Source organism: Ochotona princeps, chromosome 1, assembly GCF_030435755.1.
Source record: "Ochotona princeps isolate mOchPri1 chromosome 1, mOchPri1.hap1, whole genome shotgun sequence".
NCBI classification, from domain to species: domain Eukaryota; kingdom Metazoa; phylum Chordata; class Mammalia; order Lagomorpha; family Ochotonidae; genus Ochotona; species Ochotona princeps.
In genome coordinates this window covers 100,062,063-100,121,676 of record NC_080832.1, presented here as the reverse complement: position 1 = coordinate 100,121,676, position 59,614 = coordinate 100,062,063, and the positions used below count along the sequence as shown (strand labels likewise).

General features: G+C 39.3%; 2 protein-coding genes across 2 annotated transcripts in view; both read right to left on the bottom strand.

Moving 5' to 3' along the window:
* Positions 1-10,932: 10,932 nt before the first annotated feature.
* RHAG (Rh associated glycoprotein) lies at positions 10,933-33,057 on the bottom strand. The gene is made up of 10 exons (XM_004590430.3): positions 32,872-33,057; positions 21,831-22,014; positions 20,445-20,595; positions 19,447-19,594; positions 19,023-19,189; positions 17,665-17,802; positions 16,274-16,395; positions 12,190-12,263; positions 11,901-11,974; positions 10,933-11,194 (listed from the first exon to the last, which is right to left on the bottom strand). The coding sequence occupies exons 1-10, from the start codon at positions 33,023-33,025 to the stop codon at positions 11,120-11,122; spliced, it is 1,287 nt and encodes a 428-aa protein (XP_004590487.2). The 5' UTR covers positions 33,026-33,057; the 3' UTR covers positions 10,933-11,119.
* A 15,559-nt stretch (positions 33,058-48,616) lies between these two features.
* LOC101530215 (cysteine-rich secretory protein 2) overlaps positions 48,617-59,614 on the bottom strand; it is a 16,415-nt gene continuing 5,417 nt past the window's right edge. Inside the window, exons 4-7 of the mRNA XM_004590431.3 lie at positions 56,346-56,491; positions 55,852-55,949; positions 51,133-51,221; positions 48,617-48,775 (exon numbers count right to left, since the gene is read on the bottom strand). Coding sequence (XP_004590488.1) covers positions 48,648-48,775; positions 51,133-51,221; positions 55,852-55,949; positions 56,346-56,491 — 461 coding nt within the window. The 3' untranslated portion in view covers positions 48,617-48,647. The remainder of the gene's footprint in view (positions 48,776-51,132; positions 51,222-55,851; positions 55,950-56,345; positions 56,492-59,614) is intronic.

Here is a 59,614-nt window from a genome sequence, read left to right as displayed (position 1 = left end):
GTGCTTAGACACCTACACCCATGTGGTGGAACCCAGAAGAACCTTCTGGTTCCTGTTTGTGGCCTGCTCCCATCCTGTGTTGTTGCAGCCATTGAGGAATGAACCAGTGGAGGGACAAGCTTTCTTTTTTTCCCACTTTCTCTCTTTCTCTGTAATTCTGTTTTTCAATTTAATAAATAACTCCTACAAAAATAAGAATATGCTATTCGTTCCCCTTCTTTCTTCCTTCATCCCCTTCAATCTACATAGTATTATGTGCTGATTTTTAATGATTTTTTTAATTAGATAAAGCACAAACATACCAAAAAAGCATTCTGTCAATGTCTTATAGTAAAGCTTTATGGCTTGCTCAAATCTGAGGCTTAAGGGTAAGGACAGAATGAGTTAGGGATGTGTGTGTATGTCAGCAGAGGGGTGGAGGGAGAGGCAGGGGAGTGTGATGGGATGGGCCGTGGGCTGTACTTTGCTGATACTTGGGAAATAACTGAATTTAAAAAGTATAGAGGAAAGGGATACCTTGGTAGTGTAAATGAATAAATGAAAAGAGACCAAAGAAATGAAAAAAAAAACACATTGAGATCCTTGAATTGTTGTACAATATGTATGCTATAGTTGAGCTTTTAGATATTCACACACATACACAGGCATCAAAAAGTTTGTGAAATCTAGCAATACACAAAAACTACACAAGACTTTCAGTTGTCTTTCAAACAATGCGTTCTTTAATTCCATTTTTCCTTGAATATTTTATGAAATATACGCATCATATGTAGATTTTTTTTCCAGTCTAAAATCTTCTCAGAAACGGTAAAGCAAATGAGTGGGAATCCCTGTCTGCTGCTTTTATCCTTGAATGTCATGTTATTTTTCTTACAATGATCTCCCCTGGGGTGAATTTCAAACCAATTTCATTTATATAAATGTAATCCATATCCCTACCGTTTCCACATGCAATAGAAGCTGTCAAATAAAAATGAAGTTGGCTTAATATGGAGAGTCTTGGATTTCAAAAAATTATTGCAAAAGAAGGAATGACACTAAATCAACAGGGGGAGAATGACTATTGAAAACAGGAAAATTTGTACGGATCTTAAACATACAGAGAAGAGCAAACTAGGCTACCGAGAGAGCAATATGAAGAGGCAGCATGTTTGGGAAGTAGCTATGTTATAATGGAGCCAGTGAGTTCTCAAGAAAGCGTTGAACCCTGGCTCAGACTGAGGGTTGATCAAAGTTCAACCATGCAGAAGAAAGAACCCAAGAGTTATCCAGATAGGTTAACCCACATTTTGTTAATTATTTATGAAAAAAGAATGCAAATATGGACTATGTGCATGATCTCATTAAGGAGACTATCTGTTAGTCTTATCTAAGTCATATGTGGTGGAAGGGTTTTTTTTTTTTTCCTGTCCCTAAGTTATTTTGGCAGACCCAAAATGTGCCAAGGATCTCTTATTAACATTCACTATTTTTCAACAGACAAAGTTTAAGCAAAATTAAATATTGTCAAGTCTCTACTATCTAATATTTGGTACATCAATTGAAAATTTTTGTTTAAAAATGGTGAAAAGGAACTGAAGACTAAAGATCACAGGATGCATCAATACTTTGTTATAAGACAAAGGATGTTCCTCCTGGAATACCATGCTTAAACAATTCATTGGCGATTTTCAGATTCTTTAAAAACCATACATGTCAGAGATGAATTAACAGGGAACGTGAGAAGTCACACAGAACCGAATTTTTATTATTGTAGCAGGGCGGCCATCATTTTGCAGGATGATGTGCTGAAATAAAATAAGTGAAAGGTTTTTATGCTTTTACAAGAACATAGCGCAAGTGATGGGAAAGTAGGTGCACAGAGCACAGATTAGCTGAGTTTTCACTTTAGATAACCCACAACAGCTCCAAGCACACAGTAGATAAGTAGCTCTCCTGTGGGAAGAAAAGAATTAGGCACCATTCCAAAGGACAACAACATATCAGACTCTGGTGTCAGATCTTTGCAGGACTCCAAGCCCATGATGTACATCCTTGCATATACACGGAGAGTCCTCTGCTTCATGTCTCTCGAGGAATATCTGCCAGGCACCCACATTACATTAAATGATTTTTTTTTTTTGGTTAGTAATTCATTGCCATAGATGACTCTACCCCTGAATAAAAGGAGGCCTCCCATGAAATAGCTAAATATACCTTGGCAATATGATACTAGGTTTTCTCCCTTTGTCAATACCTACAATGCTGTGACACACTTAAATAACACAATGCTAAACTTGTAACTGCTACTAAAGGGCTGTACTACCATGATAATATGGGGGAAAATGGTGGGAAGGGAAAATGGGGAGCGAAAGAGAAGGGAAAGGGGAGGATTCCTGGACCTACAGACCTGTATCATGGGCACTAATAAAAATGATAATAAAAAAAAAACGCACAACAATCTGAATGAAGTTTCTTCCTGGGTTTAGTGTTTACCATCTGGTTTTCCACTGTGATCTTATACCTAATGCAAAAGCAATTCATTTATTTGCTTTCTTATTTTATTGTTTTTAGAGCAGCTTTCCTTACAGTCTTTCTAATTTATTTAACACAAAAAATTACCACTATCAAAAATTATACTTAAAAACTTAAGTGAATTTTGAATTGGATGTTTAGAAAGTTTGTAGAAACAAAAATAGCTTAAATTACACCATTCAAACAAGCATTACGTGACCTGATAACATATAATTTGTGTGAGGTTTGCCCTTTCAGTTTCTGGGAGATAATCTTTAAAACACGTCTGAGATGTCCTGTCTGATAAGAGGGTATTTTTTTTACCCTGAACCCTTGGATAATATTGGAGCTGGATGTTGATAGTGTGATTTATTTTATGGGATTTAGGCCATTAGGTATCAGATTAACCTTAGTAGGGAATAGAAATGATTAACCATGCAGGTGGCCAGTTGTGTACATTGCCAAGAACCAGTGAAAATTCTGGACACCAAAATCCAGGGGTTTTCCTTCATCGGCATTACTGTCACATATTTTATTTTTCCATTGGAAAGCTAGGGAGACAGAAAGAAACAGGCTGAAATTTTTATCTGATGGTTCACTCTCCGACTGCCCATAGCAGTGGGTCTGGGCAAAGCCAAAGTCAGGATCCTGGAACGAAAACCAATGTATTTAGCTAGGAAACATTGGATTTTGTACTCTGAAAAAGAACAGAACCAGGTTTTCTGAGATAACAAGGAGAAATGATTGATTCAAGAAATGAAGTGTCAGGAAAGATCTGTTAGTTTACAGGTTTATTAAAGAACCTCTCCCACTTGCTAGCTATATTCCTAGGTGAATTACAATGTTTTTCTTATTTTAATTAATTAATTTTTATTTTAAAAGGTTTATGTATTTTACTAGAAAGTAAGAGTTAAGGAGGGAAAAAGAGACACACAGAGAGATCCTCTGTCTGTTGGTTCATCACCCAAATGGCCATAATGGCCAGAACAATGTCAGTCTGAAACTGGGAGCCAGGAGTTTCCTCCAGGTTTCCCAAGTGGGTGAGGGTTCCAAGCAGTTAGGCCTACCTCTGCTGCCATCCCGGGCCACCAGTTGTTGGACCAGAAGTGGAGCAACCTAGATATGAACTGGTCCAAATGGGATGCTGGCACTGTGGCCGGATGCACCACTGTGCTAACCTCTTTTGTCATTTGGCTTTATCTTTACAGAGTAAAGAACACAACATGTGCTTCATAAATTCTTGTTGAATAAATGAGCAACTGAATTCATAAAAAAGCGCTTTGATTACTTGAAGCCCATTTACTGGTTTGTTAATTCAATTAATTATTTATATATTCATTCCCTAAATAAGCATCAATACAACATGGACTATATTCCCACATGTATTTCACATAAAAAGGATGCCAGCTCTTAAAAAACTTGATCTTCCATTTTCAAAAGGAATGTATGTAATAGTTAAGTTGTAAAATAGGTGGAATCACATCTTTTATTTTACTTAAGTGTGAAGATGGAAACTTGGATGTGCTTATTCTGGCATTTGTCCCATAATTCTAATCAAAATACAGGATCTCTTCTTGTCTGAAGAGTTGTTAGGAGCCACAGACTAATGGGCCTTAGACTTGGCCTACCTGACAACCTGTTGCATTGCAAAACCTACCTTGGGCAAGCAGGACCACAGCAAGCAGGATATTGTGGTCAGTCCATCCCGGGCAAAGCAAGTGAAACAAAACCTCCACCCTTGTTCCTGTTCAAATAATTAGTTCTCCCCCTGTTTCAATATAGATGATTAGTTCTTTTCCTGCTTCAATGAAGATAATTACTTCCAGGAAACCCCTCCCCTTTCCCTCCTCCCCTAGAGAAGAAGGTATGTATATGAGGAGCAAAATAAAGAGCAGGAGGCACTCTTTTCCACCAAGTACGTGTATCCATCTGTTTCTTGGGCCAGCAGCCTGGCATTCCCAGTCCACCCTTAGGGTTTGAGAGTCGTGTCCTACAGGTCGGGACAAACAGTAACTCGGCTTGTAGGACATAAGACTTTGGGATTCTAGGAAATTGTATAAAAAACCTGTATAGGTCTCCTCATCTTGGTGTTGTAGGAGGACTGAAAGGTCCTTGGAAGAGATTTGTGGGGTACGTATGTGGGTGCTTCTGGATTGCAGAGGTTTGTGAATTCCAACTGAGTGTTTCTGGCTCTACAATACAAGATTCTTTTCCAGCCCTGATTCTGGGAGAACACCTAACTTATCCTCCACAACACTGAAGAACAGAGATTGTCATTAGACACCAGTTGATGATAGTTACATTTTGTCATCTGGAAATACCAGATTCATTCAGCCAGAGATTTCTACGCCTCCCTACCTTATCAAGATTTTTCCCATTCAAGGTACTTCAGGAGTTACAATTTAATCCATAGTCAATATGTAAAGAAAACAGATGACACATTATACAGAATCCTAGCTCCTAGAGTGAAGAGAATATGCAAAATAAATGGCTTCTAACAAAACAGGGATAAAGTAGGTCAGCAGAACTCTTTTATGTTTAACAAATTACTTAACACTATAAAAATAATCCTAGCAACTGCCTAGGTTGCGTTGTACCACTGTACCTAGGCAAGTATTACACTAATGGAAGAAAAGCAGCTAATAGCTGGTGGGTGTCTTGGGCTTGGTTAATGCCAAATTTATGTTAACTGTATCAGTGTGTCAGCATAGTTGCCTAATTTTTTTAAAGATATATTAATGGTAGATGCCTGCACACCAGCAGATAGGACCTGCGGATCCATGCCTGAGCATGCACGGGCCTTGGGTGGGCAGGCAGGGTCCCAGGTTGGCATGGCACACAGCTGGAGGACTGGGCTTAGGTATCTGCATGCTTGTAGGCATGGGGGCCTGTGGACTGCTCAGGGAGTCAGGTTTGGAGATGTGTGGGAGGGACGACTGCTGAGGGAGAATGTAACAGGTATGTTATGATTTCTCAAGGATTTCCACCACGCAGGCTACTGTACTTGCAGGTAAATGAGAGGGTTGAGACCAGGTGCATTGGAGGAGGGAAACCTGAGGAGCTTTCACAGCCAAACCAATACATCTGCCCATGTTGGAGACCTGAGCTGGGATTGTTGGTATCAACCAACACTTATTGGCACACATGAAAACAGTGGAGGGGAGCATGCCTGGCAGGGTTCAACCACAATACCTACCAGTGCATGTTGGGGCAGGGGATGGACCATGTTAAGCTGGGCCATGACACTAACCAGTATGTGAGAGAACCAGATCTGGGAGCAGATTCCACAGGGAATTGTGGGATCACCCCTGTGGGACTGCCATATCATCTGGTTTACTTGAGGGCTGGGGATGGTGATGGGCTGAGTTGGACATGACCATGGGACTGACCGAACGCTCATGGTTGCTAGGGTTGGTAGCATGTAAGGCTGGCCAGGTTGTAGTACCCATAGGCACACCCAAGATTTGGGTAGGGAGCAGGTGGGCCACAACATCTATCCAGCACTCACAAAGGCTGAGATGGGGTGGGGGAGGCAGACTTTTTGTAAGGGCCTACCATCTACTGGCATGCATGAGATCTGGGTCTAAGAGTGGACTCGATGGGGGAGTTGGGGAGTTTACCTGGTGGGCCCTCACTGACTCTGTGAACAGGTGAGTCAGGGCTGGATATTGGCCAGGTTGGGCAGGGCTGCTTCACTTGTTGGCAGGTATGTGGGTTGGCTCTGGGTGTGGGGGCAAACTGGGCAGGGGTGGACCAAACCCTACATAGCACACACTGGCATGCATGGGACTCAGGACAGGGTGTGGACTGTGTCAGGTTAGGCTAGGCTATCACACTTACCAGTTTGCATAAAAGTTAGGAATGGGGGCAAGCCAGGCAGGGCTAGGTTGCAGCACCCACCAGTGAGAGTTGGGACTGGGCATGGATCATGCAGAGCCAGGCTTTAGTATCCAATGACCAATGCATTGGATGATGGATTATGTTGGGCTTTGTCAGAGCAAACACTGGCACATAAAAGATCAGCGGTTGAGAGTGGGCACCCCAGCTGGTCTACAGTTCCCACTAGTGAGCACAAGAGCCAGAATTGGGGGAACAGTGAACTGGGCTGGACATGGCCACAGTATCCCTTGGCATGGGTGTGGACTAGGTCTGGGGTGTGCCTGACTGGGTTAGGCCCCAGCACTTGCTGGTGTTTGCAAGAGCCAGAGTGGGTGTAGGACAGCCTAGACTAGGTCTCTGCTCTTGCTGAACCATGTGAGAGCTGGGTCTGGAGGTATGCCGGCAGCACAAGGCTGTAACAATCAGAATGGGTTTGGGCTGACTGGGTCAGGGGAAGTAATGTGATAGAGAAACATGGAGAATTTCCCTTGTCAGGACAGTTCCTGCTGGAGAGTATAAGAATCAGCACTGGGAGTACCCAGACCAGACCAGACCAGGTTATAGTACCCACAGACATACATGTAACTCAAGTCTGGGTCAGGCCAGGCTGGTCCAGTTCACAGCACCTACTGGCAGATGTGAGAATCAAGAGAAGGTGCGGGCCAAGCTGAGTTGGGCGGCAGCACCAGACAGTTCACATTAGATCTGGGACTAGGAGCAGTCCAGGCTGGGATAAGTTGCAATACCAGACAGCCTGAGCTGGGACTGGGAATAGACTAGCTGAGCCGGGCTGGAGCGCCCACCAACAAATGCGAAGGTGAGGAGATCCATGCCAGACTTGGCTGCAGCATCCACCATCACATGTAAGACCCTGGAGGTGGGTTGGGGCAGTGGCGAGCACAGAATGGAGGTTGTTGGGGCTCCCCTGCAGGGTCACTGCTCCCACTGGTGAATGTGAGAGCTGAAACTTGGGATAGTCCAGGCTGGGCAGGGCTACAACACGCATTGGCCTGCATGTGAGTTGGGTTAGGAGGAGAGTCAGGCTGGACTAAACGACTATATCCACTGGTGGTACATGCATGAGACAGAGTAAGTACAGGCTGGTTGGGCTTTGCTGCAGCACAGGTTAGCAGGTACTGGTACTGGGGATAACTCTCATCTGGATAGACTTCAGAACAACCCAGAAAGTGCAAGATCCAGGTCTGGAACTGGGACAAGTAAGGAAACTGTGGGTACTCCTCTGATACACTGCAGCTCCCAACTATGAGCATGAGAACGAGAGCTGAGGACGTGCCTGACTGGACAGGTGGTGGCACCTGATGGCATGAGTGTGGGCTGGATGGTGGGGTCAGTTGGGTTGAGCTAGGCTCCAGCACCCACTGATCTGTATGAGAGCCAAATGGGATGTGGGACAGACCTGACCAGTCTAATGCGCATAATGGTATACACAGGAACTGAGTCTGGGGGTGGGCCTGATGGGGGTTACTGGGGGCTGCTTCAAGTGGGTTGCAGTTTGCAATGGTTTTCATAGACACTGAGTGTGTGGTAGGCAGGGTTGGGCTGGGCCACAGTATCCATTGGTTTGTGTAAGAGATGGAACTGGGAACAGAAATGACTGGCAACTGCAATCACAAGTGTGTGTATAGGCTGATGTGGGTGATAAACTGAACCGAACATTATGCTGTCTGGCATGGAATCAAGTCTAGGGTCATCTCAGGTGAATTTTCTTTTGGGAACTCCCCAACTGAATCACTAGACTCAGAAACTCCAACCATGGTGAAAATCACAGGATCTGTGTACTGACTGTGGATTGCTATTGTCGGAAATAAGCCTCCTTATTTGCTAAAGCCTGTTCAGTGGATGGAATGCCCAGATTAACATGGGGACATGGCAACCATGGCAGAACAAATTGTACAGCTCCCCCTGGTCAAGCTTTGACAGCAAGTATCTCAATGAACTGAGACTCTAAGGTAGATTATATCAACCAATGGAACTTGGAAGGATTTCCTCAACCTTGAAGCGATGAAACCAATAGCATCTCAGAACTATTGGAAACATTTAAGTAACAAGTACTCTTAGAACATGCTCCACATCTGGGACCCTGGTATGACACTGGTTGGCCTTTCACAATTCCCAGGCGGTGATGCCGTTGGGCTAATGGCAGAGGCCCTCTGCTCTTCATTTCCCACTTACCCTAGTTACAGAAAGACAAAAGGAGGTTGGAGGCAGTTGTCTCATCCTTGTTCCCCCACTCCTCACCTCTCCCCACCCTAAATGGTCCATATGGGCTTGTATCCTTTTCAACTATGTAAACATCATAAAAAATGAAATGAGTTCGTTAGTAAAAGAGAAAAAAGACTATAGAAACAAGAGGTGGAGAAACTAACAGAATTTCATCTTTTATTGAAGTTAACAATCATTTATGAAATGACAATAATTAAGGGCCAACCTTTCAGATTTTGACAGAAACAAATAACAAAAACTTACTGAAACTGATCATGTAAGCAGAGGTTGAGATTTTTAAGCAGATTAACCAATTCACACAATAGCATTGTTTTGCAAATACATAATGTATTAATGTGACTTAAGTATTCACAGAACAGAATTAAACTTTGAACTTCAAAAACAAATAGAAACTCCAATAGAGAAGATTATCAGAGTAATTAGAAGGAGTAAAATGTGACACATACACAACTGTGCACACATGCACACATATGTTCACAAATTTAGTGCATCTACAAAAATGGATCATCATTTCCAACAAACAACACAAAAAATGAATCAAAGGCGCGCATGGGTTGAACTAATGGAATGAAGATGAGAATACAGCAGACTTGGGTATTCGACCCAGCAGACTTTCCATGTGAATCACAGAACTCCAGGAAAAAGAAAAATGAACACACAGAAAATACATTTTATGAAATGGTAGAAGAAAATTTATCTTTGAGTACAAGACTCAAAATTTCAAACCAGAAAGTTTCTCTAAGTATCAGACAACATATATAAAAGGAAATACATAATTTTGAGGAACATAGCACTAACACAGAATAGAAAAGCATTATATTTCTGATGAACTGCAATGTAGCAGTGTGCATGAGAGAAGGGGGACCAGTATGAGACTGACGACCATCTCAGCTTATTTCGCCAGCATATCAAATGACAAGGCCTTTGTGAAACCTGAGTGTATACAGACATTGCCAGATTTCCCTTATGATCAGTAGGTGGCAAAGGTTTCCAATATCTTGAGAACAAAGATGCTTTTCTGTGAGGACCAGCAACAGATGGGGCAGCGAACCTTGTTGATCAAAAAGCCCATTTGAAAGAAGTCCTAATATACTTTCTAAGAAAAACTAAAACTAACCTATATGTTAAAAAAATATTTCTAATTTACAAAAATTATATCATTTTCAAGTTGTAGAAGGTAACATAATATAATCTTCACTGTAATTTCAAGGTTGTAGCATTTAGAAACTGAAGTACTTTTAATTGTGGTAGGATTGGATTCCTTCCCGGTATCTATGTACACCCTGGCAGCATTACAGAATTTCATAAGTAGAAGAAAAATCTTAAACACTACTAGATATTGGAAAAGTTATTTGATTTTTCTTGGAAATTATTTTTATATATGTCAGTTATCTGTTCAGACTTAGTTCTCTGAGGCTTATTGTATACAGTTAGAACATTTTTCTTAGTTGTCTTGATATTCACAGTACGTACATAAGTAATACATTTGGATTGAGCACAGGCGTACGTGTAATTGGGTAAAGGTGTGTACTTGTAGTTGTTTCTATATTGAATTCTAACTACCACAATCAGATACAAGGCAACATCAAATACAAATATTTTCTTTTATAATTTCTTTAAAATGTTATACAAAATAAACTTTGATTACATAACATTTGAGCTCATTGCAAATGAATAAATATGCAAAAATGAACTAAGAATAAGAAAGTTTGAACAAAGTTGTAACATTACTAATTTGAGTATATTTAAGGTTGAGCAACAGCTAGGGTCATAAAATAAACAGATGTCTCTCTGATGATTCACTCCCAAGTGGCCTCAAAGGCCAGGGCTGCACCAGGCAGAAGCCAGGAGCCAGGGACTGCATCGAGATCTCTCACTTGGGTGGGAAGGGCCCAAGAACTTCGGTCATCAATCACTGGTTTCCCAGGCACTTTGACAAGCAGCTGGATTAGAAGTGGAGTAGCTGGGACAAGAACCAGCACTCTGCCATGGGATGCCAGCAGTGCAAGCTCTGAGTTAATCTTCTGCTCTACAATGATGGCCTCTAGTTAAGGCATTTTTTAGAACTGGAAAAGCAGTGTCCAGTGTCCAATCATCAATGTACACATGCATTCCTTTCATTTTTTATATAGATTTCTTTGCATTCTTTTCATTTTTCTTGTACAGATTTCTTACATACATTGTTCATTAGTGTCAGTTATATTGTCTTTGGAATTGAAAACACAGACATAATCAGAGGGTTGATTTCTATATAAATTGATTCACCTTGGTAGAAACACAGGTATAGACATCAAAAGTTGCACTAGCAAAAAAAAATTCTGAATAGAATTCATTTTAATGCTTATTTTGTGAGCCATTTTCCTTTTAAGTAAACAATCACTGACTATCTGTAGATAGCATAAGGCAAAGGACTTTTTTACATTGGACACATGGATTCTATGGATGCATATACACTTTGATGCTGCCGTTTATCGGAGAGGATTGTGTGGCACGGACATTACGCTTAGACTTCAGGTTCCAGCTCACTGTGGTCCCCTTGACCATGGAAGTGATAGTCATGTTCTCTCCACCGAGGAACCTACAAAGAATGCAGTTTTGAGCACCTAATTGTTCTTTAATTGGGCCTCACGGAAGTTAGTATTGAGAGAAAGATATTTTCTTTATAATCATCCAAATTTAGAAAGAACTGGGGATAAAAATCATTTGAGTTTGGGAAAAGTAAAAACAAAGTATGTATCTTATCATCCTGGCTACAATTCTTTTCTTCCAAACCCAGTCTTCCTGGAAATTCTTCAGAGAACATCCAAGCATCTATCCTTGTCAAGCTTTGCAAGAAACACTTTTTGGAGAAAAAGTCAAGGCAGTAAAAAGGTAGAAACTAGAGGATGCAAGAGAAGCTGTTTAGTTTTTCATAGCATTTCTGGGTGTGCATTCATAAAATTCTCTCTTATATATTCCACTGGCTCGTGCCTATTTTTATGAATTATATAGACCACTCTATTGCACTGATTTCCTATTATATTTGTGAGCAGTCCTTCCATTGTTCTCTGAGGAGGGAAAAGACATTTTCGAGAACAAATTCTATCTTTTCTTTAGTTAGAATCTGTTTTGGAAAGTAACTTAACTTCTTCTGGCTGAACATATTAGCTTTATTTTGTTAGCATTTATAGAGAGTTTACCTGTTTTCAGCATACATATGCAAGTAGAGATCTAAGCTTTAAGGTGAGCAAAACTTTCACAAATGGGGCATGTTTTTCACGCTTGTTTAAAATGGTGTACAATACCTCCCAGTAAACAGAATCATCATAGCAGTGCTGGTCTTGTGGCTGTCCCCAGATGGGCAAGCTTAGAATTAAACCTGTGAAGGTCGAGGGAAAATAAGACATGTTAGGATGCAGAAAGAATAAACTTGCCTCCATAGTAACTGAAAGCTGTTACATAATCATGCCTTCAATGGTCAGAGTTAACTTCATTGCCAGAAGTTTAGAACATTTTCTAGTTCACCAACACAGTGGATTGTTGCTGGGTTTTTAGACTGAGAGCATGAGGAAAGTGTCCACATTTTAAGCTGACCTGTAATCAGACCTCCAACAACTGCTGTTCCAATGGACGAACCCAGTGCTGCTGCCTGCATTGCCACGGTAGACCTGTGAAACCAAACAAACAGAACCTTGTTTTTTTGAACACCAGTCAGCAAATCTCACATGCAGAGATTTATAGGCGTCTGCCATCTTCAGACCAAAGCTCAGTATTACACACGAGCATTTGCTCTTTTTCTTTTCTTTAATTTTCTGTAAATCCCACTTAGGCACACATCAACAAGAAGCTGAATTTTGTTGAATCTTCCGAATAACAGAAAGATCTTCCCTAGAAACGATTTACTGCTCTCAGAATACCATTCCCTAATTTGATTCTTTACTAAATCTTTACTGCAGATCAGGCTGTGAGTTAGCATCTCTCCAATACCGACACTAATGTGCAGAACAGCATGACCTCCGTCCAGAGACGCTAACTACAGCATGGATTATATGGATGATTCATTAAACTTATATTTCAGTCGAAGTCCTCTCAGCAAGCAGAACAGTAAAACTGACAACAGTAAAACAAAAACAAAATAAGCAACAAAAACAATAACAACAACAAAACATCAAACACATGATTTGGGGAAAAAAGAAAGTGATACAAATATGCTGACTGCCAAATGAACTAGGAAGATGGTGACTTCTCAATAATGTTGTCTCTTACATAGCAGGCAATTAATCCAGAGTTATTGACTGAATTGTTGCTTCTAAGAATGTAAACACTTGAAAAATAAGAAGTTTACTGGTGGGATGGGCTTGCTGTTCAAGGGAGAGGATGTACTAAATTCAGACTTCTATTTTTTCTATTTCTAAGGATTTAAATTTTTGTCTACATAAAAATTGCATAGGTAACAGATGTCATTTAAAAAATACTAGAACCAAATAAGCAAAAACAAGGGAAGCACTATCTCTAAAATCCTATCAAAGTGAAAATGTAAAATAAAATTTATTAAAATGTGTATTTCCTTATTTTTATAAGAATTACCTAGGATATAGTGACTAATATTAAGCTTTGAAAATGTTTATGTATTTATTTATTTGAAACCAAGAATGACAGAGAAACAAAGAGAGAAGTCTTCCATCTGCTGGAAAGCTCCAAAATGCCACAACCGTTAGGGCTGGACCTGACTGAACTCCATTCCTGCTTATCACCGGTATATAGCAGGGGCCTGAGCACTTGGGCCAGTCATTGTTATCCACCTAGGTGCATTTGCAAGATGCTGGATTGGGTGTGGTTGCTGGGACCCACATCAGCACGGAGATGGATGCGACTGGCAGCTCAATCCACTGGTTCCCATATTTTCCCAAACATGCCTTCTCTATCATTTTATGTCGGTAAATAGAGTTCTGGATCATAGTTTGCACTGCTACAGAACAATTCACTGTGCCAATGCTGTATATAGTTGTGATTCTACAGGATGGTGTTTAGGTTGCCTCATTTGTCTCAATTTTTATCTAAAGATTTATTTATTTTCATTGAAAAGACAGATTTATATAGAGAAGGAGAGACAGAGAGAAAGCTCTTCCTTCTGCCGGTTTACTCCCCGAATGGCTGCAATGGCTGGAGCTGAGCTGATCTGAAGGCAGGAGCTTCTTTCGGGAGACCCACATGTGTGCAGGGTCCCAAAACTTCGTATTATCTCCCAAGCTTTCCTGGGCTATAAGCAGGGAGCTGCATGGGAAGTAGAGCTGCTGGGACATGAACTTGACTGAACCCACATAGGATCCTGATGTTTGCAAAGGCAGAATTAGCCCACTGAGTCATTGTGCCAGACCCATTGTTCCCTATTTTAAAAAATACATTCTTCTCTGGGCATTCTTGTGAACTTGTCCAATTATTTCCCCAAATAAAACCTATTTAGAAATGAGACAATCAGTAAAAATTATATATACTTCTTAAGAGCTTTTCCAAACAGGAATTGGAGAGTTTACATTATTATTTTTACTACTTATAACACAATTCAGAATTATGATCTCTATCAATTTCTGAAGTGAACAGTGTAACTTGTGTTAATTTCCATTTTTTGATTACTAATAAAGTTAGATATTTAATAATAATTATTTACCTTATTCTTTACTTAAGGGAATAACCTCTTAATATTATAGGAAATTGCTAAGATCTTTCAAAAAGTGTAAAAAACATTATGAGAACTAGATTGTTATTGTAAAAATGTCCCTTAAAATATTCCTATTGTTGTACAAATAGCAAATATCTGCTTTTCATTTTAATATTTTGAGTAGACATATATGAATTTTCTTGGCTGTCGTACATGGTATTTTATTTGCTGTGAAAAATGCATGAGTTGCATGCACATGAATAATCCCTGCTGGCTTGGCATCTCTCCTTCTCCTACCGCCACACTTCTTTTTACCCAAAATGAACTAAGAAGGTGTTGCTTCACTTGCATACCTAAGGATTAGACCCTCAGTGCAGAGACTTCCCTGACGCGAAGCCAATGAGACCCAGCCTTACACAGCCAGATAGACTTGCTTTGTTGCATGTATGCAATTTATCTAGGTATGAATTTCAAGAACCCTTGGTGAGGAGGCATCTGTTAGTATATCAAAACAGTGTGCATACACTCTGATGTTTAGGACTAAACTCATTGAAGGGTACTTTTAGCAAATTTGGTTCTTATAAAATAATTTAAGTTGCCTATTAGGTTATGAAGAGAACCTTTTAAAAAAGCAGACTTTGCAGGCTTAGTGAAATGGCTCAACTGGCTAATTCTCCACTTGCAAGTGCTAGGATCCCATATGCGCTCAGGTTTGTGTCCCAGCTGCTCTACTTTTCATCCTGTTCCCTGCTTGTGGCCTGGGAAAGTAACACAGAATATCCTAAAGCCTTGGGACCCTGCCCTCATGTAGGAGACACAGAAGAGACTCCTGGCTCCTGGCTTCAGATCAGCACAGCTCTTGGTGTTGCTGCCAGTTGGGTAGTAAACCAGCAGATGGAAGATCTTTCTGTCTCTCCTTCTCTCTTGTTTAATATGCTTTTCCAATGAAAAATTTAAAAAAAATCTTTAAAAATTGGACTTCTCTGGGGTTGTCGTTCAAATTTGCAGAAGGGAGCAAAAATGGAAACATATAAATGAAATGGGTGAACTGTGCAAGTTTTCTACTCCAGTAGAAAATATGATTAAGTAGATTTTTCAAATACCTGTTATTATAGTTCCACATGGTTCAATTTCAATCTTCCAAAGATTTTTTTTGTTTAAAAAATATCTTCCCAGGATATTTCTATACACTTTCCACTTTAATTTCTACTTCAGTTGAACTGAAAAGCAAGCGTTCTCGTGCTTGTCTGCTCACTTGCTGAGTGATCTGGACTGTATGTTGAGCATTGAAGACATTTTGCACAGGATTCCTCCAGTTTTGTTGGCTCGGAGGAATGGTTGCTAGCTTATGGCACCTCTTCCATTGTCCTGGACTTAATTGATATCTCTTTACCTCTGGCCTTTTAAATAAATATTTATATTCCCACCCCACCTGGGTAGAATATAGTTTTGGTACAGTTTGAAGGGATTTTAAAGAATAAATAGAACAATCCTTTTATTTTTCAGAAGAGGAATCTAGGATCCAGAGAGCCCGAGTGAGACATGAAAGGCCTTCCAGGGAGTTAGCAGTCGAGCTGAGCCGTGTGCCAATCTGTCTGAGACTCTAGATCCAGTGCTTCTTGGATTGAGCGACTTCTTTCCCTTCCCATGAGTTGCAGGGAAGTTACTGCTAAAATTAATTACATATGACCCATCCTCTGTTTTGGTAGGGTCAAGGTAGGGTAAGCCTATTTTAGTCTGACTGTAATCCATTAATTTACCTTATCTGCTAGAAAACCGTTGTCTTTGATGGGGAGATTTAAATTACACTGTTAATCCAAAACAGGTGAAAAGAATAGTATTAGGACATATCCCAGTACCACTGTGTTGGTTATGCTTCTTTGTCTCTAACAAAGAAAATGCTTCTGGACTATGGCTTTGGATGCTAAAACAAAAATACTCCTGACATTGGATATCTCAAAGAGTAAGTGAGAATACCAGAGAGGCCGGAAAACACATTTTTTTTTTTTTTTTACTCACGCGTTAGACACTCCCATAGCTACGGCCACGATTCCTGCAAGGCCTCCAAGTATGCCAGGTAAGCCGTGAAGATTATGGACCCCACATGTATCATGAATCCTTAGTTTAGTGGCAAGAAGTGGCTGAAATTGCAAAAAGAGGAAGGTTTGTTTATTTATTTATTTATTTATTTATTTATTTATTTATTTATTTATTTATATTTGTTATGCACAGTTATGAGACAGAAGTAACCACACAGAATACATTTTAAAAGTAAATATTCTGTGTATTTAGGATATAGAACATAGTGTTTTAGGACAGAAATTGACAGTATAAAGGTAACTTTTGCTTTTGTTTTTATTGCAAAGTCAGATATACAGAGAGGAGGAGAGACAGAGAGGACGATCTTCCACCCATTGATTTATTTCCCAAGTGGCTGCAATAGTCGGAGCTGAGCCAATCCAAAGCCAAGAGATTGGAGCCTCTTCTGGGTGCAGGGTCCGCATGGCCGCAGGGTCCCAAGGCTTTGGGCCATCCTCAACTGCTTTCCCAGGCCACAAGTAGGGAACTGCTGGATGGGAAGCAGGGCTGCTGGGATTAGAACTGGTGCCCAAATGGGATCTTGGGCGTGGTCAAGGTAAGGACTGTAGCCGCTAGGCTACAACACTGGGTCCAAAGGTTACATTTTGATGCAAGTAAGCATTTTCATCATTTCAAGCAGCTGTTTAACTTTTAATGGCCTAAGAAGCTAAAATATACACATTTAGCATGAATTATATATGCAACACATTTTTAAAAAAAAAATCTGTAACCTTTAAGTTACATATTGGAAATCTAGACCTGTTCATCCTACCTATGTGCTATTTTGTCTTCTGGCTTACATCTCCCTGTTTCCTGTCACTCAGAAGAAATTCAGTATGCAGCTGAGTTCTCCATTTACTTCCGAAATTCACTTAAGTTCAGCAAAACTACCTACTTTGATTTTTAGTGGATGAGATTGAAAGTGAATGATTTCAAGTCCCACTTTTGTGTTTTCAGATTACATCCTAAACTATTGAAAGACGACCATACAATCCTTAACTTTACAAAAGGAACAGACATCAATAATAACAAAAACACCATTGGGGCTGTCCCAAAGAGAGAGTAATACAGGTAGCAATAACTTCCTATTGATGCTAAATTACAAATAACTTACATCAGCTTCTCTTCTGTTATACAGAAGTGGTGAAAGACAAAACTCCGAATTTTGAAATGTGAGTAGGATTTTTAAAGAGAAAGTATAGGCCTCCAAATAGGAAAAATATATTTTTAGAGAGAAATTTCATAGTTTTTTTCCCCCGTTGGAGTAATGTGAGAAGATAGTGGTGCAGATTAAAGCATGTTTCATAAAATCCATCCTACATTCTACTCACAGTCAGGAACTTATAGCCAAACACAGACACCATTCCTGCAACGCCCCCAATGATCATGGAACTGAATGAGTGGATCATCATGTCTGCACAGGTTCCCACAGCTACTCCTCCTGCAAGGGTTGCATTCTGAATGTGCACCTATATGGAAGGAAGCAAGATGAATGATGTGACTGAGGCATGGTTCAGAATACTGCAGGGATCTAGACTTCAACAGGCTCTTAGCTCCTTATTCAGTAGTGAGAGAAAATCACAAATTTTAGACAGAGAGGGAGTTTATACAGCAAATATTCCACTACTGTTTTGCTTCTTGACAAGGTTCCTCAAAAACATGCTTGGCTATCATAAACCTGGGAAGAAGTATGGTTACTGTATATTTATAATATCTATGATATTCCAGTATCCACACAGGGAAATGTAGAAATTGAAACGTATACATTGTATGTATAAGACATTGGCTTTTCCAAGTTTCTCTGTACTGAGAACATTTGAAAATAGAGGACAGAAGAACCTATTTAACAACATTACTCAGAAAAATCACTTTCTGCCTGTTCTGTTCTAAGAGGAAAAGAATGAACCACTGAGCTGTATAGGTATGATTTTGCTTTCTCACTGCTTTTAATTATTTCTCATGGGACAATTTCTAGAGAATTGAAGTACATAGCCTCCAGTCATGCTTTAAAAATAAATATGGTTATTTATTCATCCCTAGTTACACTAGTAGAGTGACTGGTTTACCATTTCTTCAGTACACAGCTAAGAAACACAAGAGGTTGTGTTAATAATATTTTAGTTAGAATTGACCTTAGACACAGGAAGTTTGTGAAAATGCTACAGAGAGTTTCCATATTTTAGACCCCCTAGTGTTAGTACCTTTCATAACAGAAAAATAAGAGGACTGTACATCACTATAAAAGACTTTCTTGGGATTTCACCAGTATTCCTCTTAAAGTCCGTTTCAGGATCCTACATTACATCCAGTGTTTCCTTTGAAAGAATCATTGTAGTTGAAAAATAGCACCAATGTGTAAGATTCTATTATTTTTCTACTTTTTGAAAATTGTTTCAAAGGAAACTTGGGAACCGTTACCTTTATCAAGAAATAGATGTCATTGTTTTGATTTTCCACAGCTAAATATGCTACTAGACTGTAAACTATTTGAGAATGATTTTTTTTGCCAGAGAACACATTTGATAAATTCATTGTTATTGCTTTAGAAACATTCGATCGCTTCTTGGCCTTTTGGCTAAGATCAACTCTAGAAACATTCCCAAGGTCTACAGTTTTGTTATTAGTTCCTTATGCAAGCAACGGTTAGTTGCAATAAGTGAAATTTCACTAGGATTAATATGACACTTACCATATCAAGCTTGCCTCGCTGCTGGACAAGGCTGGAGTATGCATAGGTTGTGAGTACGCAGGCAGCAAGAGAGAAGTACGTGTTAACAATAGCCAGATACTGTTTGTTTTTAGTCTCAGCGATGGCTGAATTAAAACTGGGCCAAAACATCCACAGAAACAGAGTCCCTGCAGCAAATCAGAAGAAGGAGTTTTAGTTCTGAATAAAAAAGACAGTTCAGGACACGAAACTTTCCTAGAGGCAATGAAAATGTCTCTTCTTTAAGGCTTGATTATTTAGTAGTTACGAGCAAAGTGTTGAGCCAGTATGAAAAAAGCAGCAGCAGAGGGTTGTTCTTTGTTAAGTGTCTTTGTATCTGTGTTGATGTTAACTTTTCTTATGCCTGCCCATAGAAACAAGATCAGGCAAGTACATCTGCACTCACCAATCATTGCAAACAAATCAGAGTGGTATACAGACTCCTCATTGTCATGGCCCCTTCTCAGGCCCGACCGATAAAGGACACCTGCTACCGCCAGGCCGAAGTAGGCTCCAAAGGCATGGATGGTCATTGATGCTCCAATATCAGAGGCCTGAGAGAACAAAAGGTGATTCATGTAAATATAGATGAAAGTGAATTTCATGAAAATGGCTGCTTCTTTGGTAAGACAATCACAAACATGGAGAGAGAAAGAATGTATCAAAGAAGTAAGGTTTAAAGCAAGTTAAAAGCAGAAAAAAAAATCAAGGCTGATATTGTGCCATAGAGAGTAAAGCCACTGACTTAACAAGGGGGCATCCAGTATTGGTGCCGATTCTAGCAAGTTGCTCAACCAATTCCTTTCTCCAACACTGTCTCATAAGTTCTATAAAAGACTGTTAGTCATTCCATCCAAATCACCTAGAAAGTCATTAATAGTAAGTGCTATTAAATTAACTACTCAGTAGAACTGTAAACAAAATAATATTAGAGCTTCCAGAAATATTCTATTTATTATTCCTTAGAGAATCATGAAATTTTCATAGATGGGAAGAAATTTAACCTGGACCTTAACAAAATGCTATATAAGATGTTTTATAAGGTTAGTAACTTAGTGTTTGAGATATAAGTGGAAATTAATCTAAGCAATATGCTGTAATAAAAAAAGTTGTGGAGTTACAGAAACCTGGGCTTAAATCCATATTCATGCAAGTTAGAAATCACTTAACATGTGTGATCATCAATTATTGGGTATAAATTATAGCAATAATATTTACCTAAACATTGTTTTTACGAAGATGTAGTGAGATGTTTATAAAACACTTGCTTTGTAATAGGAACACTGTGAACAACAGCTGTGATTACTATTTGTGATGTTATCACTCTTACCAAATTTGCCTGTGATTGTAGTAGGTACCCATTATCTACCAAGGCTAGGCAAGGATGGATTCTTTAATACTTACTTTGAATATCTCACTGACCAGATATTCATTGCCAGCAAAGACAGAAATTTCCATAATTGTCATGATTAGCATTTGGATTGGACTTGTTTTTCCCAGGACAGCTCCAAAAGAAATCAGAACTGTGGCAGTACTGAAGTCTGCGTTTATCATGCTGAGAGGAAAAAGGAAGAGTTAACCAAATGCAAGTCACAGCAAAAATGAAACGGTGTTGTGAGGTGAGGTAATGAAAGACAGACCCCTTTTATCCAAAATACAAGTCCATCTCCATCAGCCCCCCCTCAGGCTCTTCTCCCAGTTTACTCATCCTCCCTCAGTTCTGTCCCCCTACTTTCTCCCCTTGGCTATACATTCTTAAGTTGCTTTAACATTTATAAAAATTTTAATTACCTGCCCTTCACTTCATCTATGTTGATTGATAAATTCCCTATATTATTTGCTGTACGTAACAATGCCATATTTGCATTTTAAAAATTATCTTCAAAAATATCTCATAAGAGATACTTTTGATCCCTATGTCTGAGAGGGAGAGAATGCTAATTTTAGGAAGGAGGATTTCTCATATATTCAAAGTCAAATCAGAGAAGTTACAACATGAATGTATGATTCCTTTCAGCAGATCAAGGAATTGGTTGGGATCTTGCGGCTTCAACAGTCTTCTGTTGCCAAAACATGGACATTTCCAGCTTGTACAGAGCCCAAATGACATGAGACTAAGCAGAAAAATAATTTATCTGAAAACTGTTAGTTGTAGGATATTCATTTCTTTGGACTGATGTCACACAATGCCATTAGTGGGTAGCCTATAAACAGCAGAAATTTGTTTCTCACAGTCCAGGAGGCTGGAAGGTTCTGCACACGATGTTAACAGCTTTGGTGTCTGGTGGACGTTTCCCTCCTAGTTCACACATGGTGCCTTTTTGCTCCATTCTCACATGATGGAAGGAGACAAAATTCTCTCCGGGGCCTCTTGTATAGACTCTTACGATGCATTACAATCTTGAAAAATTTAATTTACCTGTCGTTCAGTATAGTTCTGGCAATGGATATATTCTCTAGAATGATTATTTTCTACTGCAACCACAAGAACACATGTTTACATTTGGAAAATCATCAAATATATTTATGATGTTTTGCTCCTTATAGACAAAATATAACAATAGTAGCATTATGAAAGAGGATTTCTCCTATTCTTAAAGTCAAATCAGAGATATTGCAACATGCCTGTGTGAACCAGTGCAGCACAGCATTAAATCCCCCATTCCTGCGGGGTTTAATAGCCACTCAAAGGTCTCATCTGCTAATGGACCTTGTTAGTCAACGTTTTGTCGTATGAACTATCAGGGGATTGGAGAACAAAAACATTCAAATGACAGCAAGGATGCTCACTTTTTGATTCCAACTTGAAACTTCTGTCCATGGCTGTGCAGGATCCCCTGCATGATAGTGCCCCACTGGAGGCCCAGAGCAGCGATGAGCAGGTTGATGCCTACGCTGCTGAAGCCATATTTCTTCAGGAAGGTCATGAGGAAACCAAAGCCAACAAATATCATAACATGCACATCTTGAAACACTGGAAAATATCAGAGTAAAATTATACGTGCATTAGGGGAACATGAAGAAAGTGTTACATCATAGTATGTCCTACTTATTAAATGCTGCCATGCATGTTTAAAACGTTGCACAAGGAAAGCATTCACTAGGAGGCAACGTCCCATTATCAGCCTGACTACTTACCACTCATGAGACCTCATGAATTATTCAGCATCTAGCTTTTCTTGGAAAATTTTGCACTATCATATTAATATACCTTTTATCCTCTTCTTGAAGAATTGTTTCATCATTTTCAACCAAAGGAAACTTTTGTGAAGAATAATGCAAGTGTCATTCCTCTTACACATTTTCCCAACGCCCTTGAGAAAAAATTAGTGTTTTCCCTTGTCATTTATACAACTCTCTGTAAGTAAACTTCAGTTTTATCATTTGTTACATTGTATTAGTATTTATTTAGCATGTATCACACTGTAATAGTTAATCATAGAAATGTTCATCCTCTACAAACGTGATGAATTTCTTGACTAAAGGGTTTAGGATCTATTCATCCTTGGCTCCGCAGATCTTGGCATTATGGCTTACACCTGGAGAAGCAAGGAATATCTGATGTATGGATAAAAAATACTGATGACTAGAGTCCTCATATCATTATATGTACAAAATATACATATCAAATATGTACAATGTAGCACCAGTCCTACAGATCTTACCAGATCACAATGTTTGAGTCAGATAGGATACAATTTTTGGCAGTATTTTAAAAATCATGAAGCATTAAAGAAACATAAATGCTATATCATTTTGAGGCATAAATACTTGATTCTGGGTCTAGAAACCTGCGGTTGGATCTCCCAATTCTGTGGCTTGATTTGATGTTTGGTAGGTTGTTTACTCTGAGTTTTCATGTCTTCATCTGTAAGATTGAAAGGGTCCTTTTTTTGGAGATTTCTCTTTATGGGGAGTACTGAACATACTTAAGTGCAATTCAAACAAAACATATGGATAGGGGAGTGGTTGATCACCAAGTACTAAACTATAGTTAGAAATAAGAAGTTCTGGTGTCCTATTGTCCAGTAGGTAGTAAGATAATACTAAGTTATGGCATGTTTCTCTACTAAGATACCCAAGCAATAGAATTTTGTATATTTTCACCGTTTGTAAATGTTAATTGTTGAGGAGGTAGCTATGTTTACCATGATTGGATATTATATAATGTGTCAGTATATCAAACATCACATGACACCTCATAATTATGTATACTTTTTATATTTGTGAACATTTTTAATAAAAATATTTCTCATATATGTAAAAATAATGATATATATGATATTGAAGACATTTACAACTTAGTTGGTAAAAAATATATTTGGTGGAATCATTACATTAAGAATAGTTAACTACTGACATTTTCCTATGGTTCCACCCAATAAACACACAAAGAAAACTGAACATAAATTGGGAACTAGTTTCAAAGCACACATAGAAAATAAAATACCTCATATCTGAGTATCCTAGAACTGCTATTAAATCTGCAGCTGTCAGAAAACTTCAACTCGTTTCCCCTCTGACTTTTTAAATACAGGCAATCATAAATATTTATTTTTCCTTATAAACACCTTCAATATTTCATTTTTCTATAGAAGCATTTGACTTTTGTGATAGGCTAAGTCAGATGAGAACTTAGGAAACATGGCTGATTTTTGCTATGATTTTTTAATATCCCTGGGACTCAGCTTTTTTTTCTCTCCTTCCTTCCTTCCTTCCTTCCTTCCTTCCTTCCTTCCTTCCTTCCTTCCTTCCTTCCTTCCTTCCTTCCTTCCTTCCTTCCTTTTAAGGGATCTTTGAGCTGTGCCAAAAGGTTTTCTAGCTGTACACTTTAGCTTATTACTTATATTTTAATTATGCTTATAGATTCAGACTCTAACAGCTAAAATGAAGTACGTTAGTTTGTAGGTTCAAAGCTAGAATAAAAATAAAGATCCAGTCTTACAAAAATCACTTTTTCTTGTGAGTCAGTGTGGTGTACAGCAAGCTATTCCTCTGTCCTGTGACACTGACATCACATATGGGTGCTGATTTATGCCTCTAATGCTCCACTTCTAATCCAGTTCTCTGCTTATGTCCTGGGAAAGCAGCAAAGATGGCAGAAGCTCTTGAGATCCTCTGCCCATATGGGAGACAAAGAAGAAGCTCCTGGCTTTCAGCTTCACATCAGCTCAGCTGTGGCTGTTACAGCCATTTGAGGAGTGAACCAGCGGATGGAAGACCTTCTCTCTCTGTAAAATCTGCCTTTCAAATAAAAATAAATAAATCTTTAAACAAAATAAAACAAAAAACCCAAATGACCGATTTTTCTTTTAGTATATAGAGCTATTTTGCTAAGCGCTCTTTTCTTTCTTCTTAGAATAATCTTGGGCATGGTGTGGTAGCCTCTTGGCTAAAGTCCTTGCTTGCATGCGCTGGGATCCCATATGGACACTGGTTCGTGTCCCAGCTGCTCTACTTTCCATCCAGCTCTCTGCTTGTGTTCTGGAAAAGCAGTGGAAGACCACCCAAAGTCTTGGGACCACTGCTCCTAGCATCGGATCAACTCGTGGTGCATTGTGGCCGCTTGGGGAGTGACCCAGCAGATGGGAAGATCTTTCTCTATGTCTCTTCTCTCTGTAAATATGACTTTCTCATAAAGATAAATAAGTCTTAAAAATTTTAAAAAATATCCTTGCTCCCTCTGCAACCTACTGATTTTTGATGTTTGATGTATGAAGCAACCAACTAGTTTTAAAGATTTTTTAAATCTAGTCTTGTAATGTCTTGCGCAATTAGCAATTATTCTGTGGACTCCAGCCACTGCTGCTTAGATGGAAAATGATACAGTTTATATGAAGGAGCAGTTTGATGTGTTAACTACTCCATTATTACTAGCGTTTATTTTCTTGTTTGTCTTCTGGTTTCATTTTTTATTCTCCTCTGCTTTTTGTTACTGATTTTCACCACAAGAGGGCCTAAAGACATCATCTATTATTTAATTTGCTAAAGTGAGTTCATTTTCTGCTTGAAACGTGTGGATTAATACTTGCACACGTTTAAAACTATGTGCTGTTTTTCATTGTGATTTAAGGACCTGCAGGTAGAGACTATGAAGAAGATGGTTTTAGCTTTTAGGTCTAAGATTCTGCCATTAAACCTATAAAATATCTACTTTTTATAGGAAAAAGAAATTTCTTTAGAGATTTGTCCATTAATCAAGTCTTTTAACACATTTTAAAGATCACCAAGACTTGACTGGACCAGTGGTTCTCAACTGACGCACTATTTTAGCTCCCAGAATATATTTGGCAGTGCCTCAAGATTTTTGGTTGAGGCAGAGTGATGTTGCTGTTGTCATGAGGACACAGGCTGGGGTTGCTTCAAAGCATCAGTGTGAAGGACGATATGTTTCTCACAATAAGAAATTATCTGGTTCAAATTTTTACTAGTGTTGCTTTTGAAAAATCTGCATCTGAATTATACAATGATTGTAAGGATTTAGGGTTCTATAACACTTTCAGACAAGATCAGGCACGTTCAGGGTGGTATGACTGTAGACACTTTCATTTTATTTGCCCATTTTAGACCAACGGAGATAATATGGGCCTGATATACTTAAAACTTTCTTCCCAGAAGCACAGCATGTTTCACACTCGATTTTGAGCCTAGATGAAATGGAACATGTGCCTGTTTTTCCTGGCTTCCTTATTCCACTCCTTGCAGCTTCCTGAGATCATAGGGACACAGGGTTTTTAAGCATGTTCCTGAAAATTCTAACAAGAATGAATGGAGACACTGAGAAATGTAAAGTTGAGAAGTCTCAAGGCATCACAATCTGAGAATGTATGTGAATTCCTGTGTTCTTGACTGGGATATGTTTGTATCCTGCATGTTTCAGGAAGCATTGTGCTGAGCATGGTGCCCATACAACTGCTGGTGAGCCAGGTTCCATTTAGCGAACTCTTTACTGGCTGTGTGGTCAGGAATAGCCAGTGCATCTTCTTGAGCTTCAACATTATCCTTTTTAAAATGGAGATAGTTATTTCATAAGACTCTATGAGGCATGGACTTTATTTATCCCCATGTTTCCAGTATGTGGGAAGGAGTACATGTGAAACAAACACAGAATAAACTCATAAACCTCTGACATGCACATGATATCCACTATGCTTTTATGTTTTAATAACAATCTATATTAAGAAGATTATTATATAAGGACCTCTTCTAAGAATGACTTCATAGTTCATCATTCTTGAATAGCCAGTTTGGCTTTTTTTGCCCATTAGTTGGTGACGTGTACCAAATAACTCAATTTAATCAGCTGCGCAAAAAAAAAATTGCATGTACGTATGGTAATTTCAGCTCATAGTGTCTTATTTTTGGAAATTGTAATAATTTTGAACGCTAAAATATGTTCCTAATTCACGTTGATAAGATCACTTCCCTTGTTGTCTTGACTGAATACATATCCTATCAATGCTGGTGGAGATCAAGACATAGTCTGACTGTGTGAGAGGCCACTGATCGGAATAGACAGATGTCTAAGTTCTTACCTGATAATAATTGCTCCATTATATGCTGGTTAGCACACAGGGTTTGGGGCAGACACCCTGGATTGGAATATGATTAGACTCCTCCCTTTATCAAACAATGAACCTTAGGCAAAGCGCTTACTGTTTCTAAATCCTGACTTTATCATAGAAGTTTCTTTTGTGTAATTCCAATGGTTTTAAGGATTTGATGAATGCATAATAAGTTAGCTAAGGTTTGGGACAAATTAAGCAATGTTACAGCCGTCATTTTTTTTTTTAATCATAAAATTAAGTTTGTGCCACTTGGTGCTAAAAATGCATTGATTTTGAAGTGGAAGCCAGCAACTTCAATGACACAATGATCACCATTCTTATTACTATTACCACCATTACCACCCGCCATCAATATCATATTCACCCTCATTGTCACTATCAGCATCTCTTTCACCTGTTCATAGCAGCGGGTTCACAATAGCTTAGATACGGATTAACCTAAATGTTCATCAACTGATGTTGAATAAAGAAAATGTGACTCAGACATGATGGACTTTTTTCGCCACAAGAAGAATGAAATCCTAACACTGCAAAAAAACAAAACAAAACAAAACAAAACAAGCTGCAATCTTATAACTAACTATGCTGAGAAAAGCAAGCTAGACTCAGAAAGTCAAATGTTTTCTCTTATTTGTCATGGTTAATTTATACAGTATAAAACTGTGTCAATGTTATGTTATTCAGTATATAATTATAAATTTTGCGTCAGTGAGTTACCCTCTTTTCCTTGCTAATAAAAACGATTTGGAGAGGGAAGCATAGTGAAAATTTTTGGGGTGCTAGTATAGTGTTGGTCTCAATTTAGATATTAGTTATGAGAGTGATCATAGAACCCAAAATCAATTATCTGTAAATCCATGTGCATTTCTTGGAATGCATCATGCATTTATTAAAATGTTAAATAAAAAAGAAGAGAGATTTTTTTGTTTGTCTATACACTGGGTTATGAATAGTACTTTCAGTGAAGATGACTTTTTCAGTAAAATTTCAGTTTGTAGTCTGCTGTTACCAACTCATATTTCAGTGTGCCTGCACACACATTCCCTTGTTTGAGTACCATTTTAAGTGCACAGAAGAAAGGTTAATTAACAGAATTCATTAGATTTCTAAAGTGATTAAATGTTCTCTCAAATAGCTTTGGTTGAGAAAGGCTGCAAAGAAGGGGCTCCTTATCCAGATGTGTGTGTTCGCTAATATTGCTTTGTGCATTCCCATGAAATGTTATTATTAACTAAATATATTCACACACACCCTTCTTCCTATACACTGTATCTTCCCCTGCAGACCTGATGAGGGCATGGACTCTGAAATCCCTTAACCAGAGCCCAAAGCCTGGAAGATGGGCCAGAATTAAGGGCTTCCTTTTTTTTTTATTTAATAAATGCTTGTTTCTCTGTATTTGAAAGGCGGAGTTACACAGAGAGGAGAGATAGATCTTCCTTCTGCTGATTTTCTCCCCAAATGTCTACAATGGCCCAAACTCAGAAGTCTGAAGCCAGGAGCCAGGGGCCAGGAGCCAGGAGCCAGGGGCCAGGAGCCAGGGGCCAGGGGCCAGGGGCCAGGAGCCAGGGGCTCCTTCAGGTTTTCCACATGCACACAGGGCCCTAAGGGATTGGCCAGCTTTCCCCTGCATCCCCAGGCACATTAGTGGTTGGATCAGAAGTAGAACCACCAGGACTCAAACTGGTGCCTATATTGGATGCTGATGCTGCGGACGGAAGCTTAACCTATTATGCATTGGAACCAGCCCAGTAATTAGTTTCTTAATAAATAGAAAAAAAACCACAAATTTTCATGTTCTAAGTGACAAGTATAATGATTTAATTGATAGTTCATTTTCCAAATAGCTTTATGGAAGTACCATTGATACATGAAATTACATGTATTTAAGTGTACTAGTTAATACTTTCAAACTCACACATATTGTGCATTTGTTACCATAATCAAGCAATTAACGTGTCTACTACTTCTACATAAGTACCGCATTGTGTGTGTGTAAGAGAGAGAATGTGTATGGTTTAAAGACTTAAGATTTATCTTCCTCAAGTAGGAAGTATAAATATATGAACAGCAACAAAATTGGAAAAAAAGAAAGTCAAATTTTCTGTGTTTAGAGATGACATGATTTTGTACATGTAAAAATCTAAAAATTCCACCAAATGCTTCTAGAACTGATAAAGTTGCAAGTTACAAAATGAGTGCACAATAAACAGCAGATTTTTTTCTATGCTAATAATACAATAAACAGCAGATTTTTTGAATGTACAATAAACAGCAGATTTTTGTATGGTGTGTGAATTGCAGTAAGAGAAATCAAGAAATCCCATTCACAATAGCCATAAAAGATAAAAAAAATTAGAAATAAATTTAAATGAAGAGAAAGATCTCAGTAATAAAAATTGTCAACAAAAATTGATGAAGGAAATAATCAAGAATGGAAAAAAAAGGGAAGCACATTCTTCACTCATGCATTGGGAAAATCAATATAATTAAAAAGCATATATTACTTAGAGCACTATGTGGATTCAGTGCAATCCCTATCAAAAAAAAAATGACATTATTTTAGAAATAGCAATCCTGAAATTCGTATGAAATCACATAAGACCCAGAATAACCAGATCAATCCTAAGCAAGAAAAATCAAACTGGAGACATCTCAGTATCTGACCTCAAGGTATACTACAAGACTATAATCAGTATAACAGCATCATGTTGGCATAAAAATTCATCTACAGTCAAATGGAAGCAAACAGGAATACAGAGCCCGGAAATTCTTCAACATATAAACAGCTACCTTATTTTTCACAAAAGTGTTCACATTGTACAGTGTAGCAAGAAGATTCTCTTTAACAAATGGTGCTTGTAAAACTGCACACACACACTGGAAGAAAAGTGGAAGAACCACTTGGGTAAGACCGCTGAAGCACAGGAAACGGAAGCGAAACTGAACAAATGGGACTATGTCAAACTAAGAAGCTATTGCTTAGCAAGCAATCAACAGAGAAAAGACATCAATAGAATGAAAAATAAAATGTTTACTAGCCAACTATCCAACTAAGAATAATCTATATGTATCAGCAATTTAAAAACTCAATTACAAAAAAGCAACCAATCCAGTTGTAAACATGGGCAAAGGACTTTAAAATTTCTTAAAAGAAGAAATACAAATGTCCAACAAATATATGAAAAAAATGTTCAGCATCACTATTCATTAGGGAAACACAAACCGAAACCACAATGTGACAATACTTCACCCCTCTCAGAATGGCTAAAATCCAAAATATGGAGTAACAAATGTTGGCAAACATGAGAAAGGGACAGACTCACACACTATGGGTGGGAGTGTAAATTGCTGCAGCCTATTTGGAAAACAGTGAGGAGATTTCTTAAAAACTAGAACTAGAGCTGGCATATGATCCAGCAATCTCACTACTGGATATATAGCAAAAAGAACTGAACACAATGAATCAAAGAGCTGTCTCACTGATGTTTTTAGCAGCACTGTTCGCAATATCCAAAATTTGGCATCAACCAAGGTGTCTGTTATCAGATGAATGGATTAAAAATGTAGTATATACACACAATGGGATATTATTCAGTGAAATTCTACCATTTGCAGTAAGATGGATTCAACCAGAGCTGAGCTGATCCAAAGCTGTTGTCGGAAAGCTTCTTCCTGGTCTCTTAAATGGGTGCCTGCAATTAAGGCCTTCTGCCATCCTCCTTTGCTGGTCAGGCCATAAGAGAGAGCTGGATTGGAAGCACAGCAGCCAAGAGAGGAATGTGGGTGCTGCAGACAGAGGATTAGCCTACTATGCCAACACACTGGCTGCACAAACATTGTTGTAAACTTTGACAGATCTTAAGAATGTTACACTACTATAGTTTTAATGATCTTTAATGATCTGTGATACTTTAAAATTTACTGTATATGAGTGAAATACTCATTTTCCATTCAATTCTTGCTTATAATCATTTTCTGTATTCTTACTAATGTAAGGACTTTTTGCTTTTTACTTGTTACATTTTGTATCCAATGAACTATTAAACCTTTTTATTTTAGTGTAAATTTAAAATGTTATCTCAAAAAATTTTAAAAAAGACTACAAGAATGGAAGGTGGGAGGGAGAGAGGCAGGAAAATATTGTATCTGCAAATCACATTGAATCTATAAGCATTTGCTGGAAATCAGAATAAAATATAGAAAAGTACAATAAAATTAGGATTAAAAATAACTTACTTCCAATTAAAAAAAGTGGTTTGTCCTCATAGTAAATTTCAAATGTACAATATAATCTTCTTAACCACAATCAACATGCAGTACACAAAGTGTTCTTAAATTATTTATCCATGTACAGGCTATTGAAACATGAGGAGTTTAGCAACTCTGTCTAGCTTGGCTTTTATTGCAAATTTAGAGTTGAAACTACAACTAGGACTTTGACATGGGAACTGACGAAGTTCCAATCAAATTGTGCACAATATTAAGTTCTTATCAAGTCAATGTTTAATTAAGATTAAAAGCTAATTTTGTAATTTCTCACATCAAAAATACATACCCCAATCAAGTGACATTTATCTTAGAGATGTGAGGCTGGTGCAGCATTTGCTAATCCACAAATGCCACAAATTACATTAACCAAATGAAGAACAAAAACCACATGTTCATCCCAATAGAAGCAGAGAAAAATTTTGATAAAATTCAGCATCACTTATTTATTAAAACCCTCCCAAACTACGTGTAGAAGGAATAAATCTCAAACTTAAAAAGACTATATGTGACAAACTAACAGCCGGTATTGTACTGAATATAGAGAAACTGGAAGCATTTTATTTCTCATAGGAAACGAGACAACAATTTCTGCTTTCACCACTCTCATCCCCTGGAAGTATTAACAAGAGCAGCTACGGAGGAGGAAGGAAAAGGGCAGCAACATTTGAAGGCAGGGTATGAGAATTCCAGGTTTGTAGGATATGATGCTGTGCATGCAAGCATGAATGCTTCATCAAGAGCTTCTGAGAACTCATAAGCCAATTCAGTAAATTTTCTCTTCACAAAATCAACATACAAAAATCCATATTTTATATGCAAATGATGAATTCATCAAAAGAGAAATACAAGATATTCCACTCACAATCACATTTTGTTTATGATATTGTATTGCATTTCTTTGTTAATATATAAATCAGAGGATGAGTCCTACCATAAAGTATCTTAATTTGCTTTATCCTTAAAAAGATTTGACAGAACACATGGTTGATACTTAAAATATTTACAGTGAATGAACCAATAACAAGCACACATGTATGCAGAGTTGAGTGGAATTCATTTCTGCTTTATTGTTCTGTAAAATGAAAAATGTAAATCTTACTTAATGACCAACCCTCTTGGACGTTTATGCAGTATAATAAAATCAGACTTGGAGTGTAAGTGTTGGATATATGGGCCTTACTTCGCCCATGACTTGAACTTTCCATTTTTGCTATGTCACGTAGCTGTTCTAGGCCATAATTTCAACATGAAAATACCTCTCGCTGTATTAGTTATCTCACAAATATCAGAATAAAAAATAGATGTTAAATGGAAACAATTTCAAGATTATTTTTACTAACCAGTTAAACAACCCATGGGATTGGAATATTCTACCATATCATTCCTGGGTTATTGAGGAATGTATTTGGTTCATCATAAGCACCCTGCCCGTGGTAGTTAACACTGTCATATTAACTGTGTCAGAGTCTGTCCTCCAAAATGTGAAAAGAAAGTTCCATCTCAAGGGACAAACTACTTTCCATTCAGAATGTTATAAAACTCTGGACTCATGCCTTTCAATTAAAACTTCACTAATATCTGCACTATTTTGGATACATCATATGATTTTGTGGTCCCCACATAAAATCCTGATCCCCTTTCTTACGCTAAAGTTCCCCTTTGTCACTTTTCTCTGGGTTAAGGGGAGGTGTGATGCTTGTATGCTTTGTATTCTTAGAGATAAAGAGGGGAAGAAATTGCTTAGCAGCAGACAGGCAACACTAAAATGACCACTTATTTTATTATTTTCCCTTTTCCCTGATTTCTTAAAAGATATAGATTCCACCAAACATCTTAATCACAGAGAAAAGCAGACCAAAAGCATAGCAGAAACAAACACTCTTAGCAGAGTTCTCACATACCTCTGCAAGCAGCTTACAGTATTCAGACTTCACATTGTGAGAACACCAAGAACCACAAACTGCATAAGAAGAAGAAAATCGCCTACTCACAAGGATACAAGTTCAGAAATCTCTCGTTGTCTTTTACCCTGGTGGTGTTGACCTCCGAGGGAATCTGCTCTGTTTCATACTCAACAAATAATGCAAACAAAACAATCATGCCCACCTCCAGGCCTATGGCCATGAGAGGGAATTTGAACCTCATGACTGTGGCAAAGGGCAGAGGCACACTGGCAGGCTCACAGGCTGGGAGATGTTGATAAGCACAGAGCATAGCTCTTTGTGTAGAATAGGCTGCATGTTTAAGGCACCCCAATGACATCACAGGAAAAATGCCATGAGTGTTTAAAAAAAACCTCGCACACTGGAAAAATTATGCTCTGCAATGTAATTGTTCTAAATCTGGTATGAAGAATACACTGTAGATTGGGAAAAGTTGATACTAAAGTATTAAGGATACCATTCTAACTAATCATGCAGGTATATTTTGTGACCTTATTATCACAATAAAGCTATTTAACATATCCATTCAACTCTACATGGTTAATCCATTTTATGTATGTGCCTGTATGCATATCATGAAATTTAAGATTTAGCCACTTAGTAAATGACAAGAGTACAATACAACATTGTTAACAATAGTCATTCTGCTGTACAGATCACCAGAAATTATTCATCTGTTGATTGGCTATTGAAAAATAAACAATTAACCTAGAATTCCCCATGGGTGATGATGGCCCAAATACTCGGGCCATCCTTCACTGGAATTAGTGTCATAGTGGAAGAAGATTGCTGGTGTTGGGAACTTAGAACTACCAATGAAACACATTTCTGTCATTAACCATCGTTTCTAAGATATACCCCCCCCCCCACACACACACACGGTGAGGGGTACCAGGGAAGGCAGTTCGGAGCTGGGAAGCCAATCTAGGTCTCCCGTGCCGGAGGCAAGAGCAGAGCTACTTCAGACATCACCATGGGCAACGAGAGTCCGTGCTGGCAGGAAGCTTGAATCTGAGGATAAAAACCAAGTGCTCACATACAACACAGGCTGCTAGACCAAACATCTGTCCTGCTTTGTCTCATCATAAATGTGGCACTCATGATTCTTGGCTTTTCCTTCTAAACCAGTTGCGGAGACTAGCTTAGCAAGTATATATGATGCTATTTTGTAAGTAAAAATGGGACAAGAAATCCAAAGTATCAATGAGCTAGTAAGGTGGGAAAGGTATGCAGCATTTCTTTTGGAATGTTATTTTTAAAAAGATTTATTTAATTTTTATTGAAATGTCAGATATACAGAGAGGAAGAGAGACAGAGGAAGATCTTCCGTCACTGATTCACTCCCCAAGCAGTTGCAAAGGCTGAAGCCGAGCTGATCTAAAGCCAGGAGCAAAGAGCCTCCTTCAGGTTTCCCACGCAGGTGCAGGGTCCCAAGGCTTTGGGCCATACTTGACTGCTTTCCCTGGCCATAAGCAGGGAGCTGGATGGAAAATGGATCAGTTGGGATATGAACCAGCTCCCATATGATATTCTGGCAGATGCAATGTACGGATTTAGCTACTAGGCTGCTGCTCTGTTCCCTGGAATGTTTTAAACCTTGGTGTAAGCACGATGAATTTCAGAAAGTAAGCTTCCTATTTAAAGAAAATAAAAATTAAACTGGTTATAGTCTATTAGTATTGGAACCCAGGCAAAATACTTTAAGATTCTTAAAAAAATTATGGTATTTTTTGTTGGAAAGGCAGGTTTAGAGGGAGGAGAGACACCGAAAGATCTTCCATCTACTGTTTCATTCCTCAAGGGACCCCAAAGTTGGGAGCTGAGCCAATCCAACACCAGGAGCCGGAAATTTTTTCTGGGTCTTCAATGCTGGTGCAGGGTGCCAAGCTTTGGGACATCCCCTTCTGCTTTCCTAGGCTCCAAGCAGGGAGTTGCATGAAAAGTGGAGCAGCTGGGACACAAACTGGCACCCACATTGGATCCCAGTGTGTACAGGGCAAGGATTTAGCCACTGAGCTGGAGTGCTGGACCGGGTGTTTTAGGTATTTATATTGAATGATTTTATTTTTACAGAAGAATTGCAAAGATAGCAACGTTGGTCTTGGTGCGGTGGTCTAACGGTTAAGTCCTTGCCTTGAATGTGCTAGGATCCCATGTGAGCACCGGTTCTAATACCAAAAAGCTTCACTTCCCATCCAGCTCCCTGCTTCTGGCCTGGGAAAGCAGTCAAAGACAACCCAATGCCCTGAGACCCTGCATCTGTATGGGAGACCTGGAGGAAGTTCCTGGCTCCTGGCTTTGGATCAGCGCAGCTCTGGCCATTGTGGTCATTTGGGGAGTAAACCATGAGATGGAAGATCTTCCTCTCTGTCTCTCCTCCTCTCTATATACCTGACTTTGCAATAAACAATTTTAAAAAATCTTTGAAAAAAGATAGCAATGTTTCCATTTCATTCACTTTTCTCTAATAACCTGAAACATAACTATGGAATGACTGTGAAATCAGGAGATTGACTTTGGTCTAATACTATTAACTAAGCTCCAGCCTTCACGCATAGTCTTTTTTCTGTTCCAGCCTCTAATCTAAATTAGTTTTCTATAATCTATGAGAGGTCTCCTGCTCTGTTTATCTTTCACAATGTTGATTCTTCTGAATCATATTAGTAAAGTATTTTCCAGAGTGTCCCCGAGTTGGAATTTGCCTGATATTTTCTCAAATGTAGGCTGACTGAACAACAATAGTGAGCAAGTGCTGTTCATTACATCATATCAAGGGTAAATAATATTGATATGCATACCCAATGATAACATTAACTCTCATCACATGATGAAGACAGACAAGAGTTTTGATTTTAAAATATCTTCTTTCCATAGCCTTGCCTAGAAGGGATTATGTATCAACTATGTAAACTTACGATGAATACGACTGTAGAGGCACTACACAAAATTAAAAAGCAAAAAAGAAGGTGGAGCATGCGAGGGAGGAGATAGTGGAGGAGAAGGGCAAGGATCGGAAGCTGGCATCTGGGCTCCAGAGAGATCCCGCCTGATCGGCAGTTGGGCCCAAGAGAGTAGCAGCTTGAAGGAAGGGGAAGTCGCGTGAGCCAGGCACGGCCTTGAGCAAGCTGCTTTTCAAAGATAAGGTGGGAAGTGAAGGGCCTCCCAGAAAATATGACAGGTCTGTATTACTTTTTTTTTTCTCCTGGAATTTGGTCTCATTCCTCATCACATTTTATCAGTAGGTTTCAGCTTGCTGAGCCTGAGGCCCTAATGTATGTCCAGAGGCAGTAGTTGGTGGCGTTTTAACATCCCCTGACACTGGTACCTGCCAGATTGTTTACATAAGCGGACCATAATCCTTAAAATACTCCAGCAAGTGGGTCTTCTTCTTTGTTGCTGTTGTCTTTTACAAACAGAAAAATCAAGAAACTAACTGGATGCTAAAATCTAATGCCTTTGGCTTTCAGTACTCAAACTGGAGGCCTGACTCTAAAAGTTTACTTTTTCCCCCCTTTGGTTAATTGAGTTTGATGCTTTTTCAATAGGTGTCCCAACTCACTCAAGATTGTTTTTACTTTCATAGAAATCTAAATAAATTGGGCCCGGCACCATAGCGTAGTGGTTAAAGTCCTCACCTTTGCGTGCACCAGGATCCCATATGGTCACCGGTTCTAATCATGGCAGTCCTTCTTCCCATCAAGCTCCCTGCTTGTGGCTTGGGAAAGCAGTCGAGGACAGCCCAAAGCCTTGGGTTCCTGCACCTGTGTGAGAGACCTAGAGGAAGTTCCTGGCTCCTGCCTCTGGATTAGCACAGCACCAGTCATTGCGCTCACTTGGGGACTGAATCATCAGATGGAAGATCTTCCTCTCTGTCTCTCCTCCTCTCTGTCTATCTGCCTTTCCAATAAAAATAAGTAAATCTTTAAAATAAAAGATATAAAAATAATAAAAAAGAAATCTAAATAAATTAAAATATATATATTTATATGTACAGCTTTTAATTATAAAAGCTATAAACAGAATTCTTTTTTAAGATTCATTTGTTTGAATGGTAGAGTTAGGGGAAGAGAGAAAGAGAGAGGGTGGGAGAGAAATCTTTCGTTTGCTGGGCGCTCCCCTTGTGGTCACTATGGCAACCAGGCAGAAGCTCCTTCGTCATTGTCTACTGTTTCCCCAGGCCCATGAGCAGGAAGCCTCATGGAAGTGGCTCCACGGCAGCAGCCAGCACTCGCACCGGTGCTTGCTACCGATACTGACTCTGCAGGCTGCAGCTTCATCCACTGCACCAGAAAGCCAGACTCCAGGCTGACATTTAACAGGGTCTTAATCCCAGATTTGATGTACAGAATGAAAGAAAAAGGTTTTATGAGTAATGTCTATTCTTGTGTTTGTTTTAGTTGCAATTGCAGCCATTGAATTTATTTAAATAAAAACCTCTTTCTCAATGTAAGTAAAAACAAATTGATGTTTGATATAACTGTAATTTTACTTATGGCCTCTCTGAGATTTAATAATAAGCCAAGGACATATCCCTAGGCAGTGGCTTCTCAGTCACAAAGGCCCTGGCTTCCCTCCTTTTTAAAGCAAGCTAGTGAAGCTTAAATGGATGGGCAAAAAGGATGGGCCTGCTCTAGACAAGATCTGAAGGAGAGAACGTAGTCACTTAGACTTGGGTAAATAAACTCTAAGGTTTAATACAGAAATCACACACTTCTGGCTGGGTAGGGAGCTCCAGAAAGGGCTGAGAGCCAAGTGTGTGCAATTTGCTCAGATTGCGGTTTATAAGGGAATGGGATCATGTCCCAAGTTTTTCTTTTAATATATGTATATATTTAAAGATTTATTTCTTTTTATTGCAAAATCAGATATACAGAGAGTAAGAGAGACAGAGAGGAATATCTTTTGTCCAATGATTCACTCCCCAAGCAGCCACAATGGCCAGAACTAAAATGAACTGAAGCCAGGAGCCAGGAGCCTTTTCTAGGTTTCCCACGTGGGTGCAGGGTCCCAATGTTTTGGGCCATCCTAAACTGGTTTTCCAGGCCACAAGCAGGGAGCTGGATGGGAAGTGAGGCTTCCCAGATTAGAATCGGCGCTCATATGGGATCCTGGCACTTGCATGGCAAGGACTTTAGCTGCTAGGCTATCGCACCAGACCCAAATTATATATTTTAATTAATTAAGTTATTAATTAATTTATTTGAAGCACAGAGTCACCGAGAGAGAAGACAAACACACACTCACACTCATACTCACACATATACACACAGAAAGAATCTTTCATCTGTTAGGCCACTTTTTAAATGACCGCAATGGCAAGAGCTGGACTGCTCTCTGAATTGGGATTCAGGAGCTACTTCGGAGTCTTTCAAGTTGCTGCAGGAGCCGAAGCACTTGGAGTATCTTCTGCCGCTTCCCCAGAAATCTAAGCAGTGAGCCTGATTGGAAGTGGAGCAACTTGGTCTCCAACTGAAGTCCATATAGGATGCCAGCATTGCAGGCAGCAGCATTACTAGCTACACCACAATGCTGACCCCTTCTGTTTCAATTTGATAGCACATAAGTTTTAAGACTGGAAAATTAATATTCTAAAGATTGGAGAAAGAAATAACAGTTTAAGGAAAGGGTAATGGAATTTAAATCCTCAAAATAATATTCAGTATTTATTTAACTTCTAATATGCTGCCACACATAGTATATTTCTGGTAATATATATTTTTATAACCCATTTAAAACAATAATAAGAAGACACATTTCTATTGAGTTTTTCAACTTTTTCAAGATCATCAACTGTTAAGAGAAAAGGAAAGATCAGTGTTTCCTCTGTTATCGCATGATTTCTATCACAAGTTCTAGGAATGCAGAAGTGTTAAAGTGGAGGACAAAGCCTGGTATATGCTTGCAATGAAAGAATCTTGACTGGATTTGAACTATAATACTGCAACAAGGTGGAGGAATCCACCTTGGGGGGAGGGTACGGGGAAGGGTGGGGGGATCCCAGAGCCTATGAAATGGCATCACATAATGCAATGTAATTAATATAAAATATATAAATTTAAAAAAAAAGTGGAGGACAAAGGTAAGTGCATGCTGAAAAACAGGATTGCCTTCAGATAAACAGACATCTTTGAGATGACTTTACCATATTTTACCCTCACCTTCTTTCCAAGATAAGGCCTCAAAAATCAAATACCAGGAGCTTCTTTCAGGTCTTCCACTTGGGTGCTGGGGCCCAAGGTCTTAGGCCACGCTCCCCTGCCTCCCCAGGCACATTAGCAGGGAGCTGAATTGGAAGTGGGGCAGCTGGGATTCTAATAGGCACCATATGGGAAACTGTTGCCCATATGTGACACTGGCAGCACAGGCAAAGACTTAGCCTTCAACTCCATGGTGCCAGCCGTGGTTGTGCCTTTTTTAATCTTACTTTTCGCCCAGAACACTCACTGAGAACTGCACGTATGTTGTCAGGAAAGCTGCAACATGTGATACTGTTCTTTTAAAAATTCAGAAAGACACCTAAAGCCATATAACACATTCACATCCCGCAACTGGCTAATTAGCAGGGAGCTGGAGCAGAAATATGGCAACCAACATTCAAACTGCTCCCATACGGCATACCAGTGCTCCAGGCAGAAGCTTACACCGCTGCACCGCAACACTGACCCTAAACCACCATTTCACATGAGAAAAGCAAATCAGCAGCTTTTGTCCGCTGAGGACTCAACTACTTGGAAATTGTTCCTTGAAACAATAAAAAATAAAAAAAAAATAGCTGTGTTTGATAAGAAAGGGTTTGGAGATATATTTTGCTTCTCAATTTTGTTTTTAAATTTTTAATGTTTATATAGTTGAGAGTAATACATGATACTGTATCTGATGGGTAGGGAGTAATGGGGAGGAGGGTCAGAGATGGAGCAAGAAGGGTGGGATGAAAGTTTCAGTTTCTTTCTTTCTCTTTCTTTCTCTCTCTTTCTTTCTTTCTTTCTTTCTTTCTTTCTTTCTTTCTTTCTTTCTTTCTTTCTTTCTTTCTTTCTTTCTTTCTTTCTTCTTTCTTGCCTGACTGCCTGCCTGCCTGCCTGCCTCTCTGCCCCCCAGTCTTGTCAGTTGCTAACAAACATTGTAGTCTGGACTAGCTCTCACTAATGGATCTGTCCCCTCCCCCAGCTATTATGTGAATCATGGGTGCTGCAGCCTACCTTGTGTGGCCTCACCCCATCCTGGCTTTCATGGATGCCAATGGGTGCTGTGACCTGGCCAAACCAAACCAACCTCCCAGACCTGCCCCATCCATATGCCAATGAGTGCTGCAGCATTGTCTAGCCTGATCTGCCCCCAGCCTGGCTCCCATGCTCACCAGCAGGAAATGCAGCCTAGCAGGGGAGGACCCCAAGTTCCCCTACCAATTCCACATCTAACCCCAGATCTCACATGTGATGGTGGGTCTTCAGCATTGTCTGCCCCCAGTCCTGGCCCTTGCATGTGCTGGCAAGTGCTATAGCCTGCTCCGGCCTACTCCATCTTGGCTTGCTCTGTCACCACCCCGGCTCTTGTGCAGGAAGGCAGATGTTGTAGTACCATAGGAGTGAATCCACAAATCCCTGACACAATCTGCTCCAGATCTGGTTCTCTCACATTTGGGTGGATGCTGTGGTCCATCCTGATATGGACCACCCCTGACACAGGGAGATGCTACAGCCTCGCTCTGTGAGGCAGCCCCAAGTCACAGCTCTCAAGTGTGCTTACAGGGTGCAGGTAAAGCTACTTAGCCCAGCCAAGGTCTCCCAAGCGGATGGTTGCCGGTTGCCTTGCCCTGACCCAGAAATGCCCTCCAGTTTTTCTTTCTTATACCATCCCTTCTCAGATTCCTTTCTTACCTGCCAATGTAGTGGCCTGGTCTGTGGAAGCTCCCAGAAGTTATTTCTCGCCTATTAAACATTATGTTGGTGGCCTCTATTTGAATATGTCCCCAGACTCCCTTCCCCAGGCAATCTGCAACAGCACCCCTACTCCTACCCTACTGTGGCACATGGCTTTCCTGTGGGCCAGGGTGGTGTTCCCTGTATGTCTTAAAAACAAACAAAAACAAAAAAAAACAAAAATACCTGTGCTGGTTGCACCGGTCTTGGGAGTTTTCCTGCCAGCAGGCCCCTATGACTACTGAGGGGGTGAGACAATGGTGTTGTTCAGCACCCTGAACCACCAGAGGGGGTCTATGGAGCATGTCTGTTTATTCTAATGCAAGTAAGTACAAACTTATATAGACTAAAAAAAGGGGGAGGCGCATCTCCTGGGTCTGAGTTGTTATGAAAACATATTGTCAGATTAGCATTGGGCGTTTCTTGTGTCTCAAGCAGTCTGTCCACCGTTTACAGTAGTTTCCACCTGTCACAATAAATCAGTGTCAGACTTGATCTCTCTCAAATCAAGCTCAGCCTCACAAATACTGAAAGAAAACCCGAGGTTCAGTTTTCATGATTCAGCTTATTTGCTTTTATCTCAGTTCCCAGTATAAACATCTCTTCGTTAGAATGTAACCTCTCAGAGCTTAACTGATCCATCCATTAAGGCCCTCTGTGTTTTTGAACTACTAGCTGTTCACCATTCCAGGAGTATTGTCTGTTTTGATTCTGTATCTTCATTCTTTGTTGGGAGCTGGTGAAGATTTCAACGTAGAAAAGTCTTCATGCTGAAGATGGGTGTTTGCTGATGCCATCTCTAAGTTCTACAGTGAGAATCAGGGGCAGAAAAGAAACAGAGCAGAAACAAATAGAAAGTTTGATGACTGGCCAGAGAAGTGAAAGGATGAAAGGGCTTCCTTAGAAGAGGAGAGCTAAGCAGAGGAACCTTTTGTTAAAGAGATTAGTGCAGGCAAAGGACAATGTGTTAACAGCCAAAACAATGAGAGAAATATCCCAAAGATATTCCAAACATCTTTCAGGTTGTTCTTTCTATTATAAACCAGAGGAAATTGTTTGCTTTTTGTTTTGTAAACTTTAGGGCACTTCTGAGTTTATTCAAGAATCCCTTTGGATTGGCTTCTCTGCATTCACCTGGAAAGCCTTCAGGTTGCAGTTGTGGTCTAACTGGGTGCAGGTTTGGTTCCTACAGATGGCAGGCGTGATGCTGGTTTTGCAGACATACACAAGGCCAGAGTTAGGAATCATCACGGAGATTAAAAATGAAAGCTGTCAGGCCAGGCAGAATTCTTCTGCACAGTGAAAGCTCCTGTGGGAATCCTGATGAGCCAATGCCTCATGAAGCTGTGGAAGTGAGGGTGCAGAAAGGTAAAGTTAGCAATGCTATCGATCTTAGCCTTTTGGCTAAGATCAAGTGCAGTATCAACGTGAGACATCAAAGGAACCTGCAAGTAGTGTGCCAAGCAGAAGTTGGAAAGCACCAGACAGTAGTCAACAGTCTCAGAGAATGGTCCATAGGCAGAGACCAACAGAGAAATGCAGTCATGGAGGACCATGTTGGCAATGGAACCACTCAGGGAATCCTTGTTAAGACAATATAAGTGTAAATGTGAGAGCAGTTTCTGCAGAGAAACCCCAGAGGGGGTAATGTCTAATGATGCAGAGATGAGACTCCAGTCTGTGAGAAATGATGGATTATGACCAGCAAAGTCCTTAGAGGCCAGCCCACCATAATGTGCAAAGAAGACTGAGCAAGAAGCTGCAAGAGTTACCGTTGAACTTACCTGGACAATAAGTTGCTGGACTTTATGCTTGGTAAATACTTCCAATGAAAGAATCTCAACTGAGTTTAAACTATGGTAATGCAACAAGGTGGAGGAATCCATCATGGGAGGGAGGGGGTTGGGAAAGGGTGGGCAGGAATCCCAGTGCCTATAAAACTGTGTCACATAATGCAATGTAATTAATAAAAAAAAAAAGAGTTAATGCTTGCCTTGCTGTGGTTTAGTTTTGCTTTGTTTCGATTCTTTGTATACCCCTGTTCCTTCTTTGTGGCATGGGAATGCTGACCAATGTTTGTTCATCATCTTGTCTTAGAAGAATATAAATCCATTTTTATTTTACAGACCCTCACAGCTGGAGGATTTTGCCTTGAGTTGGTGTTTGAATGAGTTAAAATTTGAGGTTATTGAGCTGTGATGAACATATTTTGTGTGTGAGATGGACTTGAATTTGGGGGACCAGGCACAGGATGCTGGGAACTTAATCCTTAAAGCAGTAAAAATGGAGAGTGAAATTTTCCACTTTTAACCAGGTGGTAACTACCATGAAGACTCTGTCCATATCAATCAATCATTGCTATTTTGGAAGTAGGTTTGTTATAAAATGATGAGTTCAAGCTCTCTTTTTTTCCCTCTCTTTTCCCTCCTGTTTCCCAGTTATACTTCTTAACCTATTCAGTTTGATCATAGGTTAATGTATCAAGAATTCCCTTGCCAGGTGCTAGCATTTTAGCTTTTCCAGAACTCTGAATTATAAGAATTTAGTTTTTCATCATAAGTTACTCAGATATTCTATGGTGTCAATACAGATGAGGTTAAGATACCCTCACCTTCAATTTTTGTATAGTATAGGTTAAAAAATATTTAGCTTCCACGTTTCAAAGAGAATGCATGACTGCCAGGGCTTTTGAATGAGTTGGTCAATATTTACATAGTCAAAAGGTCAGATGGCCTAATAATAATAATACACATAAGTTGGACTCTTCAGTGTGAGTCAACACAAGAATGGTGAATTGGTATGTGCCTTTAGATGAAAAAAAATGTTTTATGTTTGACAGATATCTAATATCCAAAGAACAGTGTAAACATCACCAAACGAAAAAGAGTAAAGATTGCGTTCTTTTCATGTTCCCATGTTCCAGAAGTTATTTATTTTTTACTTTTAGCACATTATTCTGCTGATTTATGGCATGTGGTCATGACAACAGTTGAGATTGGATTTTCACCTCAGTACCACGAGCAAATCTTTCTTCTGCTGGTTCACTCCCCAGGTGGTCACAATGGTCAGTGTTGATTCAGGCTGATGCCAAGATGCAGTAACTTCAGATAGGTTTCCTATGTGGAGGGCAGGGATCCAATAGTTAAGCCACTTTCTGCTGCTTTTCCTAGGCTAATAGCAGGGTGCTGGATCAGAAGTGGAATAGCTAGGATATCATCCAGTGGTCACATGTTATACTAGCATGGTAGGTTTATGGCTTTACCTGCCATGCTAAAATACCAGCCTCAAATAGTTTTTGTTTTGTTTTGTTTTTCAAAGACACTAAGAATATGTCTTGGATAAAGTATAGTCTTTTAAATAATTGGTGCTGACATAACTGGATGTATATATGTAGAAGAATGCACACTCCCTACTATATACAAAACTCAAATCTAGATGGAGCAATTATCTTAATGAAAGTCATGAAGTTATACAATTCTACAAGAAAGCATTAGGGGAACACTTCAAGATGTTGGTATAGGCCATTATTTCTTGGATAAGAGCTCAGAATCAATGAAAACAAAAGTATACAATTGGGATGATGGCCAACTGCACAAGAAACATAACAAAATAAAAAGTTATAAAAAGAAGGGAGTCTTGGGTGGGGCTTGGGATGCAGGGATGGAGTGTGCTAAGAGGCTACTTGTGGTTCCTGAATCACATATGGACAGCTGTTTCAATTCAGCTTTCCTCTTATTGCCTGGGAAAGCAGCAGAAGATGCCCACGTCCTTTGAGCCCATGGACAGACACAAGGGATCAAGAAGCTTCTGGGTTTGAATTGACCCAGCTCCAGCCCCTCCTTGTGGTCATTTGGGCAGAGAACCAACTGGTGGTTGACCTCTTTTTCTTTCTCTCCTCTCTATAATCTGCTTCTCAAATTAAAAAAAAAAAGCTTTTTTTTTTAACATAAGTGAATTCTATAATTTGCAGAAAAGTGGACGCAAGTGAAGGACTCCTGTTAAGATAAGTAAGCTGGAGACAAAGTAATATACTAGATATTTTTCCTCATTTATTGGAGCTAAGAAAAAACAAAACAAAACAAAACAAAACAAAAAACAAAACAAAACCACCGGAACACAGAATGCTGATTACTGGAGGCTAGAATAGGTGAAAGTGGTGGAAGGAATTTGCATTAAAAAACAAAACAACTCCCGCCTGGACCCCTTCCCTGCTCCCCTTACACGCACAGCAAGGAAGGAGAGCAGTTAGGTATGCTGTATTAACTGTGACATACATACTAATAAGAAATGCTAATCATACTGCAAGAGGGCTAGGTGTGCTTTATAGTATTATCTCACATTTTTTAAAATAAGAAATTCAAAGGAAATAGAGGAATGTAGGTGACTGATCCATCTTCATCGGAAAGCAATTGTATCACGTCAAAAAACATAAAATGTAAAAAAAATATTCTTTGGTTTTGCACATTCCTACGGAAATTATAAATTTCTTCTGTCATGAATTTTCAAAAGGAGAACTCAGATATGCTAAGCAGGTCTCAATAGTGGTGCACATATTAACTTAATAATACTGGAAATTGCTTAAATTCCCAAGATAGAACAAGACTATTTATCATTCTATTGGCAATAAAATAGTGCAGCATGGAGAGTAAGAATGTAATCAGTTGTGGTTGGCTCAAGTTATGGATAATTCCATTCTTTCAAGAAAAAAAATGTATGTTTATAAATGTCCATATTATCTGCAAAAGAAGTCAATATTGTGAAATATTAAAAGGTGGTTCATTTAAAAATGAAAATTTAAAATGCTTCTAGGAATACAAAGGATAAGACAAGTGTTAAATTATTCCTTAGGAACAATTACTAATAGAATAATAGTTTAACAATTAGATATTTTAACAAAAATTATAAAAGGAATAGACACTTGAAATTAGATCCCATTTTAAAGACTATTGAAAAGGAAAATTTGCTGTTGAAGTATCTTCATTCTTGTCTTTCAATTTTAACTGGTTGAACCATTTGCCATATCAGCCAATTATTCATTACTCTAACAATATATCTGATACAGGTACGTTATGAAAGGCAAGGTTTATCTTGCTCATAGTTTTGGAAGGTTGAGTATGACATCAGCTGGCCATGATATGGACAGGACACAGAGGTGAGCCAGCAAGCAAAGAGCTGGGCCCTTCCCAGTCTTTATAACGACTGCCTTTCAAGAACCACTTTCTAAAGGAACCAAACAACCCAAGTCATTCCCATTAGGTTCACCTCCTACTGCTTGTAGCTAGTTCCCAAATGGGATGCTGGTACTACAAGTGGTGGTTTAGTCCACTGGACCACAAGGGTCCCACAGACAGTAATATTTTGTCAAGAAGTAATTCTCTTGAATCATAGTTTAAAAATACCAACATTAATTTTGTTCTGTCACGTTTTCCTAGAAAGCTTCACTTTTATTCTTCCCAATTTAATTCACCCTTTTAGTTTTTACAAAGTTTTTATATGTTACTAAACTTTCTAATAGTTAATCACTCCCAATAATGCTTTCACAGGGAACAAAAGTTTAACATATGGGTCTCTGGGCAAAGTTTAACATTCAGATCAATAGCTAAACCACAGTACTTTTGAGTAGAATTTCCAATTGCACAAACTATTGCTAAACTGAGAAAAAATATTCAAAGTAGATGTTTAATAACAATATATTTTAAAATTAAATAAAGTAGACTCCTGGAAACTAATCCATTCAAAGTAAACTACAAATAATTTTTTTCCCTAAGCAAGAGATGAAGCAAGAAGGGCAAATGTTACTGAGAGCAATATACTTCATCATTTAATTTCGGTTTCAATATTGCATCAAGGTTTAATAAATTATAAAATTTTCTAGTAAGGACTTTAGCTGCTAGGCCACTGTGTCGGGCCCTTTTTTTCTAGCTTTTTAACTCTGATATCAGGATAGCTACTCATGCTCATTTTTGTTTCAATTTGCCTGGTATTTGTTTCTTGGACATTCAGTTTCAATTGGTATGTATCTCTGAAGTGACTTTCTTGTAATCATAGTACAGTTTTTGTTAATCTACTTAGTCAAATTGCATCTTTTTCCTAGAGAATATGGTCCAATTACCACTCAAGATTAGTATCAATGGATAAGAGCTAAAATTTGTCATTTTGTAAATTAGATAATGATTCTAGCTGGTCTGTTAATGAACTTGGTGGGGTCATGTGTTTTCATGGTCACTTCTAATACAAGACACCCTTAAGAATTTCTTGTGAATTCAGCACGGTAGCCTGGTGGCTAAAGTCCTCGTCTTGCCAGGAGCCCATATTGGCACTGGTTCTAACCCTGGCTGCCCCAGTTCCCATCCAGCTCCCTGCTCGTGGCCTGCTAAAGCAGTAGAAGATGGCCCAAAGCTTTAGGACCCTTCACCCAGGAGAAGCTCCTGGCTTTGGATTAGCTCAGCTACAGCTGTTGGGGTCACTTGAGGAGTGAATCAGCAGACAGAAGGTCTAACTCTCTGTTTCTCCTCCTCTCTGTGTATCTGACTTGCAATAAAAATAAGTCTTAAAAAAAAAAACAGAATTTCTTCTAAGTTTATTCTTGTGGTGATGAGTTGTCTCTTTTTAAAAAAAATCTGGAAAATCCATTATTCTTTCTTCACTTTTGAAAGGTGGCTTCACAGGATATGAAATTCTTAGCTGGAAGTTTTTGTTTTGTTTTTTAAGACCCTGAATACTTTACTCCACTATCCTTTTGCATGTAAGGTTTCACCTGATTGCTTTATCTGATTGTTCCATATAAAGTTTATAGAGACTTTAGTATTAAACTCCAGTATTAGGAGCAGGAAAAAAGCATACACTAAATATGGCACTTATCAGTGTAATTCTCCTTAACACAGTGGTATTCACAGACAGCTACAAAAGCAATACATTTTTTTTTGAAGGGCAATGTTTGAAAATTCTGCCTCCTTCTTTTTGGTTTCTAATAAAAAGCAGAAATGGGGAGATGAAAATATAAACAAAATAAATTCAAAGAAGTAGAGCCAATCACTAAATGCCATATTTAATTTCCTAGATTTGGTGCACTCATTTTTCTGGATTGAGTCTAGTTCAACTTAATTGTTAATACTGTAAAAATACTTCATTGGGAGACTGGTGCAGTGGCATGCATGCTAATCCTCTGCCTGTTTGCACTGATATCACATTGGGGGACCCATTCGTTTACTGGCTGTACTACTTCCAATCCAGCTCTCTGCTAATTGCCTAGGAAGGCATCGGAGGATGGATCAGGTCCTCAGGCCCCTGCACTTCTTGAGAGACCAGGAGGAAACACCTCTCAACTTTGGATCAGTTTAGCTATTGTGGTCATTTTGGGGGGGGGGGGTGCATAGAAAACCTGTCTCTCTTCTCTCTGTAAAATCTACCATTCAAACAAAAGTAAATTTTTAAAGAACTCTATTGGAACGTCCAAGTGGTTGCTCAGGTAAGTTCTTTATTACTCTTGTTTAAAACAAATGCCATGGGAAAAATGTCAATGCCAAGCTTTGTGCTCATTCTTTACACAAGTGGAAATCATGTAGTAGGAAAGGCACAGATGTTCAGTCTTCTCTCTGTTATTGTGTTGTTTCTGGGCATATACATTTCCATTTTGATTCATTGTTCTTGTGGTGTAAGTCTTGTAGTTATACGGCTCCCAACATCCTCAATTTGGCTCAACTCATTGCATTTAAAGAACAAAATTTCTACCAAAGTCCAATGGGTCATCACAAACTAGAATGCTCTTGACAATCATTGTGTGACAGAGACTTCTGTGAAAGTTTGAGGAGGAAACAGATGTATCACCGTTTGGAACCAAATTCATAACTGACATAATTTTACCCTGACTTGTCTTCATGTAGTCCTGTAGAATGCACACGAGCCATTCTAATAAATTTTGTCTTCACATAAGCAAGTAGCTTTGCATTTCTCCTTCAGTAACTCATGATCACAGCCAGCTGTGTTCTTCAAGGAGTTGCAGTTACTAAGGAGATCTTCATACTCACAGCTATTGGCTGTAACAACAACAAAAATGGTGAGTTAGCTTTTTTATGTTTAGTGTCCTTAGTAGAAGCAATGGGCTTGGGGGAAAAATTTAGGTGAATAGCAAGGTCTTATGCAATTGTGGGACTTTAACCACTTGAGAAAATCATATTGTATGTCTGTTAGGCTCAATGATTGCGATATTCTTTTATTTTGAATTCAGTGATACGTATCTGAAATGAATTAACTGCCTCTTCTCCCTCAACAAATTAAAACAAATGCAAATGAATCCACTTTCAGAGTGCTCTCACCACGTGTAGCCATTAAAATTAAATGAAAAATTTACTTTCTTAATTTCAGTAGCCATATTTCAAGTGTTCAGAGAGCACACATGACTCATGGCTAAACTAAGACACAGCTACAAAGAACTCTCATATCATTGCACACTATCAGACTGCATTATTTTAAACTTCAGTGCTTTCTTCCTGGAACAAATGGTCTATGGGTGGATACAGATGCAAACAGGAGCAACATGCCAGATTCCTTGCTGTGTTTCCATTTGGATACTCATGAAACACCCCCAAATCAACAAATCTAAACCGAAACTTAGCATATTACTCATAGAGTTAACAATCTTGGATGAGGAAAACATCCTTGCAACCCTCTCACATACATCTCAGTGCAGTGGTGCTCTGTCCAGAAACAAAAATCCAGCTGAGCTTTCCCCCTTTGCAATCAAGACATGTAACAAACTGACTATTGTTTTCTTTATTTTGCTTGTTCTGCAGTGAAGACTTTCATGTTTTTCAAAGTTCACTTGCTTCATCAAGTTTCCTGCTGGATGATTGTCAAATGTTTCTGCATAGTACAGCTACAAGCTCTTCAAAAATCATGATTCTGATTTTGGGACTCTGTTCAAAATCTTTCGTTGTTAAAAGAATGAGTTCTTACCCTTAGCTAATAGCATTCTGCAACTACACATATTGTTCAGAATATTCTTCTTGCTTAATAATGTTTATGTCATCAGTATTCTAATTTATAGCAATACAACTGGATCAGAAAGAATGCTATGCAGTGGACAAAATATATGAAAGGTTAAATATCTCACTGAATGATTCAATTCTTTCATCCATAATAATTAAAATATATTCCATTTACAGCAAACCAATAGTTAAATCTACTTCTATTCATGACAACTTAAAAAAAATCGATATATGGTACTTGCTTTATTCTCCTCACTTGTAAGAATAAGCTTGTGAATTGTGTGAACCTGTTCTGTGTACAAAGTGTGTTTGCTATTTGGAACATGCACAAAACCATGACCAGATTATATGGCAAGAGACCACATTCTAAGGGTAAACAGTATGATCTTAATATTAGAAAGGAAGTGAGAAAATCAACTGAATACAGCCATTTCCACAAAGGAAGCATAAATGTTTGGTGTGTCTCTCCAACAACAATCTGGTCTCACAACTTTAGATAGAATATTTTGAGTTTTTAAAGTATCAGTTGCTGTATAAGGAGATTAATGAAAAAGAAATCCATATCATCTTAAAGGTATATATTTAATAGTAATAGTTATTATAATTGGAAAGGTACATTGATAGTAGACATCCAGTTTTGCTACACAAAGCATATGTATAGGCCCAGTGCAATAGCATAGTAGCTAAATCCTCCTCTTGCATGTGCCAGGATCCTGTATGGACACCGGTTCCGGTTCATACCCTGGCAGCTCCAATTTCCATCCATTTCCCTGCTTATGGCCTGGGAAAACAGCAGAGGACAGCCCAAAGCCTTGGGACCCTGTACCAACGTGGGCGACCCAGAAGAAGCTACTGGATCCTGCCTTTGTGGATCAGCTCAGATCTGGCCATTGCGGCCACTTGGGGAGTGAACCAGCAGTTGGAAGAAATTTCTCTTTGTCTCTCCTCTCTGTAAATCTGCCTTTCCAATAAAAAAAATTTTTTTAAATATGTAAATACAATGTAGGTCATCCTAAGGAACAGAGAGAAGTATGCCTCTATGCATACAGTACAAAGATGGACTCAGCGAAATGGCTGATAACGTCCTGACAGTTGGATGTTGGACTCTGACATTGTCCATGCCTACATTGTTGGGAACCACCTCAGTGGCAGCATGATGGACTTGTGAAAGTCTATGAAAGACACCCATTGTAAAACACTCATCAGTAGGGGAGGGGTGGGAACTTGGGGAGGGAGAGGAGCAACCCCAGTGCCTAATAAATTGTGTCATAAAACAAAATAACAACAAAAAATGATTAGAACATTGCTGAACTTTTTCTCTTTTGGCATGAATACATTCAGGTTGGTTACTTTATGAGATTTATGAATTGCTTAAGATAATAACAAGTTAATTCTTTCATACTTACTGCAAAGTCCATTGTCACAGTGACCAGGGCAGCTGGCACAAGGTATTCCTTGTTGGTAAGGAGTACTCTTTTTATTCACATTATTACCTCTGAAATTTGAAATTTACAATATCAAATCTTTTTCACTTTGTTGTTGAATTTACACTGTACCGGCAACATCAGACACCAGATATATTTAAATATCCCCATGTTTGGGATCATGTAACAAAAAGAAAAATTATAATTTTCAAGTATAATTTAAAGAATAATTTAACACAGCCAAGCTTTCCACCACCTGCGCAGGTACATGGGGTGCGAGGCTCTCGGGCAGCTTTCCGATTTGCCGGGGTCCTGGTCTGATGGCCTCCTTCTGGGCGGGAAGGTTGTCCCAGGACCCTGAGAAGCGGGTTGGGAACGCCTCTGAGCCGCCATGCCAGGGGCTGGAGTGGAGGAGGAGCTAGCTAGCACGATCCAGGCGGGGGCCCAAGCAGCTTGGCCCCGGGCCGCCATGCGGCCCGGGTGCGAGGGTCCCTGCCACGATTCCAGCCTAACACAGCCAAGCTTTCCACCACCTGCGCAGGTACATGGGGTGCGAGGCTCTCGGGCAGCCAGTGCGCCATTTGGCGCCAGGCTTCGCCTGCTGGCCGCCCGGCCAGGAAGTTCTGGAATTTGGTTTCTCTGATATGCTGCATGAGACGCTCCGTGCTGAACCCACAGTACTCTGAGAATATGTATTAGTCCTTAAGCTTTTCAAAGGCATTTAATCTTCCTCTGAAGAACCTGTAGTCACTTTATAGTGCTGATCGCCAACATCAGCTCACTTAAAAGGCAAAATTCCGGGCTTTTCCAGCAGGATGCCCCATTACCTGATAGGATGAGGGATCAGCAGAGGGGTCACAGAAGGCATTACTATGACACTGACTGGCATTCAAGAACCATACTCGGGGCTAGAATGTGTAAGGCATACGTGGACCAATGCCCTGACACTCTGACCCCATTGGACGGTTTAGAAGGGCCGGCGGAGTCTATGCAGGAGGCATGACAGTCTATAGGACACTCTGGGCTGACCAGAGCAACCTCTGGCATAGTTAACACTGGCTGGCAACAGGCCTGGTTGGAGAGCGTGGTGGAGGCCTTGGCTGCGTGGAGCCTACCACTAAGGGGCACAGGAACTGGAGGGAGGCTGAGTTCTGGTCGGGTCACAGTTGTAATCCCTTGGCACAAATATCAATTCGGCATTGACGCACCATGCCGGATTAGACCACAGCACATTTTGGTGCTCTGGAGGACCAGGATAGACGTTGGACGGGCTCGGCTAGGCCTCAACCCCATCTGAGCCATATATGAGATATGCGTGGGTATGGACGAGCCGTGGCTGGGCTGAAACTCTCAACAGCAGGAACCAGAATGGATTGAAGAGCGGAGCTGGCCGAAGGACCTGCTGGAATGCGTGAAGCCCGACACCATGAAGGAGTCGGAGGGAGGAACCTGAACAGATCCTCTGACAGGACACTGACTCTACAAATAAACGCAAGAAGCATGGAGGTAAATAACCCAGAAGAGGCTTTGGAATGTGACCCACTGGAATACACTTGGCTCGGGTTGGGGCAGACCAGGCTGAGTCAGTTCACGTCATCCACTGGCAAGCCCAAGTGCTGAAACTGTGTGGGGGCCTGGCCATGTTTGGTTGCGAAAAAAAAAAAAAAAAAAAAAAAAAAACAGTACAAAACACAAAATGCCAAGGTGAAATGGCCTGTGCTAGCAGGGAATGTAACACCCGACCAGCACTCCTCCCACTGGTTTAGGTGAGGGACAAGAGTGTGATGGGCAGAGCTGGGGAGAGATGCGATACTCATTGGTTCCAATAGAGGTCGGGGCTCAGAAGAGAACCAACCCAGGGGTTAAAACCATCAGCTGATCGGAGTGATGGACGGTGGCGGGCACTGTGCTTACTAGTAGTACATGTAGGAGCCTGGACTGGGAATGCCTCAAAGTTTTTTTTAGGGGGATTCCCCTGAACAAAATGGAGGAATCAAAGCATTAATCAAAAAAAGATGGAAAATGGAGTAGATGAATCAACCACCTCAGCTTTATGCTTGCAGCGGAAAACTGGACAAGGGGAAACCCTAAGACGGACTATGTCAATCAGTGGACTCTGCACCAGCCTCATCATACGTGGACTGTTGCTGATGATATGTTGGTGCTTCTAATTGATCGAGGTGACGCTCTGCTGGCTCTGTCTACAAACCTGAGAGGGCCTCCCTAAGAGGCGGTTGAACTTGAACTGGACAAGTGGGATGCTGGACTCTGTATAGTGTAAACTTTTAATTAGGGAATCTCAACGGAACTTGAGCTGTGGTTATGCATCAAGGTGGAGGAATTCATGATGGGGGAAGGGTTTGGGGTGAAGGGGGGGGAATCCCAGTACCTATGAAATTGTGTCATGTAATGCAATGTAATTAATGAATAAATGAATATTTTAAAAAAAAAAAAAAAGAATAATTTAATAACATGCTTCTTGCATTGCCCCATCTCTTTTACCATAAATCCACAGGTCAAGCAACAAATATGATATAATCAGATTCCAGAATTATTAGAGCATATTTAAATGTACTTTTACCATCTTCATGCCCAAATTGATTCATTGAAATTGCTAAGTCAATGTACCAGCTAATGTAGTCTCTCTCTGATAGAAATGAGATAGTTCTAGGGTTACGGGTTCCAGTAGGGAAAAGAATATTCATAATGGATGCAATTGGAAATCACCATGCTTAGTGACATAAGCCAGGTCCTCCAAAGCAATTATCATACACTTTCCCTAATTTGTGACAAGTAATACGAAAGCACAAAAGATGCTAATATATTTGAGTGAAATTGGCATTATGAGATTTGATTATGGTTTATAACCCATCTGTAGTCCTGATAAACAGTGGTTTCTCTATATAATACTTGCTGAATTCTTTAGCAGAAAATTGAACTTGTGATTAGAGTAACTTCAAAATATCTTTGAAAAAATTAAAGAAAATAAAAGGAAGGAAGAAGAAAGGTGAAAGCAAAAGGAGGAGGGAAGGTGGGAGGGAAGAGAGCGTGGAAAGTTCCACTGTGTTCAACTATGTATCTTACACTCATGAAATTTGTTTTCTTTATGTGAATAGAAGTAAATAGAAAAGAATGTTATAGTTGCATCTTGTATTTGATTTAAAAGTGCTGTAATTTCTCAAAACGGGAGAAAATGATGCTTCAGTATATTTTATTTTTAAATCTGTGTTGAGGTAGGTATTGTGAAGTCGATAGTGCTGTGGGTTATTAGCAGCATGTGACAGGAAGGTGATGTATGTATAAGAATGTGAGTCTTGTATTAATCACAAATTAATTAGTTCAAAGACAAGTCTAGCTAAATACTAATAATCTCCTTATAATTATTATCTTATTGACCATGCAATTTATTTTAAATAACATGGAAATTCAAATCTTAAAACTGAAGTGGGACAAAAGTTCAAGGCCATGGTTGAAACTCCATCCTTGGTACATGGTCTATAGTCTGTGCACAGGCACTTGGGAACACTGTGAAATAGGGACAGCAAGGCTCACAAGTGTTTGCTCCCCTGCTTTGTCTCATTAGTCACTAAACTTTTACTTCAAACACCTTCTCCAGATGGCGCTCCCCCTACCAGTCTCAGTCCGCTAAAGGGCCAGGCAGTGGGTTTGGATGCATTCTCCCTGAGCCTTTTGAATCCTGTCTACTGATTGCAAAAATGTGCTCACAGGAAAATCAAGTTTGGATGTGACACTTGCCTGATTGGAACCCTATACGGCAAGTCTATCAGAAGGTCAGAACAAATTGTATAGGAGATTTTTAAGAGGAGACTGACTGCAGTGGTGAAAACATATTCAATTCTTGTATATTGATAGATTAAAAAAATATATTAGACGTGTTTAATGATGAAGGGACATTTTCTATTACAGATGAAGACCTTAAAATGTGGCTATGGGATTTTCACAGAAATTTTTTCCTCTTAGAATTTTCACAGAAATTTCTCAAAGCAAATTTTTTAATAAAAGAGCAAGGACTCAGTGTATTACATTTTTCTGGATTCCAAAATACGTTAAAAATTTCTTGAGACCCCAATATAATAATAATATATATATAATAATAATAATATAATAATAATAATAATATCTTTTCTTTTTAGATAACAAGATTAGAATGAATTAAGCAGGAAAAAATAAAACCACATTATTTCTACTGGATTAGGTAATATATCAACATTTCTAACTTAACCATCAAGCTACACTCCTGATATTTGCCATCTATAAGAACAATGATAAGAAATCTACAAAAATTTACACCACATAGGTTCACAGAATAATCCACAGCCTTCAAAACACAATGGACTGAAAAGATATGATTTTGTAATTGAACAATGAGTGCTTCTAATTCCCTAAGACACCGTTGGTCCTTTAATCTTGAACACTTCTAAAATATATTTCTTCTTTATTGAAATATAATCTTTATCCTCTTTTGTTTAGTATATATACATTCTGTTCACTGAATTAATTAAATGTATTCATAATAATGTCTAATTATTTTGAGATATTACATGTGAATCATATCTTCTCCTCAATGGTATGTGCCTCTGATGTATTTAACTCTGACACATTTAAAATGTATTTTTCATGATATGTGAAATATAAAATTGAATATGGCATTATCAGAATTGAACTTTAAGCTATACTTACGCTGGGCAATACTGGCAAACATAGTAATATTTGAAATTTTCTTGATTGGGACAGAAGGCAATTGCGCATCCAACACGGTAAGATGAATACCAGACAAGCTAAAAGGCCACAACATAATACATTAAAATATTAAACACGACAGAAAATGTTAAAAGACACATGCTGGCAAACACAAAACCGAAAAATGTTACTACTGTATTTTGTAATCACTTACCTTAAGAAAATACGTAATGATCAATGTCATAAATTCTATCATTAAATTTTCATGGGCATTAACCATTCACTCTTATAAAGTAGAGCAGAATATAAGAGTATGCTGTCAAAGATTTTAGACCATAAACCAAAATGACAGTTCTAGATGAAATATCAGCTAGTCAACAGTGTGATACACCTACTTTCGGAGTTCCCCCAATTGAACACTGAACTGACTGTAATTCAGGGATGCTTTCCATACTGCAGTATTTATGCCAGGTACTTTGAAATGTTCCCCATACCTGAGTGTAATGTCCAGTAATCACATGGGGAGTCTTTGGTCCAACACCATAGGTAAAATAACGGCTCTCATCAAACCAGTTTTGAATTGCATCTGACCAAGCAGTAGGGTCACTTGACATATAAAGATTCTCACCACATTTTGTACCTAAGAAAGAACATATTGTTCATGAGGGAAGTAAAAGAAAAAAAAAATCATCCAATGGTAAAAAATTCACTACATAAATACAAACACCCTCATTCAAACAGAGACAAGTTGCTAACTGTTCAGATGTAAGGAAAAAAAAAAAGCTTTTAAAAAAATCAGTTATAAAACTGATTACAAGGCAAAATTATCTCACACACTGTAGCTAGCCTGACCAAGCATAACTTTATTGAGAAGTTCCACTCCTTAAACATTGTTTTTCTCTCTCAGTGGTCAAACACATATACTCACGTGTTCAAATTCTCTCATCTGTATGGGCTTATATCCTGGAGCTTGTACTGTAAACTCCTGGAATCCAGCTACTGACTGTTACACTCTCTCTTCTGCTAGGCTACTCTTAGCAAAGATTATGATAAAATGTTTATATCCTTACATAAAATTTGAAGGTAAAAACAGTCTTTAAAAGGTCCAATCAAGAGGTAAGAGAAGCCAGGAGGGTCAACAGCTTGTAAAACTTACAAGTCATCCCCTAATCAAAAATTCAGAAGATCACAAGCTAGAATCTGTTAGGCAAGATTTCCACTATATTCCAGAAACAACTTTCTATGTTTACATCCCCTCCATATAGATATATGTGCATTTACTTTGTATGTATTCATTTACAGATTCAATGTTCACAAGTTGCTTATGGACATAAAATATTCATGGATATCCGAATAAGAAGAAAAAAAATAAGAATATAATCATAGGCCGCAAACTGAAAATAACTTGTTACAATTTTCTACTGAATGCAGTCATTCTTTATACATTTATTATTATCATAGCAACAATAGAAATAATAGTAGTTACATTTAAATAAGAGGCAAATTATCCATTTATTTCAGATTGGGCTTGCCTACATGTATTCCACTGTTGATAGTGAACAAATTTTACACAAAAAATAAGTGCACATGTTTCACCTTTTTTCATAATCCTTGGTACATATTATTTGCTATTTCTTCACTCTATGCAGTGAACATAATACAAAATACTTGATTACTGGATTTAAAATATTGATGAGTTATCAAACTGAAATATTTTGTGTGAATTTTAAGATGACACATTTTGTATGATTAATTGTAAAACGCTTTAAATATTTTAGAAAAAAATACAGGCACAATTTTACATAATTTACCTTATTTTATGAAGCCAAAATTGTATTTCAATACTCCAACAACTACATATTATAAAAAGGGCAGAGGGTTAGAAATCAGAAACTGTCTCATGTAACACTATCTGTGTTCTGGGATTAGTCACATCCTTTCTAAACATGATTTTCCTAACCATTAAAAATTATATTTTTAAAAAAAGACACATAACTTACTTTACTTCTGAGCTGAGAGCAGCAAATGTTATAAAATATATGAAACTATCTGTATCATGTAAGCAATAAACAAGCAAAAAATTGTTAACATTCTAGTAAGCTCTGCATGTATAGAGATAACTTGGCTTTTAAAAAATAACCATTTGAGCTGAGCATATTGGCTTCCTCGGAGTAGCAATGCTCAGTGGGCTTCCAGGACCACCCCATCCTGAATTTTTTTAAAAAAACTTTTGACCCAAAGGGGTGCCTGTAGCCAGGCTGCATGGCTGCCTTAGGGGAGGGGCATTCACAGGGGGCCTTCAGGATACCCTGCTTGGAGACTTTTCTAACCAGCACAAGTATGCACAGCTGAGCACAAACTGGCTTCCTGAGGGAAGGGATGATCAGTGGACTTCCAGGACCACTCCATCCTGGAAGGTTTTTTTCTGCCCCCCTCGCCCCAGGACTGTAGCAGGGCATTGTGGCTCCCCTGGTTGGACCCAGGCTGTCCAGGCACCAAAGGCACTGGGCAAAGACCCTCAGGCTGCCCAGCAGCGCACCCTCATGCTTTGAGGGGTCTTGATTTGCAGGAGAATGATGGGCTCACACAAGTGGTAGTTAGAGATGACCTGTGGCTTTAAATGTCCAGGTTAGGAATTACAGCTAAGGGACTTCCATAGACAATTCCACAACATATGTATATAAGTAGGTAACTGACACCAAATTGGTTTGGAAGGGAGAACAAGAGTGAGAGAAGTGAGTCTGATATCTGTGGGGGAAATGTGGGCTCACCCCCGTGGAACTACAACCTTTGCTGGCTCATCCAAGAACTACGGATGGGATCAGGTCTTGCTGGGGAGCTAAGAGGGTGACCGAGCTCGGTTGGGGTTCCCACTGGTGAGGACAAGAGTAGGACTAGGGGCAGCAGGCTTGGTTAGACATGGCTACAGACTGCATCTGTGAGGGTGTGCACTGGGACTGTGGAGTGACAGGTTGAGCTTGACTCCATCCCCCACTGGTACTCATGAGAGCCAGGTTGGGTGTAGGACAGGCCAGGCTAGGTATTGACTCCTGCTATACTACATGAAAGCTGTGTCTAGGAGCGAACCAGGTATCGCTGGGCTGCAATGCCCAACAACAAGAACCAGAAGGGGGGTGGCTGGTTGAGCAAGGACACTGTTCTTAGCAGGACAGAAGGTAGACAAAGTCAACCTGGTCCAAACACCCACTGGGTTGCGGGAGAACTGCCACTGGGAGAAGACTTGATGGAGGAGCATGGAAATCTCCTTCACTGGGATGCAGTCCCTGCAGGTGAGCTCAAGAAGCAAGGAAAGGAGCAGCCCAGACCATGCCAGGTTACAGTACCCGCCAGCATACATGTGGGTTCATGTCTGGTGACAGACTAGTCTGGGCCAGCCCATAATACCCAATGATAGATATTAGAACCAGGGCAGGGGGGCAAGAGAAGCCAGATTGGGCTGCAACACCAGCCCGTTCACATCAGGAACGGGACAGCAATCAGACTGGGTTTGGATAGGTTGTAGCATCCAACAACAGGAGCTGAAACGGGGCAGGCTAGACTGGGTCAGGGCTGTAGATAGTGGATGCTGAGGTGAGGTGAGACATGCCAGCCTGGGCTCAGTGTGGGCCGAGTGTGTGAGCCCCGGGGACAGGGGATCTGACAGGGCTGGGGTAGCTTGGCTTGGTCCTGGGGCCCATTTGTATGGTAGAGGCCAGGTTTCTGAGTCCCAGGGGTGGGAGATCTTGCGGGACTCAGTTTGTCT

Bases quoted from the DNA above. Each gene is read 5' to 3' on its own strand.
- RHAG (XM_004590430.3), bottom strand. From the start codon at position 33,025: ATGAGGTTCAAATTCCCTCTCATGGCCATAGGCCTGGAGGTGGGCATG. The intron at 17,803-19,022 runs GTAAGTGTCATA...CCTTCCATATAG, and splicing joins AGCGAGGCAAGCTTGATATG to GTGCACATTCAGAATGCAAC. The intron at 11,195-11,900 runs GTATTGTACACC...CATTCTTTGTAG, and splicing joins ATGATTCTGTTTACTGGGAG to GTTCCTCGGTGGAGAGAACA.